The 60948-nt window shown below is 47.7% G+C and overlaps 1 protein-coding gene across 1 annotated transcript; it reads right to left on the reverse strand.

The window, feature by feature from the left end:
* Positions 1-48144: 48144 nt before the first annotated feature.
* Positions 48145-52291, reverse strand: LOC139275591 (maestro heat-like repeat-containing protein family member 1). Its single transcript, XM_070892763.1, has 2 exons — positions 51716-52291; positions 48145-51426 (listed from the first exon to the last, which is right to left on the reverse strand). The coding sequence occupies exons 1-2, from the start codon at positions 52289-52291 to the stop codon at positions 48145-48147; spliced, it is 3858 nt and encodes a 1285-aa protein (XP_070748864.1).
* Positions 52292-60948: the final 8657 nt, after the last annotated feature.

Raw genomic sequence — 60948 nt, forward strand, 5'->3', positions numbered from 1 at the left:
TAGCAATCAGGAACCTCTCTCGGTCAATGCAGTGGCTCTGTGAATTAATGCCTTCGTTATAACTTATACACTTTCAAAACTTCTCCAAATTTATCAACTAAAAAGAGCTGTAGCAGCAGGTGTGCCTGAAAGCAGAACAGTGAAGCAGCAAGAGTGGGGGGTGTGTTTCAGGGTTGGGGGCCGTCATTCAGTGGGCTTTCTGTACATGATGTTTTTTGTCTTACAAAACAAAGGTCTCCAGAGAGCCGCCCGCGAAAACTGAATCCCACCTCTCAGACAAAGGAGGTCACGTCACTGATGGTCTCCAGCAAGACATCAAACTGCAATGTTATTTCTCCATTTGCTGCCTTTTTGCCATTATTTTCCTCATCTGCCAACAAGAAAACACCAGAAGACGACAGCTGCACAGCCCGATGTGGAGGAAACCAGATCTCTGGCTTTCAAAAGCAGCAAAGCCTCGGAAGGTATTTACCCCCTTGGGAGCAGGCCCCTTGTGTAAGCATGATCTGGGATTTTTCACCAGCCAGCCAGTAAAGAGACAATCTCTCTTTCAGTGCAGTTTTATTTCCTGTCAATTTTCTCCCCTACATTAACTGGCTCTTTCGGGGTGGTTTCAGGGAGACTCAACCATCCACCAACCCTCACCCTGCCACCAGTATCCAAGATGTTACCCTTGGCTCAGTCACAACACTCGAGCCAGAAGATCATGGGTTCAAAGCCACCCCGAGATTTGAGCACATAATCCTAGCTGACAATTTACTGCAGTACTGTGGGAGTGCTGTACTGTCGGCGGTGTCATCTTTTGGATGAGACGTTAAACCGAGACCCCGACTGCCCGAATAAATGTACGTAAAAGATCTTATGGCACTATTCGAAGGGGAACAGGGGAGTTCACCCAGTATCCTGGCCAATAGTTATCCCTCAACTAACAGATGATCAGTTAAATTCATCACTGTTTGTGGGAGCTTGGTGCACGCAAATTGGTTGTTGCATCTCCTACATTACAACAGTGACTACACTTCAAAAGTACTTCAATGGCTGTAAAGAGCTTTGTGACGTCCTGAGATCATGAAAGGTGCTACAGAAATGCAAGTTCTTTCTTTCTACCTCACTCAAGTGGATCATTCACATGCAAGCCGAGACAACAAGCATCCTGCAGGCTGCTGTACTGTGAAGACCAACACGGCCGAGACCATTTCTGCGTTCATCTGATGTTTATGAGCACGCTGCACGCACACACAGGCACACAATCAGTGACCTCATCTGGGGGCGGTATAATCAGGAGCAGGAAAACCTTGCACCAGTTGCCTCATTGTGCTGAGCCCAATTTTGGCACCTCAACTTCGACCACAGCGGAGGTCAACCAAGCCATCCCAAAGAAAGGATCAAACTTGGGTGCTTCTGGTATGCAAGGCTTAGTGCTACACCAGGTGGTGGCTTCATCCAGATGGCCATTGACGGAGGCATTTTTAAAAATGATTAGATTATTAAATCCCAGCTTGGACAGCCCAACAAATGTCTCCAAACATTGCTGCTTCACAAGCCTCGCATTTCCCCCATAGTAAACGTGCCTGCACTGGCACAAAAGACTGAGGACATTTGAAAGGGCAACTCCATTCTGGTTAGAATTACAGATAAAACCTGAAGGGTCACTTGGCCTTCTGGGTCGGTCCAGTTGATCTGCTGCTGCTTTGTTTGAGGCTGAATGCAGCCTGGCCACATTTCTGAGAGGTCAGGGGTCACAATTTCAAGCTGCTTAGGACTCTGAGCATCACTGGACAAATCAAGGTTACACAAGTCAACTAAACAAACCCATCCCCAACTATTCAATCATATTCCACAATGCATTTACATAAAATAACTTACGTTCATACCGCACCTTTCACAACCTCAGGACATCTCAAAGTGCTTCACAGCCAATGAAGGTTTGCCGAATGTAGGGAAATGCATGAAACATAGAAACATAGAAAATAGGTGCAGCAGTAGACCATTCGGCCCTTCGAGCCTGCACCACCATTCAATAAGAGCATGGCTGATCATTCACCTCAGTACCCCTTTCCTGCTTTCTCTCCATACCCCTTGATCCCTTTAGCCGTAAGGGCCATATCTAACACGCTCTTGAATATATCCAATGGACAGACATCAACAACTCTCTGCGGTAGGGAATTCCACAGGTTAACAACTCTCTGAGTGAAGAAGTTTCTACTCATCTCAGTTCTAAATGGTTTACCCCTTATCGTTAGACTGTGTTCCCTGATTCTGGATTTCCCTAACATCGGGAACATTCTTCCTGCATCTAACCTGTCCAGTCCTGTCAGAATTTTATATGTTGCTATGAGATCCCCTCTCATCCTTCTAATGCATAAAGGCCCAGTTGATCCAGTCTCACCTCATATGTCAGTCCAGCCATCCCGGGAATCAGTCTGGTGAACCTTCGCTGCACTCCCTCAATAGCAAGTACGTCCTTCCTCAGATTAAGAGACCAAAATTGAATACAATATTCCAGGTGAGGCCTCACCAAGGCCCTGTACAACTGCAGTAAGACTTCCTGCTCCTATACTCAAATCCCGTAGCTATGAAGGCCAACATACCATTTACCTTCTTCACCGCCTGTTCTACCTGCATGCCAACTTTCAATGATTGATGTACCAAGACACCCAGGTCTCGTTGCACCTCCACTTTTCCTAATCTGCCGCCTTTCAGATAATATTCTGCCTTCGTATTTTTGCCCCTGCATCTGCAATGCATTTGCCCATTCAGCTAACATCTCCAAGTCACTCTGCAGCCTCGTAGCGTCCTCCTCACAGGTCACATCCTCACCTAGATTAGTGTCATCTGCAAACTTGGAGATATTACACTCAATTCCTTCATCTAAATCATTAATGTATATTGTAAGTAGCTGGGGTCCCAGCACTGAGCCCTGCGGCAACCCACTAGTCACTGCCTGCCATTCTGAAAAGGACTTGTTTATCCCGACTCTCTGCTTCCTGTCTGCCAACCAGTTCTCTACCCACGTCAGTACATTACCCCCAATACCATGTGCTTTCATTCTGCACACCAATCTCTTGTGTGGAACCTTGTCAAAAGCCTTTTGAAAGTCCAAATACACCATATCCACTGGTTCTACCTTGTCCACTCTACTAGTTACATCCTCAAAAAATTCCAGAAGATTTGTCAAGCATGATTTCCCTTTCATAAACCAATGCTGACTTGGACCGATCCTGTCACTGCTTTCCAAATGTGCTGCTTTTCATCTTTAATAATTGATTCCAACATTTTCCTCACTGCTGATGTCTGGCAAACTGGTCTAGAATTACCCATTTTCTCTCTGCTCCTTTCTTAAAAAGTGGTGTTACATTAGCTACCCTCCAGTCCATAGGAACTGATCCAGAGTCGATAAACTGTTGGAAAAAGATCACCAATGCATCCACTATTTCTAGGGCCACTTCCCTCAGTATTCTGGGATGCAGTCTATCAGGCCTTATCGGGGATTTATCATCCTTCAATCCCATCAATTTCCCTAACACAATTTCCCACCGAATAAGGATATCCTTCAATTCCTCCTTCTCACTAGACCCTTGGTCTCCTAGTACTTCTGGAAGGTTATTTGTGTCTTCCTTCGTGAAGACAGAACCAGAGCATTTGTTCAACTGGTTTGCCATTTCTTTGTTCCCCATTATAAATTCACCTGAATCTGACTGCAAGGGACTACGTTTGTCTTCACTAATCTTTTTCTCTTCACATATCTGTCGAAGCTTTTGCAGTCAGTTTTTATGTACCCGGCAAGCTTCCTCTCATACTTTATTTTCCCACTTCTAATTAAACCCTTTGTCCTCCTCTGCTGAATTCTAAATTTCTCCCAGTCCTTAGGTTTGCTGCTTTTTCTGGCCAATTTATATGCCTCTTCCTTGGATTGAACACTATCCTTAATTTCCCTTGTTAACCACGGTTGAGCCACCTTCCCCGTTTTATTTTTACTCCAGACAGGGATGTACAATTGTTGAAGTTCATCCATGTGATCTTTAAATGTTTGCCATTGCCTATCCACTGTTAACCCTTTAAGCATCATTTGCCAGTCTAGTCAAGCCAATTCACATCTCATACCATCAAAGTTAACGTTCCTTAAGTTCAGGACCCTAGAATCTGAATTAACTGTGTCACTCTCCATCTTAATAAAGAATTCTACCATATTATGGTCACTCTTCCCCAAGGGGCCTCGCACAACAAGATTACTAATTAGTCCTTTCGAATTACACATCACCCAGTCGAGGATGGCCAGCCCTCTAGTTGGTTCCTCGACATATTGGTCTAGAAAACCATCCCTAATACACTCCAGGAAATCCCCCTCCATCGTATTTCTACCAGTTTGGTTAGTCCAATCTATATGTAGATTAAAGTCGCCCATGATAGCTGCTGTACCTTTATTGCACGCATCACTAATTTCTTGTTTGTTGCTGTCCCCAACCTCACTATTACTGTTTGGTGGTCTGTAAACAACACCCACTAGCGTTTTCTGCCCTTTGGTATTCTGCAGCTCCACCCATACAGATTCCACATCATCCAAGCTAATTGCCTTCGTTACTATTGCGTTAATTTCCTCTTTAACCAGCAGCGCTACTCCACCTCCTTTACCTTTCTGTCTATCCTTCCTGAATGTTGAATACCCCTGGATGTAGAGTTCCCAGCCTTGGTCACCCTGGAGCCATGTCTCCGTGATGCCAATGATATCATATTCATTAATTGCTGCCTGTGCAGTTAATTCATCCACCTTATTACGAATACTCCTCGCATTGAGGCACAGAGCCTTCAGGCTTGTCTTTTTAACACACTTTGCCCTTTTAGAATTTTGCTGCAATGTAGCCCTTCTTGAATTTTGCCTTGGCTTTCTCTGCCCTCCACTTTTACTTTTCTTCTTTCTATTTTTTGCTTCTGCCCCTATTTTACTTCCCTCTGTCTCCCTGCATAGGTTCCCATCCCCCTGCCATATTAGTTTAATCCCTCCCCAACAGCACGAGCAAACAGTACCCCTAGGACATTGGTTCTGGTCCTGCCCAGGTGCAGAACGTCCGGTTTGAACTGGTCACACCTCTCCCAGAACTGGTTCCAATGTCCCAGGAATTTGAATCCCTCCCTTCTGCATCATTCGTCAAGCCATGTATTCATCTGAGCTATCCTGCGATTCCTACTCTGACTAGCACGATGCACAGTTAGCAATCCTGAGATTACTAGATTTGAGGTCTACTTTTTAATTTAACTCCTAGCTCCCTAAATTCATCTTGTAGGACCTCATCGCGTTTTTTCCTATATCGTTGGTACCTATATGCACCATGACAACTGGCTGTTCACCCTTCCCCTTTAAAATGTCCTGCACCCGCTCCGAGACATCCTTGACCTTCGCACCAGGGAGGCAACAGACCATCCTAGAATCTCGATTGCAGCCGCAGAAACGTCTATCTATTCCCCTTAAAATAGAATCCCTTACCACTATAGCTCTCCCACTCTTTTTCCTGCCCTCCTGTGCAGCAGAGCCACCCACGGTGCCATGAACTTGGCTGCTGCTGCTCTCCCCTGATGAGTCATCCCCCTCAACAGTACGCAAAGCGGTGTATATGTTTTGCAGGGGGATGACCACAGGGGACCCCTGCACTACCTTCCTTCCACTGCTCTTCCTGTTGGTCACACTTCCCCTATCTGGCTTGTACCCTTTACCTGCGGTGTGGCCAACTCACTGAATATGCTATTCACGACATCCTCAGCACAGCAGCCAATTTGTGCACAGCAAGATCCCACAAACAGCAATGAGATAATGACTTGTTTTAGTGATATTGGTTGAGATAAAATATTGGCCAGGACATCAGGGAAAAACTCCCTTGCTCTTCTTTGAATAGTTCCATGGGATCTTTTACGTCCACCCGACAATGCAGCACTCCCTCAGTACTGGACTGGAATGTCAGCATGGATTTTGTGCTCAAGTTCCTGGAGTGGGACTTGAACCCGCAATCTTTTGACTCAGAGGTGAGAATGCTACCCACTGAGACACCTGCAACCATTTAACCTACCAGGCACATTGAAAATCTGGTGGTGCATTTGATTTTTGTTGACAAATCTGGTTTGTCCCTTTGTCCATTTGCAATCTACATAAATTCCCCACATCAGTAAAGTGCCTCGGACTTTGTCTACATTAAAAAGCACTATATGAATGTTGTTGATATTGAACAGAACCTCATAATCCAAAGGAATGTGTCAATTTGGATGTAAAAGAGTGACAGGCTAAAGCATTATGAGCAAGGCCAATTTTAACAGAAAAATGGTCCAAATAATGTTTTGAATTCTTCTAAAGTTCCAGAATCCCACATGGTCATTAAACAATGAAATGTCACTATGAACCAATGGGTTTAGTTTAAATTGCTGGAATAATGAATAATGAATGCCAATGTACTGGCAAAATCCCTGTAACCCCATGGACTTAACACAGACCTTGACTTGTTCAGTCCCTGGTTGTGGTGTATTGGGAAAAGTAGCGAATTTACATACAAAATCTGCAAGGGAATGAATGCAAACAGAAGAGCACATTTCATCAGCAAATGCTCAGAATGTGACTGTGCGGCTACTTCCCTAGGACTGTGCTCGGGTGAGTTACTGGCCCTTTTTGTTTTGGATGTTTGCTTTATACAATAAGATGATAATAGGTGCTTTTTGACATATGATTCTTTCAGATAGTTTAAGATGTGGGCTCACATTGTGTTAGAATCCTGTCCTCTCACTTCTGGGGGTCAAGAGTTTAAACCCAACCCAAACCAACAGCAAAACCAAATTGCTCCCTTTTACCTACTGGTGGCAAGAGTGTCTGAGTGTATAGCGGGCACCAGTCCACGGAAAAAAACTGAAGCTATGTTTTGCCAATGCGCGCTGGCAAACATACTAACAGCAAACACTGCTGCCTGTGAACCTGTAATGCAGCAAGGCCGTGCCATCAGGCCAAGTGGGCCAGCCCCGACCTCCCCCCGCCAAGCCCCGACCTTCCCCCCCAGCCCCAACCTTCCCCCCCAACCCTGACCTCCCTCCGCAGCCCTGACCTCCCCCCACAGCCCCGGCACCCCCCCCCAGCCCTGACCTCCCGCCCAGCCCCGACCTCCCCCCCAAGCCCCGACCTCCCCCACAGCCCCGACCTCCCCCCCAAGCCCCGACCTCCCACTCAGCCTTGTTTCTCAATACCCCGAAACTTTCTGTCTCTTTCCCCGTCTTTCCTGCCCCAACCACACACTATTGTAACTCTCATTTTAAAGTGGCTGTATTGCACTTCTATAACTTTTCTCAGCCTTGGGGCAGATCAAGGAACTTCACAAACAATTCAGTACTTTTAAAGTGCAGGCAAATGTATGAGCTAATTGAACAAACCGAGATCCCATAAACTGGAACATGAAATGAATTCTAAGCTTATATTCTTTGGGCTAAGGGTGGAATGTTGGCCAGAAACCTCCTTGCTCTTCTCTAAATAATGCTGTGGGTTACTTTATGTCCAGCTGAGCAGGTCTTAGTTTAGCATTTTGTATGAATGAAAGCTCCCCTGACAATGCAGCACTCCCTGAATATTGCACTGAATGTTAGCCTCGATTACTGTACTGGGGTGGGGGTGAAGGCACGGCCTTCTGATTTACACCCAAATGATCGCGTGTGAGGCAAGCTGATGCTTGAGATGTGTACACAGCCTTCCGACTTAGAGGCGACAGAACACAACAATGGGAACTAGATTCACTGAGTGATGCAGTAAGAGAAATAGGAACGCTGATTTAAGGGGGAAGTTGGTGCTCATCACGTCTGATTTCTGGGTAAAGTAAGAATTGTGGGGACCAATTTCCGGGCACATTATCCCACACTGGATCCTTCTCGGAACTGTGGCCACATTGACAGCTAGCAATGTCCGAGGGCCCAGTGTACCCACCTAAAGCAGGCATTAGGCACCTGGCAGATGCTGGTCAAGGGCCCAACAGCTCGTTTAGGACCCCAATGCAAAATACAGCAAAAAACAGGCAGAGAAGTTAGAGAAAGAAATTGGGGAATGATAGAGAGGCGATCAACAAAGGCTGTGGTTTACAATATGTGTCCATGTATTTTGCAACTTAAGTATTTTAAATTCTGATGCAATATCTGTTGAAAATTTATTCATTCTACAAAATGCACTAAACAGTGCAGAATTTCCAGGTGTACTTTTTAATTGTCTTGCTTGCACTTAAATTTGAACGTACTTAGAAAAAAATTCCAATTGTGGCAAAACGTGAATGAGAATCTCAGGTGGTCTTCTGCTTCCTCCCAGTTCACAAGCGATTGTTTCCCTCGGCTTCCCCAATTCATAAGGCACTCTTCCTCTCGGCCTTCACACACTCTCCCTCTCTGCCTTCACACACTCTCCCTCTCGGCCTTCACACTCTCCCTCTCTGCCTTCACACACTTTCCCTCTCTGCCTTCACACACTCTCCCTCTCTGCCTTCACACACTTTCCCTCTCTGCCTTCACACACTCTCCCTCTCTGCCTTCACACATTCTTCCTCTCTGCCTTCACACACTCTCCCTCTCTGCCTTCACACTCTCCCTCTCTGCCTTCACACACTCTCCCTCTCTGCCTTCACACAGTCTTCTGCTTTCTGCTCCTCCTTCACCAATCTATGCCCCCTGGTTGTTGACCCCTCTGCTAAGGGAAATAGGTCCTTCCTATCCACTCTATCTTGGCCCTTCATCATTTTCTACACCTCAATCAGGTCTCCCCTCAACCTCCTATGTTTCAGAGAAAACCACCCCAGCCTATCGCATCTTTCCTCATAGCTAAAATTCTCCAGTCCAGGCAACATCCTCGTAAATCTCCTCTGTACCCTCTCCAGTGCAATCACATTTTTCCTGGAATGTGGTGAACAGAACTGCACACAGTACTCCAGCTGTGGCCGAGCTAGTGTTTTATACAGTTCAAGCATAACCTCCATGCTCTTGTATTCCATGCCTCGGCTAATAAAGGCAAGTATTCCGTATGCCTTTTTAACCACCTTGCCCCACACTGCTGGCCCTAGCTCCAGATCCAACCTGAAATTTCATACCGTGCCTTTTCCCTTCACAGATGACAACTGGCCTGGTGCTCAGTCCAGCCTTTCCTGGCTTTCTCCCCTCCTTGACACTGTTGCTTCATGACAGCAGTAGACTCGACCGCATGCTGTAGGCGGGAAATTCTAATCCGGCCAAATCTAGCACACCATCAGGGATTTCTGTGCACTGCAAAGAGTTTGTTGCCAGAGCCACAGACCAGGAGGTAGCAGCTGGAGCCAGGCCCAGCAGAATCCCTCAGGGAGCAGAACATGGCGACATGCCTCAATTAGTGCTCACAGCCACTCGAGGGGCTGTGATCGTCCATGGAGAGCCGCTGATTCTAACAGCTGCACCTAATTACATCGACGTGTCTGTCCTCTGCTGCGACTTCACAGAAATAGTCACACCTTATCTTGGTGCTCTTCTATAAGTTGTCAAACTTCATCCGGTCCCACCTCCAGCTCCTCACAATGCCTGACCCAGAGTGCACCTCACCTGTAACGTGTTGCCAATCAACTTGCCTCCAATCAGGCTTGTCGGGTGCTCTCTCTGCCCAGAAAGGCCTGGGATTTATCCACACTGCTCCAGTCAGTGAAAATATCTTTAGAAATGTGCTGCTGGATCTAATGACCAGTTCAACAGCTGGATTCATGAAGGTGTCATTATGTACACTGATTAAATGGCTCACTGAATGCTTGAAAAATGTTAATCATTGTTGTAGGTGTTTCATTAATGACTAGCTTTTTGTCTTTTCTAATAACCAAATCATATTGCAGGAAATTGCTGGAGTAAAATGTGCACACCAGCCATTTTGATTGCAATCATTAAGATCTTATTAAAAGGAAAGTTAGAATCTGCATTTATATAGGAACCTTTCATGACCTCACATAATCTAGGCTGACACTTCAGTGCAGTACTGAGGGAGTGGGCAAGGTGCCATCTTTCAGATGAAGTGATAAACCGAGGCCCTCTCAGGTCAATGTAAAAGATCCCATGGCACGATCAGAAGAAGAGTAGTGAGTTCTCACAGTGTCCTGAACAATATTCATCCTTCAACCAACATCACTAAAACCAATTATCTAATGATAAACCCCAGTGCTGTTTGTGGGAAGTTACTGTGAGCAAATTGGCTGCGTTGTTCCACCACAAGTTTTTATTTCATTTGTTCCGGGATGTGAACCTCGCTGGCAAAGCCAGCATTTATTGCCCATCCTTAATTGCCCTTGGGAAGGTGGTGGTGAGCCATCTTCTTGAACTGCTGCAGTCTATGTGGTGTTAGGGAGATCCAGGATTTTGACCCATACAAACATAGAAACATGGAAAATAGGTGCAGGAGTAGGCCATCCAGCCCTTCGAACCTGCACCACCATTCAATAAGAACATTCCTTCAGTACCCCTTTCCTGCTTTCTCTCCATACCCGTTGATGCCTTTAGCCACAAGGGCCATATCTAACTCCCTCTTGAATATATCCAATGAACTGGTATCAACAACTCTCTGCGGTAGGGAATTCCATAGGTTAACAACTCTCTGAGTGAAGAAGTTCCTCCTCATCTCAGTCCTAAATGGCTTACCCCTTATCCTACGACTATGTCCCCTGGTTCTGGACTTCCCCAACATCGGGAACATTCTTCCTGCATCCAACCTGTCCAGTCCCGTCAGAATTTTATATGTTTCTATGAGATCCCCTCTCCTCCTTCTAAACTCCAGTGAATACAGGCCCAGTCGATCCAGTCTCTCCTCATATGTCAGTCCTGCCATCCCAGGAATCAGTCTGGTAAACCACCGCTGCACTCCCTCAATAGCAAGAACGTCCTTCCTCAGATTAGGGGACCAAAACTGAAAACAATATTCCAGGCAAGGCCTCACCAAGGCCCTGTGCAACTGCAGTAAGACCTCCCTGCCCCTATACTCAAATCCCCTTGCTATGAAGGCCAACATACCATTTGCCTTCTTCACTGCCTGCTGTACTTGCATGCCAACCTTCAGTGAATGATGAATCATGACACCCAGGTCTCGTTGCACCTCCCCTTTTCCTAATCTTCCGCCATTCAGATAATATTCTGCCTTCGTGTTTTTGCCTCCAAAGTGGATAACCTCACATTTATCCACATTATACTACATCTGCCATGTATTTGCCCACTCGCCTAACCTGTCCAAAGCACCCTGCAGCCTCTTAGCATCCTCCTCACAGATCACACCGCCACCCAGTTTAGTGTCATCGGCAAACTTGGAGATATTACACTCAATTCCATCATCCAGATCATTAATACATATTGTAAAGAGCTGGGGTCCCAGCACTGAGCCCTGCGGCACTCCAGTAGTCACCGCCTGCCATTCTTAAAGAACCCGTTAATCCCGACTCTCTGCTTCTTGTCTGCCAACCAGTTCTGTATCTACGTCAGTACATTACCCCCAATACTTTGATTTTGAACACCAATCTCTTGTGTGGGATCTTGTCAAAAGCCTTTTGAAAGTCCAAATACACCACATCCACTGGTTCTCCCTTGTCCACTCTACTAGTTACATCCTCACAAAATTGCAGAAGATTTGTCAAACATGATTTATCCTTCATAAATCCATGCTGACATGGACCAATCCTATCACTGCGTTCCAAATGTGCTGCTATTTCATCCTTAATGATTGATTCCAACATTTTCCCCACTACTGATGTCAGGCTAACTGATCTATAATTACCCATTTTCTCTCTCCCTCCTTTTTTAAAAAGTGATGTTACATTTGCAACCCTCCAGTCCATAGGAACTGATCCAGAGTCGATAGACTGTTTGAAAATGATCACCAATGCATCCACTATTTCAAGGGCCAGTTCCTTAATTACTCTGGGATGTAGACTAACAGGTCCTAGGGATTTATCGGCCTGCAATCCCGTCAATTTCCCTAACACAATTTCCCGCTTAATAAGGATATCCTTCAGTTCCTCCTTCTCACTCGACCTTCGGACCTCTAGTACATCGGGAAGGGTATTTGTGTCTTCCTTTGTGAAGACAGAACCAAAGTATTTGTTCAATTGGTCTGCCATTTCTTTGTTCCCCATTATAAATTCACCCGAATCCGACTGCAAGGGACCAACATTTGTCTTCACTAATCTTTTTCTCTTCACATATCTATAGAAGCTTTTGCAGCCGTTTTTTATGTTTCCGGCAAGCTTCCTCTCGTACTCTATTTCCCCCCTCTTAATTAAACCCTTTGTCCTTCTCTGCTGTATTCTAAATTTCTCCCAGTCCTCCAGCTTACAATTTTTTTGGCTAATTTGTATGCTTCTTCCTTGGATTTAACACTATCCTTAATTTCCCTTGTTAGCCACGGTTGAGCCACCTTCCCCGTTTTATTTTTACTCCAGACAGGGATGTATAATTGTTGAAGTTCGTCCATATGATCTTTAAAGGTTTGCCATTGCCGATCCACCGTCAACCCTTTAAGTATCACTTGCCAGTCTGATTTAGCCAATTCGCGCCTCATACCATCAAAGTTACCTTTCCTTAATTTCAGGACCCGAGTTTCTAAATTAACTCTGTCACTCTCCATCTTAATAAAGAATCCTACATATTATGATCACTCTTCCCCAAGGGGCCTCGCACAAGATTGCTAATTAGTCCCTTCTCATTACACATCACCCAATCTAGGATGGCCAGCTCTCTGGTTGGTTCCTCGACATATTGGTCTGGAAAACCATCCCTAATACACTCCAGGAAATCCTCCTCCATTGCATTGCTACCAGTTAGGTTAGCCCAATCAATATGTAGATTAAAGTCACCCATGATTACTGCTGTACCTTTACTGCACACATCCCTTATTTCTTGTTTGATGCTGTCCCCTACCTCACTACTACTATTTGGTGGCCTGTACACAAAGCCAACTAACGTTTTCTGCCCTTTGGTATTCCGTTACTCCACCCATACCGATTCCACATCATCCAAGTGAATGTCCTTCCTTACAATTGCATTAATTTCCTCTTTAACCAGCAACGCCACCCCGCCTCCTTTTCCTTTATGCCTATCCTTCCTAGATGCTGAGTACCCCTGGATGTTGAGTTCCCAGCCTTTGTCACCCTGGAGCCATGTCTCCGTGATGCCAATCACATCATACCCGTTAACTGCTTTCTGCGCAGTTAATTCGTTCACCTAATTCCGAATACTCCTCGCATTGAGGCATAGTGCCTTCAGGCTTGTCTTTTTAACACACTTTGACCCTTTAGAATTCTGCTGTAAAGTGGCCGTTTTTGTTTTTTACATTGGGTTTCTCTGTCCTCCATTTTTACTATTCTCCTTTCTATCTTTTGCTTCTGTCTCCATTTTATTCCCCTCCGTCTCCCTGCATAGGTTCCGATCCCCCTGCCATATGAGTTCAACTCCTCCTAAACAGCACTAGCAAACACTCAGCAATGATGAAGGAACGGCGATATATTTCCAAGTCAGGGTGGTGTGTAACTTGGAGGGGAACTTACAGGTGATGCCCTTGTCTTTCTAGATGGTGGAGTTCGCTGGTTTGGGAGCTGCTGCTGAAGAAGCCTTGGCGAGTTGCTGCAGTGAATCTTGTAGATGGTACACACTGCAGCCATGGTGCACCAGTGGTGGAGGGAGTGAATGTCTAAAGTGGTGGATGGTGTGCCAATCAAGCAGGCTGCTTTGTCCTGGATGATGTTGAGCTTCTTGAATGTTGTTGGAGCTGCACTCATCCAGGCAAATGGAGAGTATTCCATCACACTGCTGACTTGGGCCTTGTAGATGATGGAAAGAGTTATATATGAATGAAGAATCTGACTGGATACTGTGAGCTCAAAGTAAAGTGTGACCGTAGTCTTTTATTGCAGGTCTCCAGAGTGCCTCTCCAGCCTGTGAGGCCTCCTTAAGTACCTGTACTCCCAAGGGATTGTGGGATCTCTTGGGACTCGGGTGGCTGTACAAGGTATATATAAGTTTACATACATAACAACATTCCCCCCAAAATGTCAACAGTGTAACTATTTACAAGGTGAGTCGATCTGGGGCCTTTCTGTCCCTGGTTGGTCGTCTCAGTGTAAATGCTGGTTTTGGTGAATCGTTTGTTGGAGCCTTGTTGGGCTGCTATGCAGCTGGCCTTGCTGGGCTGCCTGGTGTGATGAGTTCTGCTGGGCTTCTGCGGTTGATGGGTTCTGCTTCGTGGCTAACCGCGGTGTCGGTTGCCACTGGTGTGTATGTTGCGGGGTCAAAGAAGGTAGGGCCCAAAGTGGGTTGCTCAGGATAGTCCGTGAATCTGAGTTTGATTTGGTCCAAATGTTTCCAGTGATTGAGTCCATTTGAAAGTTGACCCGAAACACCATACTCCCCTCTTTGGCCATAATAGTGCCGGGAAGCCACTTGGGGCCTTGTCCATAATTCAATACAAATACAGGATCATTGATTTCAATTTCACGTGACACATTTGCGCTAACATGATATGTACTTTGTTGAAGCCGCCTGCTCTCTACCTGTTCATGTAGATCAGGGTAAACTAAGGAGAGCCTTGTCTTAATTGCCCTTTTCATGAGCAGGCGGGCTCCCTGTGAGCGAGTGGGTTATCAGGCGGTAGCTAAGCAGAACTCGGGATAGGCGAGTCTGCAGTGAGCCTTCAGTTATCCTCTTCAAGCTCTGCTTGATTGTTTGCACTGCTCTCTCTGCCTGACCATTGGATGCTGGTTTGAACGGGGCAGATGTAACATGTTTGATCCCATTACGGGTTATGAACTCTTTGAACTTGGCACTGGTAAAACATGGCCCGTTGTCGCTCACAAGGACATCAGGTAGTCCGTGCGTGGTAAACATGGCCCGTAGGCTTTCAGTGGTGGCAGCGGATGTGCTTGCCCACATTATCTCACATTCAATCCATTTGGAGTACGTATCTGCAACCACAAGGTACATTTTACCCCAAAACGGGCCTGCATAATCGACATGGACCCTAGACCATGGTTTGGAGGGCCAAGACCATAAACTTCGTGGCACCTCCCTGGGTGCATTGCTTAACTGCGAGCATCTGTTACATCTGTGCACGCAGGACTCTAAGTCCGCATCGATAACGGGCCACCACCTGGCTAGCGCTTTCATCATTATGATGCCTGAGTGGGTATTGTGGAGGTCACTGATGAAAGTATCTCTACCCTTCTTGGGGACCACTACCCGATTGTCCCACAGAAGGCAGTCTGCCTGTATAGACATTTCATCTTTGCTTCGTTTGTACGGCTTTATTTCTTCCTGCATTTCCACTGGGACACTGGACCAACTCCCATGAAGCACACAGTTTTTTTATGAGGAACATTAAGGGCTCCTGGCTCATCCAGGTTCTAATCTGTCGGGCTGTGACGGGTGATTGCTTACTCTCGAATGCTTCCATAACCATGACTAAATCTGCGGGCTGCGCCATTTCCAATCCCGTGGTGGGCAATGGCAGCCTACTGAGAGCATCGGCACAGTTTTCTATGCCTGGCCTGTGGCGGATGGCATAGTTGTATGTGGACAACGTGAGCGCCCATCTCTGGATGCGGGCCGATGCATTCGTATTTAGCCCCTTACTCTCGGAAAACAGGGATATTAGTAGCTTATGGTCAATTTCCAATTCACATTTTAGCCCAAACAGATATTGATGCATATTCTTTACCCCATAGACACACACTAACGCTTCTTTTTCAACCATGCTGTCGGCTCTCTCAGCCTTAGACAGACTTCTGGATGCATAAGCAACCGGTTGCAATTTCCCAGATTGATTAGCTTGTTGCAATACATACTCGAAGCCATACGATGACGCATCACATGCTAGTACCAAACGCTGACATGGATCATACAACACACGCAATTTGTTTGAACATAACAATTTTCTCGCTTTTACAAAGGCATTTTCTTGGCTTTTGCCCCATACCCATTCGTCTCCTTTACGCAGTAAGGCATGCAGTGGTTCTAACAGTGTGCTGAGATCTGGTAAGAAGTTACCAAAGTAGTTCAGCAGTCCTAGAAACGACCGCAGCTCCGTCACGTTCTGTGGCCTCAGTGCGTTCTCGATTGCCTCCGTCTTCAAATCGGTGGGCCTGATGCTGCCTGCCGCGATTCTTCTCGCCAGGAACTCCACTTCAGGCGTCAGCAAAATGCATTTCGAGCATTTCAACCTGAGCCCCACATGACTAATTCGACTAAGAACCTCCTCCAGGTTCTGAAGATGCTTGACTCTGTCCCGACCTGTAACCAAGATGTCGTCCTGGAAGACCACCGTGCACGGGACCGACTTCAGTAAGCTCTGGAATATCGCCGCGGCTGATTGAATTCCAAACGGCATCTGTTATAAATGAAGAGACCTTTGTGTGTATTGATGCAGGTGAGGCCCTTCGATGATTCCTCCAGCTCCTGCGTTATGTAGGCTGAGGTCAAGTCCAGCTTCGTGAACGACTTTCCTCCTGCCAGTGTAGTAAAAGGTCGTCAGCCTTTGGTAGTGGGTATTGATCCTGCAGGGAGAAACAATTGATAGTTACGTTGTAATCACCACAGATTCTGACTGTGCCATCTCCCTTGAGGACTGGAACAAACGGACTGGCCCATTCGTTGAATTCGATTGGAGAAATGATGCCCTCTCATTGCAGCTGGTCCAGCTCGATCTCTACCCTTTCTCTCATCATGTACGGTTCTGCTCTCGCCTTGTGATGGATGGGTCACGGCCCCGGAATTAGGAGGATCTACACTTTTGCTCCTTGGAACGTCCCGTTGACTGGTTCGAACAGCGAAGGGAACTTGGTTAAGACATTGTCACACGAAGTGTCGTCAGCGGGTCCCAGTTTCAGCGTATCTTTCCCAGCCAGTTCCTGCCATGCAACGTGGTACCATCGCCCAGTACTATCCAGAGTGGTAGCTTGTGCACCACTCCAGCGTAGGAGACCTTTACAGTTGCACTGCCGATTACGGGAATCAGTTCCTTTGTGTAAGTTCTCAATTTCATGCATTTGGAAGTCAAGACTGGCCTTGAGGCCATGTTGCTCCACCATTTTTTAAAAGTCTTTTTGCTCATAATGAACTGGCTCACGCCCGTGTCCAGCTCCATTGACACTGGGAGTCCATTTAATTCAACCTTCAGCATTATCGAGGGACACTTTGTGGTAAATGTGTGCAACTCATATAACTTTGCCTCCTCGGTCTGAGGCTCTGGTTCATCGTGATCCGCCATTGATCTGTCCTCCTCTGCAACATGGTGGTTTGCAGGGTTAACAGGGTTTGCAGCTCGCCTGCACATACGTTGGAGGTGTCCCATTGTTCCACAGCCCTTGCAACCGTACCATTTGAAGCAGCATGAGTGGTAACGATGATCACCACCGCAGCGCCAACAAGCTGTTAATGGCCTTACATTCATCACCCTTGATGGTGGACTCTGAGACATCTGCAGACGTGCAGCTGCAGGCATGTGAGGCCTGCCCTGTACATTGCGATTTGAAAATAACATCACTTTGTTCACAGTACTTGCAGCAGCACTCATGTCCTGAGAGATTTGCTTTATATTGTCACTGGTGGCAGTAAATGCCTGGACTATCGCTATGGCCTTACTCAAACTTGGAGTCCCAACAGTCAGAAGTTTGCTAAGTATGGTTTCGTGGCCAATGCCAATTACGAAAAAGTCTCTGAGCATGTGCTCCAAATGTCCTTCAAATTTGCACGGCGTCTTAGCTCGGCGACATAACTCGCCACTCCCTGGCCTTAAGTCATTTTGTAGGTGTAGAACCGGTACGTCACCATCAGAACGCTTTCCTTTGGGTTCAGATGCTCCCGGAGCAGTATGCACAAATCATTGTACAATTTCTCTGTGGATTTCGCTGGAGCAAACAGATTTTTAATGAGGCCATATGAGCCCCGCAGATAGTGAGGAGAATCACCCTTCATTTGGCAGCGTTCGCTTCTCCTTCCAGCTCGTTGGCCACAAAGTATTGGTCGAGTCGCTCCACGAAGGTTTCCCAATCATCTCCCTCCGAGAATTTCTCCAGGATGCCCACTGTTCTCTGCATCGTTTGGTTCGTCATCTGTATCTCGTCACCAGTTTTTATATATGAAAGACGAGTCTGATATTGTGAGCTCAAAGTTAAGTGTCACCTTAGTCTTTTATTGCAGGTCTGCAGAGTGCCTCTCCAGCCTTTGAGGTGTCCTTAAGTACCTGTGCTCCCAAGGGATTGTGGGATCCCTTGGGATCCAGGGGATAACCCCGCTGGTGGCTGTACAAGGTGTACACAAGTTTACATACATAACAGAAAGACTTTGGGGTGTCAGGAGGTGAGACACTCACCGCAGAATACCCAGCCTCTGACCTGCTCTTGTTGCCACATTATGGTTGGTCCAGTTAAGTTTCTGGTCAATGATGACCCCCAAGACATTAATGGTGGGGGATTCGGTGATGGTGATGCTGTTGAATATCATGGGGAGGTCGTTAGACTCTCGCTTGATGGAGGTGGTCATTACCTGGCACTTGTGTGGTGCGAATGTTACTTGCCACTTATCAGCCCAAGCCTGAATGTCGTCCAGGTCTTGCTGCATGCTGGCATGGACTGCTTCATTATCTGAGGAGTTGTGAAAGTGACCACTCTTCAGAAGTACCTCATTGGCTGTGAAGCGTTTTGGGAGATCGTGAGGTTGTGAAATGCGCGATATAAATGCCAGTTCTTTTTCACAGGGGAATCAGGTTTAACAGCAGATTGGCAGACAGTGAGTCCATTACTGGGTTATTTGCTGCAACCTGCTCGTGTCCCTACAATGAATGACTGCACAAAGCTGCATCAATTCTATATTCAGTCTGAAACTGGCAGGGAGGTATGAGTGTCATTTCACCGTTGATGGGGTAGATATTGCAGTAAATGATGAATAGATCTTACCCCCTCTATTCCACATATTCCAAATGATGATTCATGGATTTATTGCTGATTCTGTGCCATTTGTCAGTTTCCAAGCCCTTTTGTTGTTTTTAATATAAACTCTCAATGTATTTTATTTTTGTTGATTTTCAGTAAGTATTGGTTCATCATTTATTTGTTGTTACTATAGTTTTCCTATCTGTTCGAGCTTATTGCAGGATTGTGGTATTCCATGCAGGTGAATCAATTATCTCTGCTCAACACAAAAAAGGAAACTGTATTTGTTGCATTTAAAAAATTGCCTTATTATCCAAAGCAGAAATGTTGGGGAGAATTTGCTCCTCAGGAACATTATGGAGTCCTGCCCAAGTAATGCTGTAAATTGGGAGTGTTCCCAGCATTCTCTGCTCTCAACAAAAGCAAAATACTGTAGCTGCTGGAAATCTGAAATAAAAACAGAGAAATACTCAGCGGGTCAGACAGCACCTGTGGGGAGAGAAACAGAGTTAATGTTTCCAGTCGATATCCCTTCATCAGAACTGGAAAAGGTTCGAGGGGCCGAAAATGCCCCTTCGGATAAGTGGCTGCCACGCGGCAGTGCAGACTTGCTGACGTTCGCGGCATTGCCCTCGTGGGTTTTTGCTGCAGTGTGAATATCTGCCCCTCCCCCCACTTCCGCCCCACTCCCTCTACTTCCGCCCAGCTTCCTCCCACTTCTGCCTCACTTCCACCCAGCTCCCCCCACTCTCGCCCCACTCCCCCCACTCCCACCTCACTCCCCCCCTCACTCCCGCTCCCCCCACTTCCGCCTGGCTCCTCCCACTCCCACCCTGCTCCCCCCACTTCCGCCCAGCTTCCTCCACTTCCTCCAGCTCCCCCACTTCCTAAAGCGATCGCAAAGTCTCTGTTTAAAGAATGGACTCAGTCGAGAATATTTTGTGGACTTTATGGTTTTTTTTCTCTGAGGGTACTTTCCCTGTGATGGGGTCACCCCGGGCAAATACGTGAAAAGGTAGATTTGATAAAACTCCAGAGGCCACATGTCGGTTGCCTGTGACAAAGAACTGTCAGTCATCCAGAATGTACGGGTTCGCCCTCACAAAAGGAAAGGGGCTCAGATATCTGAGGCATATATAAACTATTAGAAAACCACTCTAATATGCAAAGGAACTTCTCAGCTCCATCTCAGAAGAAAAGCAGAACAATGGACCCACTAGCCTGGCCAGACCAAAAGGGGCCAGTTCTTCCCGACACACGTCGAGAGATGTCCCAGACCCAGGGTCATCAATCCAATAAACATGGGTCTGATGGCCCAGCACCGGAGTACTTAGAAGCAAAAGGATTTCAAAGATTGGCGGGAGAGATAAGGGCAGCAGGACTCCTTTCAAGATAGACTCTTTTCCACCATTCTCTAGCGTTCTGGAACATTCTCCAGCGTTCGAGCATTCCCCCCCGCCCCCCCACCTCTCGCTCACCTAAAACCGACGTGACAAGAAGAAGGACCAGCTGAGCGATCGAGACCAACTGGTGAGCATGGTCGCGAGTGTCCCAAGCCGGTAACCAGAGCGCCAGGCGAGCTGTGTGGGGTGTAAAGGGCTCAGAGTTTTCTTGGAAGTGAAGCTTTTTCGGGCTATTCCGGGGAGGGAGCTTCATGCGATTGGGTAATTTGCTGGTTGGGGGGAGTTAGACTCCACCATAGCAACAAGGAAATTACTGCATGTTACCGGTCCTCAGTGTTGTACTGTATGTTGTTTTAACTTGGATCTTATTCTCCACAGAGACAGTGATTTTGTTTAGTAGTGCATGTTAGACAAAATAAATAAGTGCGATTTATCACCAAAGCATTCCTGCCGGTGACTTATTCCATTTACACTCTGAATAATAATCCCCGGGTATAGAATTCTCATAAGGCGGGGCGATTCGCACCGTCCATCAACCATTGGGCTAGGATCAAAAACTGGTTACATACTGCCCCACTCCCCCCACTTCCACCCCGCTCCCCCCACTTCTACCCCACTCCCCCCACTTCCACCCCGCTCCCCCCACTTCCACCCCGCTCCCCCCACTTCCACCCCGCTCCCCCCACTTCCACCCCGCTCCCCCCACTTCTACCCCACTCCCCCCACTTCTACCCCACTCCCCCCACTTCTACCCCACTCCCCCCACTTCCACCCCGCTCCGCCCACTTCCACCCCGCTCCCCCCACTTCTACCCCACTCCCCCCACTTCTACCCCACTCCCCCCACTTCTACCCCGCTCCCCCCACTTCTACCCCGCTCCCCCCACTTCTACCCCACTCCCCCCACTTCTACCCCACTTCTACCCCACTCCCCCCACTTCCACCCCACTCCCCCCACTTCTACCCCACTCCCCCCACTTCCACCCCGCTCCCCCCACTTCTACCCCACTCCCCCCACTTCTACCCCACTCCCCCCACTTCCACCCCACTCCCCCCACTTCTACCCCACTCCCCCCACTTCCACCCCGCTCCCCCCACTTCTACCCCACTCCCCCCACTTCCACCCCGCTCCCCCCACTTCCACCCCGCTCCCCCCACTTCTACCCCGCTCCCCCCACTTCCACCCCGCTCCCCCCACTTCTACCCCACTCCCCCCACTTCTACCCCACTCCCCCCACTTCCGCCCCGCTCCCCCCACTTCCACCCCACTCCCCCCACTTCCACCCCACTCCCCCCACTTCTACCCCACTCCCCCCACTTCCGCCCCACTCCCCCGACTTCTGCCCCGCCCTCATCCTGATGTCACCAGAGCGCGCACTTTAGCGGCTCCGCCCCAGAAGGTAAATTCACCTCAAATAGTCTTCCGGCCGCCTGTCGGTGCCAGCGACAGGTTTTTGGTCGGTACACACTGCTTGCTCAAGACCGCCAGCGGCCTTTAAAGGCGTGTTGCGTGTAGCAGTATTCTTGTCACTGAGACCACAACCGCAAAACCATGGCAGTTGGTGCTCGGTATCCTGGCAGCAGCCACGATGCTTTCATCCTGCGCCAGACCGGTGTGCCCGGCGTGTTTGCTGGCCCAAACCAAGATTGTGGCTGGCTCCTTGGAGACAAGGGCTACCCACTGTGCACCTGGCTTCTGACTCCACTTCACACCCCCAGGACTGCTGCACAGCAAGCCTACAATGGCTCCCATTCAGCCACCAGGTACATCATTGAGCAGACCATCGAATCCTTAACCAGAGGTTCCGTTGCCTGGATCGCTCAGGAGGAGTGTTGCAGTATTCGCCTGAGTGGGTCTCCCTATTCATGGTCATCTGCTGCATGCCTCACAACGTGGCAATCATGAGGGCACAACCGGGGGGGAGTGGGGAGGGGAACCCTGCCAGGGAAGAGCAAAACCTTCTCATTGCTGCTTGTTTGCACTGAGTTCATGCACACTCGACCCTTCATCTGTGCATCTCCACGGGCAAACCAATGAGCCCTTTCACACAGCATTGCCCACAGTGAAATGAGAGACCTGCACAGATATTGAAACACAAAATAAAGATTTATTACACAAGAAATAATGGTGCAAAAATACATACACATGATCATTTATCCCCCTTGTGCATTTCCTTATAACCCCTCTTACACAAACCTATTCTTGAACTGCGCCGCAGTGTCTCCTCTGGGGCTGCCTCATGGGTCTGGGAAGGCAGCTGTGTTTGAGGTGTAGAAGCTACAGATGTCCTTCTAGGATGCCCCCGACCAGTTCTGGCCCTGGAAGGGCCGGCTGCAGACTGGGCCACACCCTCCTCGCTGTGTTCAGTCGGGATTGGCTGGGCGATTCCATGCCAGGTCTGGGCTCAGGACTGCTGTGATCCTGAGAGAACACATCAGGATCCTGGTCCGAGGAGCCTCGCCATGCCCCCGGGGCAGCACCTCACCATCCCCACCAATCTGCTGGAGCACAGGTTGGTGGCGCGACACCGGAAGGTCCCCCGAGGACCATGGTGGACCCAGCCGTGATGGCAACAGTCAGCTCTCGCTTGGCATCCAGCTGAGACTGCATGAGAGCAGACACAGTCTCAATAACAGCAGTAAGACACTCTGTGGCCTGTTGTCCAGAGTGCAGGAGAGCATTCTGAGCTCCAAAGCAGCACTCAGACGTTCCTTCCCTTGCGCCTGTACTGCAGAGGCAGCTGCCACATCGCCCACGACACGCGACATCACAGCTGGATCCACACGGTCACTCGGATAGTCCGCCATTGTCTGCACACTGGTAATGCTGGGCTCCATGGTGTGCGCAGAGCTGTCAACAATGTTGGAGGCAGACTCCTCCATGCTCCTGACCACTTGCAACAGGCTCTCGGGTACCCTTGCCATTGTCCCCAATATCTGGGAATGCATGGCCTCCACCCTTGTTTCAAAAGCTTCCTTATCAAGGGGCTTGTCTGAGTCCTCTACAGCAGAACTCATGTGTGGTCTCGCCCCCCCGGAGAGATGGCACCTGAGGTTGCCTTTGTCCTTGACCATGCTGCAGCCCGCTGGGCCCCGGTGCATCACCCAGTGCAGACCCCTCCGTTAATTCTAATTGTCCCGACCGCATACTCCCAGTATCTCAGCTGGTGCGTGCGAGAGTAGGAAGCCGTGACATGGTGCTGCCAGCAGTGTCCCCCTCTTCCTCACCCTCAATCAGACATGCCAGCAATAGATGGAATGGGCGCAAGGGTGTCCTCCTGACTTTTGCTCCCAGTGGTCTCAAGGGTGACGTCCTGGCTTTGACTCACACTCGGAGTCTCTCCTGTAATCATAAATGGCACAAGGCATCCCGTGAGCTAGGCATTGCAACATTCAGCCAGCAACTTGCACACAATCATATCCTAGTAAACGATCTCCTAGTAAAAGATCCTCTCGGAATGCGTGATCACAGTATGGTTGAATTTGTAATACAGATTGAGGGTGAGGAAGTAGTGTCTCAAACGAGCATACTATGCTTAAACAAAGGGGACTACAGTGGGATATGGGCAGAGTTGGCTAAAGTAGACTGGAAACACAGACAAAATGGTGGCACAATTGAGGAACAGTGGAGGACTTTTAAGGAACTCTTTCATAGTACTCAACAAAAATATATTCCAGTGAAAAAGAAGGGCAGTAAGAGAAGGGATAACCAGCTGTGGATAACCAAGGAAATAAAGGAGAGTATCAAATTAAAAACCAATGCGTATAAGGTGGCCAAGGTTAGTGGGAAACTAGAAGATTGGGAAAATTTTAAATGACAGCAAAGAATGACTAAGAAAGCAATAAAGAAAGGAAAGATAGATTACGAAAATAAACTTGCGCAAAACATAAAAACAGATCATAAAAGCTTTTACAGATATATAAAACGGAAAAGAGTGACTAAAGTAAATGTTGGTCCCTTAGAAGATGAGAAGGGGGATTTAATCATGGGAAATGTGGAAATGGCTGAGACCTTAGACAATTATTTTGCTTCGGTCTTCACAGTGGAAGACACAAAAATGATGCCAAAAATTGCAGGTCACGGGAATGTGGGAAGGGAGGACCTTGAGATAATCACTATCACTGGGGGGGTAGTGCTGGACAGGCTAATGGGACTCAATATAGACAAGTCCCCTGGTCCTGATAAAATGCATCCCAGGGTATTAAAAGAGATGGCGGAAGTTATAGCAGATGCATTCGTTATAATCTACCAAAATTCTCTGGACCCTGGGGAGATACCAGCGGTTTGGAAAGTAGCTAATATAACGCCTCTGTTTAAAAAAGGGGGCAGACAAAAGGCAGGTAACTATAGGCCAGTTAGTTTAACATCTGTAGTGGGGAAAATGCTTGAAGCAATCATTAAGGAAGAAATAGCGGGACATCTAGAGAGAAATAGTGCAATCAAGCAGACGCAACATGGATTCATGAAGGGGAAATCATGTTCAACTAATTTACTGGAATTCTTTGAGGATATCACGAGCATGGTGGATAGAGGTGTACCAATGGATGTGGTGTATTTAGATTTCGAAAAGGCATTCGATAAGGTGCCACACAAAAGTTATCTGCAGAATATCGAGGTACGCGGAGTCAGAGGAAATGTATTAGCATGGATAGAGAATTGGCTGGCTAAGAGAAAGCAGAGAGTCGGGATAAATGGGTCCTTTTTGGGTTGGAAATTGGTGGTTAGTGGTATGCCACAGGGATCGGTGCTGGGACCACAACTGTTTACAATATACATCGATGACCTGGAAGAGGGGACAGAGTGCAGTGTAACAAAATTTGCAGATGACACAAAGATTAGTGGGAAAGCGGGTTGTGTAGAGGACACAGAGAGGCTGCAAAGAGATTTAGAGAGGTTAAGCGAATGGGCTAAGGTTTGGCAGATGGAATACAATGTCGGAAAATGTGAGGTCATCCACCTTGGGAAAAAAAACAGTAAAAGGGAATATTATTTGAATGGGGAGAAGTTACAACATGCTGCGGTGCAGAGGGACCTTGTGCATGAATCCCAAAAAGTTAGTTTGCAGGTGCAGCAGGTAATCAGGAAGGCGAATGGAGTGTTGGCCTTCATTGCGAGAGGGATGGAGTACAAAAGCAGAGAGGTCCTGCTGCAACTGTACAGGGTATTGGTGAGGCCGCACCTGGAGTACTACGTGCAGTTTTGGTCACCTTACTTCAGGAAGGATGTACTAGCTTTGGAGGGGGTACAGAGACGATTCACTAAGCTGATTCCGGAGATGAGGGGGTTACCTTATGATGATAGATTGAGTAGACTGGGTCTTTACTCGTTGGAGTTCAGAAGGATGAGGGGTGATCTTGTAGAAACATTTAAAATAATGAAAGGGATAGACAAGATAGAGGCAGAGCGGTTGTTTCCACTGGTCGGGGAGACTAAAACTACAGAGCACAGCCTCAAAATACGGGGGAGCCAATTTAAAACCGAGTTGAGAAGGAATTTCTTCTCCCAGAGGGTTGTGAATCTGTGGAATTCTCTGCCCAAGGAAGCAGTCGAGGCTAGCTCATTGAATGTATTCAAATCACAGATAGGTAGATTTTTAACCAATAAGGGGAGGTGCAAAGAGACTTGGGTGTCATGGTACATCAGTCATTGAAGGTTGGCATGCAGGTACAGCAGGCGGTTAAGAAAGCAAATGGCATGTTGGCCTTCATCGCGAGGGGATTTGAGTACAGGGGCAAGGAGGTGTTGCTACAGTTGTACAGGCCTTGGTGAGGCCACACCTGGAGTATTGTGTACAGTTTTGGTCTCCTAACCTGAGGAAGGACATTCTTGCTATTGAGGGAGTGCAGCGAAGGTTCACCAGACTGATTCCCGGGATGGCGGGACTGACCTATCAAGAAAGACTGGATCAACTGGGCTTGTATTCACTGGAGTTCAGAAGAATGAGAGGGGACCTCATAGAAACGTTTAAAATTCTGACGGGTTTAGACAGGTTTGATGCAGGAAGAATGTTCCCAATGTTGGGGAAGTCCAGAACCAGGGGACACAGTCTAAGGATAAGAGGTAAGCCATTTCGGACCGAGATGAGGAGGAATTTCTTCACCCAGAGAGTGGTAAACCTGTGGAATTCTCTACCACAGAAAGTTGTTGAGGCCAATTCACTAAATATATTCAAAAAGGAGTTAGATGAAGTCCTTACTACTCGGGAGATCAAGGGGTATGGTGAGAAAGCAGGAATGGGGTACTGAAGTTGCATGTTCAGCCATGAACTCATTGAATGGCGGTGCAGGCTAGAAGGGCCGAATGGCCTACTCCTGCACCTATTTTCTATGTTTCTATGTTTATAAGGGAATTAAGGGTTACGGGAAGCGGGCGGGTTAGTGGAGCTGAGTCCACGGCCAGATCAGCCATGATCTTGTTAAATGGCGGATCAGGCTCGGGGGGCTAGATGGCCTCCTCCTGCTCCTAATTCTTATGTTCTTATGTTCTTATAAGCAAACACGTGGTAGGCACTGGCACTTTCAGGAAGAGATGGCATTAAAGGAAAGCTTTCACTTAGCGATGCTGCCCCCAGCAGGATCCACACGACCGGCGGCCACAGGGAAGGCAACATGTGGGCCCACTAGCCGCTGCAGCCTTTCTTCAAGATGACTGAGCTGCTGTATATCTGGCTTGCCCCCACCAGTCCTCTGTTGCTCCAAACGGTTGTGAGATACCTTCGTCTGGAAAGCAAAGAAGGGTTGCTGAGTGGCAGTGTCATGTGACCTCGGTAATTAGTGCGAGTGTGGGTCCATTACGTGCAGGTGTGACTCTCACAGGAAAGGGAGCCTCCATTGCGAGAACGTACACATATGTATATATATATATATATATGTATATACAGGCCTCACCAATCAAATGGTGCTTCAGTGACTATATAGTGAAGTTGGGAAATAAGAGAATGTAAAGGAGAGGCTCGCAGATGGACGGTGAGGAGTTGGAGGAACATGTGCTCACTTTCATCAGTCAAATGATATCATTCAGCCTTTTGAGACATTGGGTGGTGGTGTGGTCATGAATGGAGGTCCCCGAGACCTCCACAGTGATCTCGCTCCAGACATTCACAAACACAGCACGAGTCGGTCTGCCTGTGTCGGGGTACAGAAAGTGCATCAAGTTACACCATCAGAGAACTTCTTCATTTGTTGACTTGACAATGTGGCGGATGGTTCCAGGCCATCTCAGTTATGGAGTGCAGACTACAGGAACATTCTTTAAACATAACACACATTGAATCACAGTGTCCACTGGAAAATGTTCAGAAGTAATCAGCTGAGTTTGAGAAATGAGCAGGGAAATACGTAATGTTGGTGCTGCCTTTAAAGGAAGTGGATGGCATTCAGTTAATAGGACAGGAACAGAAATAAAATCGGTTTAAGGTTTGATTAAGATATTGTTTGATATTCACTGAGGTGAAGTATATTCTACTGATTGGTTACATTACTTTAAATTTTAAAAGAGTTATCTGTATATTTGACAAACCACTCCATTTATTTCCACTTTTAAAAAGTCCGGGATAAATTATAATGAAGCAAATGACACACACAAATGATGGCTTCTTCACCTCAGTGTATTCCTCAATAGAACACGTTCATGTAACAGTTTCTGTAATGACACAATTGTTCTTTGATGAAAAACATGTTCTTCATCCAATGCAGATAAATTCAATCTATCTTCTCGCTCGATTGCTTTATAATAGAAGTGATGTTTGTGGTTGACAACTTCCTATTGCAATGACTGGTCTGTAGCCTTGCAATAGTAATCCTGGCTGATACATCCCTCAGCAATATGTATTTCCCTTGTAAAGACTGGTTTCCTTTCGATTCAACCTAATCATTTGTCTTTATTTCCCGCAGGGCTTATGCTGAATTAACCATGATGTAAGACTTATCTGTGTGGGTAAGTGTTAAAAAACATGCGTTTTTCACTTCAGTAGTAATTAAATCAGTCAGTGGTTCCTGTTACAATCACGTTATTTGTTGATTCAGCATATAAAGCAATTTACAAGCAGAAGGTTATCAGTAGACAGAGCACAGTTGAACGTAGGCATGCATTCTTCCCATTGTACTTCCATAAAGCAAGAAAATGTTTCTTCTTATACTCTGTTTTTCCTCAGCAGCGCTGGAACTTTCCCTCTCTCTCCTGTTTGGTCCTTTTGCTGCACATTGCCTGATATGATAATCTTCGGCCTAATTCTTAATATCTTGCCTATTCACCGTGCATCAGCATCCTTCAACCGTCACGTGATCACAGCTATGTTCGCAGTGTCCCCGTTGTAACAGTTACAGTCTGGAATATTCTACTGGCAGCACGTCAAGTTTCAGCCCCAAGGCCCTGCCTAATAAACTTAATAAATCTTGAACACACTAACTGTTCGTAGACTGATCTATAACTCTCCACCCCCCACCCTCGCTCTCTCTCTCCCAATAACACACTTACTGTTAGTAGGCTGATCTATAACTCTCCACCCCCCACCCTCGCTCTCTCTCTCCCAATAACACACTAACTGTTCGTAGACTGATCTATAACTCTCCACCCCCCACCCTCGCTCTCTCTCTCCCAATAACACACTTACTGTTAGTAGGCTGATCTATAACTCTCCACCCCCCACCCTCGCTCTCTCTCTCCCAATAACACACTAACTGTTCGTAGACTGATCTATAACTCTCCACCCCCCACCCTCGCTCTCTCTCTCCCAATAACACACTTACTGTTAGTAGACTGATCTATAACTCTCCACCCTCCCACCCTCGCTCTCTCTCTCTCAATAACACACTTACTGTTTGTAGGCTGATCTATAACTCACCACCCCCCACCCTCGCTCTTTTTCTCAATAACACACTAACTGTTAGTAGACTGATCTATAACTCTCCCCCCCACACCCTCGCTCTCTCTCTCAATAACACACTTACTGTTGATACCTAATATTTATCCATATGGAGGAGAGAGAATGGGTCAATTCCTGCAATCATTGTTGTGTGGAATAGTGGAGAGGCAATATAAACTAAAGGGTACAATTCTAAAGGGGGTGCGTGATAAGAGAGACCAGGGGGACCCTTCCTCAACTTCTCTGTCTATTTCTGGGGATAAACTATTGACAAACATTCACTATAAGCCCTTGACTCTCACAGTACCCGGACTACACTTCCTCCCACCTAGCTTCCTGTAAGGACTCTATTCCATTCTCCCAGTTTCTCTGTCTCTATTGCATCTGTTCTGACGATGCCACCTTCCATACTAATGCTTCCGATATGTCTTTCTTTTTCCTCAACTGAGGATACCCCTCTACCGTGGTTAACATGCCCCTCAACCATGTCAGTTCTACTTGCCGCAATTCTGCTCTCACCCCTTCCCCTCCCTCTCAGAACCACGACAGGGTTCCCCTTGTCCTCACCTTTCACCCCACCAGCCTCCACATTCAGTGGATCATCCTCCGCTATTTCCGCCACCTCCGGCATGATCCAAAAACAACTTTCATTTACATAGCGCCTTTAACATAGTAAAACATCCCAAGGCACCTCACAGCAGTGTTGTAAGATAAAACAAATAAATTTGACGCTGAGCCACATTTAAAGCCACCACCAAAGACATCTTCCCCTCCCCTCCCCTTTCAGCATTGTGAAGGCACTGCTCCCTCTGCGACACCCTGGTCCCCTCCTCAATCACCCCCAGCAGCCCTCCCCTTCCCACAGCACCTACCCGTACAAGTGCAGGACATGTAACACCTGCCTTATACATTTTATTGTTTTCATTGGCGGTGCAACCACTCGAGTGGGATGGGGTCCAGGCCGAAAAATCCTCGACCTGAATTTAGGTCGGGTCGGCCTGTTGACCCCAAAGTGGTGGCCATTCGATTTTTATCAATGGCCGCTGCAAACAGGCATTAACGGGTCTCTTTGAGACCCTGAATTTTGGCCCCAGATCTGTTCACAGTACTCAGAGTGTGGTCTAACCAAGGTCCTATACAAGTTTAACATAACTTTTTTGCTTTTTCAATTCTATCCCTCTCGAAATGAACCCTGCTGCTTTGTTTATTGAGTGGCTTTATTAACCTACATTGCTACTTTGTGATTTGTGTGTTTGAACCTCCAGAGGAACCTTTGTTCCTCCAACTCATTTCGACACATAGGCCGCGATTTCACTTACCGGGTTTGTAGTGAGGTCTCGGCCCGCTGCCGGTTCTATCCCGCTCTCTGCAATTGATTTTACCTTGATGGGGCTTGTTAAGCACACCCAGTGAGGTTCCCAGCCAATTAAAAGGAAAGCGGGTCTGATGATGTCATTTACTGACACATCATCAGCCGGTTTCCTTAAAGGGACCATGTCCCCATTGATTTTGACAGTTGTGCTGTCACGTTGTACAGCATTGAGGTGCTGCAAACACTGACAACCACTGCACAGAGGGGCACGGCTGCACCCAGGCTCTCCCATCACTCCCAGTCACAGAACGCAGGGAGGTTCTCTTCCCTTCCAATGGGTGTAAGAGACCTCCCCAGGGGATCAACGCAGTCTTGTGGCACATTGCACAGGAAGGGACAAGCAGGGATGTTGTCAGGAGGACCTGGCTGCAGTGGCGCAAGTCTTTCAATGATCTCAGTAGATCACGTAACATTACTGCAAAGCCACACTCAACCTCATCCTGTTGTGCCAATCATGACATCCCCATCACTCTGCCTTTCCCCACCCTACTCCTGCACATCCTTACTCACACCAACTTACCTTGCACCTCCACCCATCCCTCTCTCTACCTATATTATCACTTCCCCATCTCATTAGCCACCCCTCACACACACTCATCCTAGTGCAATCGTACCAAGTAACAACACACAAGGGTAGGCACTTGGGTGTTTTATCCAATGTTCAATTAAAGTTTCTGTTCATGTGCTGTCAAACATCAACATCTTTATTTTCAACACTTTGCGTTATTGGACAGAATTGTGTGCACCTCCATGAAGTGGTTTAATGAGTTGTAGTGAATGGTGAGACATAATAGTTCCCCCCACAATGCTGATGAGTGTAAAATGAATGGCTTGGGTATTGTTAGGATGCTTTAAGGTGTTGGTGTGGGGTGGTACAAATCTGACACATCATGTGGCAGCCAGAGTGTACAGTGTCAAGTGAAATAAAGCTGGCCATGGTGAGGCCATCCTGGTGTCCCGGGCAGCAATATGGTCAAGTGCTGATGTCCTGTGTCCTGTGCAGCATCAGGTGATTGTGGAGAAGGTTGGTGTTGCTGGTGATGCCGGTGTGCCTGGTGATGCCGGTGTGCCTGGTGATGCCGGTGTGCCTGGTGATGCCGGTGTGCCTGGTGATGCCGGTGTGCCTAGTGATGCCGGTGTGCCTGGTGATGCCGGTGTGCCTGGTGATGCTGGTGTTGGGGCTGATTTATGTTGGGATTCTGAAGGCTAAGGTGATATTTTTTCAAGGGCACCGATGCTGATGAAATAGTTAGCAACTGAAGTTGAGAAGATAGAAGCGATCTGTCAATGGTGAGAGAGATTGTTTCAAGGAGGTGAAAGTGGATGGAATGTTTACTCCAAACACTTCCAGTCTCCATAAAGCTCAAATGTATCTTCCAAATCCTGAAGGTTCCAGCTTCTAGGATTGGAAAGTGAACAGCTATGAAATGGTAGCTTTTATACCACATTTGCAGCTGTCAACTATTCAGAAGAATGGATACTGATGGAACACCCAACCCGCTTACGTGACATGATCCCCGAGCACCGTGATCCTCATGAAAAAGCTAGAAAAATGGTAAGTGCTGGGCAAAATGGTGTTTAATTGTCTTTTAACTAACTTTGAATGATCTAAGTTGCCTGTGCCGCCGCTTGGTGTCGGGTCTGTGAAACACTGACAGACCCGACACATGGGAGACTAGAAAGGAGATGGGGTGACAGCGGGCTCCCCACCCACTGTCAATCATTTCTATTTTGACCCCTGACCCACTTCCGATCCCGCCCTCTCACCGTTGGTAAAATTCCAGCCTTATTTTCCAAGGAGTAGTGAGAGGTTAGTCATTATTCTTGAATTATAATCAGCTGTGGATTTGGTGGTGAGGTGCTAGGCATCAGAATCCTGCTGGCGGTCCAGCAACTCTGGCCTTTAACCCCGACACAGAAATGGATTAACTTACAGCTGATTTGACAGCTACGGTTAACATGGGAGCATGGGCATACAAATATATTTTAAAACATATTTACCAATGAAGTAACGAAAATACTCAAGCACTTCCAGATTGTCTCGACCAGTAACTTTCAAACTTTTCTGTGTGGGGGTCCCTCCTGTGAATCCACACGTTCCTGGGGATCCCCTTCCTACTTTCAGCAAGACAGAGCTAACCACAGAAAGAAACTGCATTTATATAGCATCTTTCACAATCTCAGGACGTCCCAGAGTGCTTTACAGCCAACAACGTACTTTTGCAGTCACTGTGTAATGAAGGGAAATGCAGCAGCCAATTTTGGCACAGCAAGGTCCCACAAAAAGCAATGAGGTAATAACCAGATAATCTGTTTGCGAGTGATGTAGGTTGAGGGCTAAGTATTGGCCAGGACATGAGGGAGAACTCCCCTATTCTTCTTAGAATATTGCCATCAGATCTTTTACATCCACCTGAGAGGACAGATGAGACTTTGGTTTAATAACTCATCCAAAAGGTGGCTCACCAGACAGTGTAGAGAAGTAGGGGAGTCCCATAGACTAGAGAAGCTGAGGTTGTTCTCCTTGGAGCAGAGAAGGTTGAGAGGAGATTTATGAAGGGTCTAGACAGAGCAGATAGAGATAAACTTTTCCCATTGGCAGAAGGGTCAAGAACCAGAGGACACAGATTTAAGGTGATTGGCAAAAGAACCAAAGCTTTTTTATACATCAAGTGGTTAGGATCTGGAATGCACTGCCTGAACAGGTGGTGGAGGCAGACTCAATCGTGGCTTTCAAAAGGGAATTGGATAAGGACCTGAAGGAAAATAATTTGCAGGGCTATGGGGAAGGCGGGGGAGTGGGACTAGCTAAAGTGGTCTTGCAGAGAGTCGGCACAGGCTCGATGGGCCGAATGGCCTCCTTCTGTGCTGTAACCATTCTATGATTCTATCTGTAGCACTCCTTCAGTACTGCATGGAAGTGTCAGCCGAGATTATGTGCTCAAGTTTCTGGACTGGGACCCGAAGCTCGCAGTCTCCGACTCAGAGATGGGAGTCCCACCAATGAGCCGAGGCTGACACCTAACGACCCAAAGGAAAACTTTGTTGATGACGCTGAAAGTTTATGGGACTGCTCTTGCACAGTAAGTGCTGAGAACTCTGCTTTGAACCCCGCCAAAGTATCTGTGGCCAGGGGGTATGTTCCCTCACCTGCTTGCGGATGGCGGGACCTCGGGAGGGGGAGGGGTAATATGGCATTGGGCAGCCCCGAGTTCTGGAGCTGGAGGCCCCGTTATGAGCAGATTATTTATGCGATCACATCTGCCTCTTAATGAGGGAACCAAAATAACAGGCTGCTTTCTACTGGTGTCCAGGCCCGAATCCCCAGCTGGGCTCCACATCTGACCTGCTGAGAGCCAATGCACCTGCTGGTGCTTGGTGTTGTACCAGGCTGAGGATGTGGACATTTCTGGCCTGGGAGTTTGCTCTCCTCCAGCCCCACCTCTCTGATGTCACACACCATGTTGAGGAAGACGGAGGTCCCACTTCACATGTGGTTCCACAGAAACTGTGAGTGGAGGCGGGGACTTCATCTACCTGGCTCCTGGCCCAATGTCCACTGCAGATTCTGGCCCCGGGCCCAATGTACACTGCAGATTCTGGCCCCGGGCCCAATGTCAACCACAGATTCTGGCCCCGGGCCCAATGTCCACTGCAGATTCTACCCGGGCCCAATGTCCACTGCAGATTCTGACCCCAGGCCCAATGTCCACTGCAGATTCTGGCCCCGGGCCCAATGTCCACTGCAGATTCTGGCCCCGGGCCCAATGTCCACTGCAGATTCTGACCCCGGGCCCAATGTCCACTGCAGATTCTGGCCCCGGGCCCAATGTCCACTGCAGATTCTGGCCCCGGGCCCAATGTCCACTGCAGATTCTGGTCCCAGGCCCAATGTCCACTGCAGATTCTGGCCCCGGGCCCAATGTCCACTGTAGATTCTGGCACCAGGCCCAATGTCCACTGCAGATTCTGGCACCAGGCCCAATGTCCACTGCAGATTCTGGCCCCGGGCCCAATGTCCACTGTAGATTCTGGTCCCAGGCCCAATGTCCACTGCAGGTTCTGGCCCTGGGCCCAATGTCCACTGCAGATTCTGGTCCCAGGCCCAATGTCCACTGTAGATTCTGGTCCCAGGCCCAATGTCCACTGCAGATTCTGGCCCCGGGCCCAATGTCCACTGCAGATTCTGGCCCCGGGCCCAATGTCCACTGTAGATTCTGGTCCCAGGCCCAATGTCCACTGTAGATTCTTGCCCCGGGCCCAATGTCCACTGTAGATTCTGGCCCCGGGCCCAATGTCCACTGCAGATTCTGGTCCCAGGCTCAATGTCCACTGTAGATTCTGGCCCCGGGCCCAATGTCCACTGCAGATTCTGGTCCCAGGCTCAATGTCCACTGCAGATTCTGGCCCCGGGCCCAATGTCCACTGTAGATTCTGGCCCTGGTCCCAATGTCCACTGCAGATTCTGTCCCGGGCCCAATGTCCACTGTAGATTCTGGCCCCAGGCTCAATGTCCACTGTAGATTCTGGCCCCAGGCTCAATGTCCACTGCAGATTCTGGCCCCGGGCCCAATGTCCACTGTAGATTCTGTCCCGGGCCCAATGTCCACTGTAGATTCTGGCCCCAGGCTCAATGTCCACTGCAGATTCTGGCCCCGGGCCCAATGTCCACTGTAGATTCTGTCCCGGGCCCAATGTCCACTGTAGATTCTGGTCCCAGGCTCAATGTCCACTGCAGATTCTGGCCCCGAGCCCAATGTCCACTGTAGATTCTGTCCCGGGCCCAATGTCCACTGCAGATTCTGGCCCCGGGCCCAATGTCCACTGCAGATTCTGGTCCCAGGCCCAATGTCTACTGCAGATTCTGTCCCAGGCCCAATGTCCACTGTAGATTCTGTCCCGGGCCCAATGTCCACAGCAAATTCTGGCCCCGGGCCCAATGTCCACTGTAGATTCCAGCTCTGGGCCCAATGTCCACTGTAGATTCCAGCTCTGGGCCCAATGTCCACTGCAGATTCCAGCTCTGGGCCCAATGTCCACTGTAGATTTCAGCCACGACAGCCACAGATTTTTATGCCCAAGATTTTCATTTGAATTAAACAACAGAAGCAAAATGCTAAAAGTACAAAATGACTGAGCCACTGATTGATGTCCATACGTCCTGCGGTTCCCAGGCTGAAAGTGCCCGCGCTGCACTGACCTTAAAGTCAGACTCAAACTCCGCTTTACAGCAGATCCATTTCTTTAGTTATCTTTTTTTATTGTCCCACATTTACTGAGTGTTGGAAGAATTATGTTTGTCCAGATTGATTGGATAAATATTTGTTTCAGTCGGTCAGGTGCAAACCCCAAGTTGTTTGAATCTGTACAGTGACATCATCCTATTGCTTTCAGTTCTATCAAATCGTTTGTCTTTGCGGCAGAAAGATAACAATGATCGATCAGCCAACTCACAACAATTGGGACACATTTTTCTCTGATCTGTCAATGACTTTACACTTGCGGAGGCTGGAAGAGACCACAGAAACTGTGAGGCTTGAGGGGATGGTCAGATGCCTGTCACTGACCAGCTGTGACCTGCTGATAGTCAGAGAGACTAACTCGACAGTTCAACAACCAGATATACATTATATCTGGGTCAGGCTCTGTGGCAAGCATTAGGCATGGAATGAATTCTGTACGTTGTTTTATGGGGTAGATGATTCAGGCAATTACTTTTGTGTTTTTGTGCTGTCAAAAATGTTCTTCAGTGTAACATGCTGAACATTGTGCCAATGATGAAACAAATACCAGTATTATTAATAAATACAATTCCTTACCCACTTATCTCCAGACATATTGCCATACAATGTAACACGTGTTGCCTGTCTGATTTCACAGAGCAGCACTCAACACAACAATTCCCTCACGTCACAGCTTACTGTGACAACAAATTACATTTAACATTAAAAGTTAGCTTTTGTGTATTTAAAAATAGCCAATATTGTATATGGATATAATACTAGATAAAGTATTAGTGTGTAGGAGTGTGCAATGTGTATCAGTATGTGGGTAGCTACCAAGTACTGGCCGAGTGCTGGTTATTAGAATGAGAACATTCATGCTCCGTCACAGAAACACACAACTAGCTCTGAATGCCGTCCATCTCCTATAATACTATAATGTTCTTATGTTGAGGACAAGAGTCCCCCATTGCACACTTGACTCATGGCTCCTCTCAAGAACCCACATTTAGTGACTGAGCAGTGCCACTCTCAGATCTAGAGCTTAACTACAGACCATTGGAGTCCTTAAGCAATGATCCCACTGTCTGGACAGTCTGGTGCTTCCTACAACACACACCATTAAACATGTCCCATATGGCAGCAGTTTGTATGTGCCGCATAGTGTTGCTTTGGAAAGGAGAAGAAGACAGGGAGCCTACACTGGATAATCTTCAGATGAGGGAGATGACACTGATGATATAGAGAATGGTCAGGAAGTAGGAGAGCCCCAAGAATTGTGAGCAGTGAGTGGTCTTTGGCGGCAGCTCACTGAAGAGAGCTTCAGCTGAACAATCCCTGCTCCCCTGCAGTAACATCTCTGCCAGTCCTTTAACCTCAAATCAACTTCATCCACTCAAAGACCAACATTGTTATTCATGTTCACTAATATTGCAGGATCTCCAGCTACTACAGGAGCTCTGTCTGCACACACAGATTTGAAAAGAATGATACTTGTCCTGGCTGTAATAATTGCTCACACTAAGTATGGCCCTGGTAAGAGAGCCTAGTGATGACCTTCAGTGCTCTCTCACTGACTCTCGTGCTCCCACAAGGTGCTCCTCCAATGGCTGCAGTACGGGAGGTGAAAGGACACTGCGGCTTAGTCAAGGGCTCCTGAGATGCTGATGGTCGGTGATTCCAGGAGCTCGGGGCCTGAACAGGCCCAGCTGCAGACTACAAGAGTTTGCTTTGGGCCTAGCCAGCCTTCCAGCTACAGTGTGGGCACTGGGGGAGGGGCACACAAGACTCCACACATGCTCTCATTATCAGAGATAGCAACATGTTCTCTTCCCATTGCTGGACTGTCCCTGTTACTGGGCTGTGGCTGCAGGAGATCGGGGATCCAACTGGTGCCCCGATTCATTCAGTCTCCCAGCCTGCCCAAATCAGGGGAGGTGATGGAGACTCGAGCTGGCATGGCCTCAGTGGGAGTATCCAAGAGACAGTATAAGTGGTGCCTGAGAGTCCTTCAGGGAAGGTCCAGTTTCAGTGTCTACTCAGATGACCACACACTCCATGGATGAGTGAAGAGTGTCAATACCATGTGCTAGGTTCCTAAATAAATTGGCAGTGGACTCCCCCACACACTCCGACATGCTGCAGAAGCTTTCTGACAAGCAGTCCAATGCTTTCGGCAACCCTTGGGGCACAGAGAGTCGCCTTCTGTTATAGGCTGGGCCCCGAACTCTGCTCTAAGCCACTATCTAAAGCAGGCGGGGCTCCAGTTACTGTGCTGGCACTCGGAAGGCCAAGAGCAAGGGATGGAAATATTCCAGAGGGCTTTCCACCTCAGTGGAGCTGATGTTACCTTGGAGAGGCGTTCGGTGCGAGGAAGCGGGAGCGAGGGAAGAGCAGGGTTTCCTGAACCTGCTGCAGGTTTTATTTGCCTGTTTCAAAATCCGGATTTTGCACACCATCTTGGTCCTTATTGCCGATTACCATAATCTGAACTTGGCAGGAGGGGCTAACAGGTTTCGCACTCAAGTACTGAATAGGCGCAATTTAAGTGGCTCCTGGCGCTCACTGCCACTGAAGGCGTGGAGAGCTGTGGCCGGCACACAGCGGCACATTGCAGGATGGTGCAGGGACTGAGCGCAATCACAAAATGAATTGCCACTAACCAGCACTGAAAAGTTCACAAATAAATTCTATTGAAAAGTGCACCGTTCATTTAAAATGTGCAGGCACTTTAAATAATGGCGGCCCCGCCAGTTTTCCCAGCCTCCCAGCCTGAGAGCAGCCTTTCGGGAATGTGAGTAGCAATGGCAGGCAGCCCTTACATTTAACTGAGGCCCAAACATGAAATTGGATTGAGCCTCCCACCTCCGTCAGCGTCTCCCGACCACCCGATCTGCACTCCACACCAAAATAGTCCTTCCGAATAAGGCCATTCACTTTGTCTCTTTCTGTTCTCGCTTTAAGACACAGAGAGTGAAGGAGCCATTCTAGCACTGCTGCACGGTGCACACTGGGTGACTGGCCAGTTACAATCACCCAGGAGACTTACCCACCCACATCCCGCTCCCTTCGGGATAAACGGGTGCTTTTCAGAATGGCAGGCAGTGACTAGTGGAGTGCCGCAGGGCTCAGTGTTGGGACCTCAGTGCTTTACAATATACATTAACGATTTAGATGAAGGAATTTAGTGTAATATCTCCAAGTTTGCGGATGACACTAAACTAGGTGGCGGTGTGAGCTGTGAGGAGGATGCTAAGAGGCTGCAGGGTGACTGTAACAGGTTAGATGAGTGAGCAAATGCATGGCAGATGCAGTATAATGTGGATAAATGTGAGGTTATCCATTTTGGGGGCAAAAATACGAGGGCAGAATATTATCTGGATGGCGGGAGATTAGGAAAAGGGGAGGTGCAACGAGACCTGGCTGTCATGGTTCATCAGTCACTGAAAGTGGGCATGCAGGTACAGCAGGCGGTGAAGAAGGCAAATGGTATGTTGGTCTTCATAGCTAGGGGATTTAAGTATAGGAGCAGGGAGGTCTCACTGCAGTTGTACAGGGCCTTAGTGAGGCCTCACCTGGAATATTGCGTTCAGTTTTGGTCTCCTAATCTGAGGAAGGACGCTCTTGCTATTGAGGGAGTGCAGCGAAGGTTCACTAGACTGATTCCAGGGATGGTTGGGCTGTCATATGAAGAGAGACAGGATCAACTGGGCCTTTATTCACTGGAGTTTAGAAGGATGAGAGGGGATCTCATAGAAACATATAAAATTCTGACGCGACTGGACAGGTTAGATGCGGGAAGAATGTTCCCGATGTTGGGGAAGTCCAGAACCAGGGGTCATAGTCTTAGGATAAGGGGTAAGCCATTTAGGACTGAGATGAGGAGAAACTTCTTCACTCAGAGAGTTGTTAACCTGTGGAATTCCCTGCCGCAGAGAGTTGTTGATGCCAATTCATTGGATACATTCAAGAGGGAGTTAGATTATGGCCCTTACGGCTAAGGGGATCAAGGGGTATGGAGAGAAAGCAGGAAAGGGGTACTGAGGGAATGATCAGCCATGATCATATTGAATGGCGGTGCAGGCTCGAAGGGCCAAATGGCCTACTCCTGCACCTATTTTCTATGTTTCTATGTTTCTATGTTTCCCGCAGTCTTCCATTTGAACCTGCTGATCCGAGCCGAGGGTAAGGACATCCGCTGGAAATGGTAAATGTGCAAATCGGGCTCCAATGATGTCCCTGGGGCACGACTGTTATTTTAACCAGTAGCCTGAGGGGGGAAGAGGTTGTAGCTTTCCCAGCACATCAACCTCGCGGGGAGAGGACTCAGGGCCACAAGAAGACAAAGGTTTCTGTAACTTATGTTTTACTTTCCTTGAGGGGTTAGGAAGAGTAGGAGTGCTCCTTGGGCCACAAGGAAAGTTGAAGTCTCCCCTCCATCCCTCACAATCTCATTTTACCAGCGGATTCACAAAATGAATTGCCACTAACCAGCATTGAAAAGTTCACAAATAAATTCTACTGAAAAGTTCACAGTTCAATGACAAGGTGAGCCCCTAGCCCCTCCGATCCTCTTCCCCACAACCTAGCTGAGAATCTGGGATTATTCATTCAGTCCCCAGCAGCGACCTCCCACCAGCTGACATTCTGCCCCCAGCCGCCAGCCAGTTATCGCTCCCCACCACCTTCGGGCAGTCAACTGACCCAGGGTGTGCAGGTGAAGCCTGGGAGTTAACATCACCCGGGACACACTGCTAAGGTCAGACAGTTTCACCACCAGCCTCAGCTCCCGCCCGCCCACTGACTGCCCAGAATTAAAATAGGGACTCTGGATATTGCACCATTAGTGAAGCTGAGACTAGAATCACTATTGGTGGGTTTTACACTCTCCAGGTGAGGTGAACATACTGGCAGAGCTTCAGGCGCAGATCCAGACAGGTGAAGGGAGTGGACAAGGAGTGGCAGTGACATTTAAAGAGATGATGCAAAGTCAAAGAGAATGTCACAAAAGAGGAACAAACATTTGGCCACACTAGTCTTAATCCATTAGCAATCTTTGCCAAGTATCGAGAGGCAGGGAACGATGAGGAGAAGTTAAAAGCAAGGGAAATGATGGGGGGGAATCAATCTGTTGGCATGATTTTACAGAGAGGTGAAAGAGCAGTCCAGCCTCCTACCTCTGGGTTGCTGGCTTTTAAACGAAAAATTGCGCGTGCTTAAAGGGGCCATATGACCCAAAATAAAACTCCAGGGAACTTTGGTGATGGACCATGCGAGAGACACCTGTCCCCACATTCTGGGCAGGCAAACATTTTGCACATTACTGGGCTGTTGGTGTTGATATTCCACTCTCCACACACCCCGCTGAATTTGCTCATGAAACCTGGAGACACCCTTGTCTCCTCGGCTGGGCTGAGCCAGTGGACACTTTTGTTAATCCCTTAATTGGGTATCGCCCCCTGCAGCTGCACTGGGCGAAGACAGCGATAGCTTCCGGGTCCGTGTACCGCTAGCGGGGCACAAGTTAAAGGGGAGGTGGCGGACGGCACAGTGAAATATTCTTCCATTGAGTTGCTGCTTTGGAGGTGGGGTCCATGCCGTGATCGGTCAGCCCGACACTCTGAGGGCCGATCTGTTGGGCAGCACCCCTTTCCCCGGTGGGCCAGGGAGAACCGTTTCTTTACTGCAGAGTTTGCAGCTTGAGCCCTTCCCTTTAATTTAGCGAAGAGCCCCTCCCACGTGGCAACGCTGCATGGCCCAGTGCGTAACACTGCGCCCCGCTCCCGGAGCGTCTGCCCCACTACCGCCCCAGAGAGCGGGGCCCCGTGCCTGGTGCATGATGGCCCGCCTCGGACAAACGTTTCACTGCCCTATGTCTCACCTCCTTTGTATTGTAAAAATGATTGTATGACTTCTGATGTCAAATTGTTGGTGCATGGCAATTTGTTCAGATCATTGTAGAAAGCATTGAGAGACAGGAACCATGCTTTGTTGGTAAAGTAAAAGCTCACACCAAGGCAATAGACTCACACACAATCGGAATCTCCCAAGCTGACAAAGCAGCCAAAGAGCCTGCACACGTAGGTGGTTCCTGGGGCCCATTTCCCTCTGATGCCCCTGTTGGGGGCAGTAGGAATTAAAGGGGTAAATCAGATGATAGAATATGTGAATGAGACCAACAATTTGTGACTAAAAACATTGGAAAATTTAAACAGCAGACTAAGCAGTGCTGGCGGGCACCATCGGGCACAGTCCCGGCATCAGCACCGGGCTTCCAGCCTGAGGAATTTCGGGACCATTTTAGGCAACATTCAGCAGCAGTGGCAAAGTTTCATTTGCAGTTTACAACAACTTGCATTTTTATAACACCTTTAATGTAGTAAAACATCCCAAGGTGCTTCACAGCAGTGTTATAAAACAACATTTGACACCGAGCAACATACAAGAGGTAGAGAGACAGGAAGGATTAGGGAGGGAATTCCAGAGCTTACGGCCTCGGGAGCTGAAGGCACGGACATCAATGATGGAGTGATTAAAATCGGGGATGCTCAGGAGGCCAGAATTAGAGGAGCGCCGATATCTCAGGGTGGGCGGGGAGGTTGTAGGGTTGGAGGACCTTACCGAGATAGGGAGTGGCGAGGCCATGGAGAACTTTGAAAACAAGGATGAGAATTTTTAAATTGAGATGTTGCTTAACCGGGAACCAATATAGGTCAGTGAGCACAGGGGTGATGTGTGAATGGGACTTGGTGTGAGTTAGGACATGGGCATCTGAGTTTTGGATGACCTCAAGTTTACATCGGGTAGAATGTGGGAGGCCAGCCAAGAGTGCGTTGGAATAGTCAAGTCTAGAGATAACAAAGGCATCGATGAAGGTTTCATCAGCAGATGAGCAGGGGCAGGTGCGGAGACAGGCGATGTTACGGAGGTGGTAATAGGCAGTCTTAGTTATGGCATGGATATGTGGTCGGAAGCTCAATTCGGGGTCAAACAGGACACGAAGGTTGTGAACCGTCTGGTTCAATCTCAGACAGTTGTTAGGGAGAGACATGGATTCGGTGGCTAGGAAATGGAGTTTGTGGCAGGGACCGAAGACAATCGGTTCGGTCTTCCCAATATTTAGTACGAGAAAATTTCTTGTCATCCAGTACTGGATGTCAGAATAGAAGTCTATAGAAAGATGCAAGTTCATGGCTATGGCAGCAGGAAATTTGGAGGAAGTTTGTACCAGTGGGCTGGGGAAGGAAGGGAAGTGGCAGAGGCAGCTGATTGGATGGTCTCAATCTTAGAGACCAAGAAGGCCTTGAGATCCTTACACTTGTTGTCAGTGGTGAGGGTGAAGGAGACAGGGGAGAACAGTTTAAGAAGAGAGTTAGCAGTAGAGAATAGAAGCTGGGGTTTATCTTTGCATTCCAGAATGATTCTGGAATAGTGAGCAGTTTTGGCAGACAAGAGCGGGACCGAATAATGCTTATTGTGGTCCAGCCAGATTTGGCGGTGAATGGCTAAACCAGTTGTCCGCCATATCCGTTCAAGTCTTCATCTCTGGGACTTAAAGGAGTGAAGATGAGAGCCCAGGGGGAACGGCCAAGGTGAGAGAGAGTAATTGTGTTAGTCGTGAATAGAGCAGCAAAGTGGTGATGAGGGTGGGGTTGAACACATCGGCAGCTGCAGAAATGTCGTGGTAAATGGAGGGCCACAGGCTGGACAGTTGGGATTTGTAAGTGCAGTTGTAAGTGAGGTTTTTCCAGGAGGGGAGTTGGAGGTGGAGCGGGTGAAGGGATGTGTGGATGGAGAGTGATACGTGCTCAAGCTGGCCTTATCTGTGATTGTCATGATGTGAGTAGTGAAAGATCACCTATTTGAACCAAAGCTGAAAGGATGTTTTCCTACTGTGGACAAAGCCAGTCCAGTCCTTTACCTAATCCGGTGTATAGGTAAAGGTAAATAAATGGTACCAGATCAACCAGCTTAAGTCAGTCAAAAGTGAAACTGATAATTAACACATAATATGCTTGGTTTACAGAACTAAAACTGGAAATGGAGATTGGACGGTATCGAGCGCTCGGACTGATATCCAACCGGGGGGCGGGCCCACTGCCAACGACTCAAGCATGCAGCATCATGGTCAATGGAGAGGAGCCAACACACAGCTGTCACCATGGGGACTGTATATATTGGGGACAGTAAGCCTATGAACTGTGGGATGAATGAAACCACAGTAACGACTTCCCAGGTCTCTACTGGAAGTGTACTATAGATCGCAAATAATCAGAAAGAGATAGAAGAGCAAATATGTAGGCACACTTCTGAGAAGTGCAAAAACCAGAGCAATAATAGTAGCAGATTTCAACTACACCAATATTAAATGGGTAAGAATCAGTGTAAAACATATCGAGGGCACAGAATTCTTAACATGCATTCAGGAGAACATTTTTTAGCCAGTGCACAGCAAGCCCAACAAGGGAGGGGGTGAGTTCTGGACATAGTTTTAGGAAATGAAGCTGGGCAAGTGGAAGGGCAAGTGTGAGAGATTTCTGGTAGTAGTGATCATAATTCAGTTATGTTTAACATAGTTACGGAAAAGGATGAAGATAGACCAAGAGTAAAAGTTCTCAATAGGGGAAAGGTCAATTTTACTAAGCTGAGATGTGATTTAGCAAATCACTGGAAACAGCTACATGAAGGTAAATCAGTGTCAGAGCAGTGGGAGGCATTCAAGGAGGATTTAGTGAGGGTTCAGAAAAAGGGTGGGACTCCGAAATCTCGAGCCCCCTGGATGTCAAGAGGCATACAGGGTAGGATAATGCAAAAAAGGGAAGCTTATGTTGGATACCGAGAGCTAAATACTGCAGAAAGCCTGCAGGAGTATAGAAAGTGCAGGAGAGACATTAAAAAGGAAATTAGGAAAGCAAAGAGGGGGGCGTGAAAAAATATTGGCAAGTAAAATCAAGGAAATCCCTAAGATGTTTTATAAATACATAAAGAGTAAGAGGATAACTAAACAAAGAGTAGGGCCTATTAGTGACCAAAAAGGAAGCTTGTGTGTTGAGGCGGAAGACCTGGGTATGGTTCTTAATCAATACTTTGCATCTGTCTTCACCAAAGAGAGGGCCGATGCAGATATTGTCGTTAAGGAGGAGGAATGTGAAATAGTAAATGAAATAAACATAGTGAGAGAGATAGTATTAAGGGATTTGGCATCTTTGAAAGTAGATAAATCACCAGGTCCGGATGAAATGGAGACCAGGCTGAGAAGCAAGGGAGGAAATAGTGACTCTGCCATCATATTTCAATCCTCTCTGGCTAGAGGTGTGGAGCTGGAGTACTGCTAATGTTATACTGTTTTTTTTAAATGGGAGAAAGGGATAGATCGAGTAATTACAGGCTAATCAGCCTAACCTCGATGGTGGGCAAATTGTTGGAAAAAGTCCTGAGGTACAGTGTTAATGGTCATTTAGAAAGGCAAAGATTAATCAAGGACAGTCAGCATGGATTTGTTCATGGAAGGTCGTGTCCGAGTAACTTGATAGAATTTTTCAGGATGTAACATGGAATGTTGATGATGGTAGCACGTTTCATGAAGTCTACATGGATTTTAGCAAGGCTTTTGACAAGGTCCCACATAGCAGACTGGTTAGAAGACTAAAAGCCCATGGAATCCAAGGGAATGTGGCAATTTGGATCCAAAATTGTCTCTGAGGCAGGAAGCAAAGGGTAATGGTCAAGGGATGTGTTTGTGACTGGAAGGCTGTTCCAGTGGGATTCCACAGGGCACAGTAGTAGGTCCTTTGATTGTTGTGGTATACATCAATGATTTCGACAAACATGTTGGGGGCATGATTAAGAGGTTTCTAGATGATACAAAAATTGGCCATGTGGTTGATAATGAGGAAGAATGCTGTAGACTGCAGGATGATATCAATGGACTGGTCAGGTGGGCAGAAAAGTGGCAAATAGAATTGAATCCAGAGAAGTGTGAGATAATGCATTTGGGGAGGGTTAACAGGCAAGGGAATACACAATAAATAGTAGGACACTGAGAAGTGCAGAGGAACAAAGGGACCTTGGACAGCAGGTCCACAGGTCCCTAAAGGAAACAGGGCAGGGAGATAAGGTGGTTAGAAAGGCATATGGGATTACAGGGTATGGTGGCATAGTAGTTATGTTACTGGACTCGTAATCCCGAGGTCTGGAGTCACAACTTCAAATCGACTACGGCAGCTGGGGAATTTAAATTCAGTGAATTTAGTAAATAATTCTGGAATAAAAAGCGAGTATCAATAATGGTTACCACATAACTATTGGATTGTAATAAAAACCCATCTGGTTTACGAATGCACCTCAGGGAAGGAAATCTGCCATCCTTACCTGGTCTGGTCTGTACATGATTCCAGACCCACAAGGTGGTTGACTCTGAACTGCCCTCTCAAATGGCCTAGCAAGCCGGTTGTACCAAACCGCTGCATCAGTGGTTCAAGAATGTGGCTTACTGCACCTTCTCAAAGGCAATTGGGAATGGGCAATAAATGCTGGCCTTGCCAGCGATGTCCACATGCCAGAAATTAATTTTTAAAACTTTCCTTTATTAGTCGAGGAATAGAATATAAAAGCAGGGTGGTGATGCTTGAATTGTATAAAACACTAGTTAGGCCACAGCTATAGTGCTGTGTACAGTTCTGGTCACCACACTACAGGAAAGATGTGATTGCACTAGAGAGGGTACAGGAGATATACGAGGATGTTGCCAGAACTGGAGAATTTTAGCGATGAAGAAAGATTGGATAGGCTGGGATTGTTTTCTTTGGAACATAGGATGCAGAGGGGAGACTTAATCGAGGTCTATAAAATTATGAGGGGCCGAGATAGAGTGGATTCGTATCTATTTCCCTTAGCAAAGAGGTCAATAACCAGGGGGCTTAGATTTAAAGTAAGTGGTCGTAGGTTTCGAGGGAATTTGAGGAGAACTGTTTTCACCCAGAGGGTGGAGGTCGAGAACTAACTGCCTGAGGGGATGGTAGAGGCAGAAACACTCACCATATTTTAAAAGTTCTTGGATATGCACTTGAAGTGCCGTAACCTACAGGGCTACAGACCAAGAGCTGGAAAGTGGGATTATGCTCGATAGCTCTTTTTCAGCCGAATGGGTGAATAGTCTTCTCCTGTGCCATAAATGTCACTGATTCTATGGGACTAGGGTTATATTTCCTTGAGTATAGAAGATTAATGGGTGATCTGTGCAACGTGGATTTGTAGCCAAAAAGGGAAGCAATTATGAATAGAGAGGATGGACTATCTACGGGGGAAGACAGATACATCTGCCAAAACCTGTCGGTTAGGAGCAGAGTCAAGGATTTGACCAGTACATTCATAGAATCATAGAAAGGTTACAGCACAGAAGAAAGCCATTCAGCCCGTCGAGCCCGTGCTGGCTCTCTGTGTTTGGTGCTCAGAGCTGGATTTTAGCTTAGGGTCATGTATCAAGGGCTCGGTTGTCTTCCAGGACTGGGCTGTGCAAGGAGCAAACTCAAATTCTGCACATCCACCTCTGAATGGAATATGATGTGTAAATACAGCAGTAGATTACAATTTCCTGCTTCCCCTCCTTCAACACCTCCTAATGGGAGCCCGACCACAATAAACAAATGAGAATGAATGCAATGCAATGGGAGCTGATGCTGGAGGTCCTGCCCGGTCACACGTCCAGCATTGAATCCATCCGCTGGGAACTCCATGAGTCATAACAGGATTTTTATTTATTTCCTTATAAATGAGATAAAATGAAGAATAAACATATTTACAACAAGAAACTCACAGCACAATCTGAAACAGGTGGAGAAGGATCGGTGAGTCTGTCGAGTTGAGTTGGATTGTCCACGCTGTATCCTTAAACAGCAGAGTTTATGAATCCATGTCCTCCTCTGGGCCGGCTCCTGTGGAATTTGACAAAGGACGACTCTTAAGAAGACCGCATCCCCTCGGAGACGAGGCCCCATCTATAGGAAGGAACTGCAGCACATTATATATGAGTTGATCCTGCTGGGGAAATCTTTGATGAGTTGTCAGGAAAGTACTTTCAAAAATTCCTCATACTTCAGGCTGCCTTCCCGCGAATGCTCCGGGATTATTGCACAAACCCTCTGTGAGCCGATATATGGGGCGATCGAGCACAATGTTAAAAGACAGGCCCTTTGTACCTCCTCACTCTTTTCATTCAGGTGTAGCAACAAACTGACCAGGTTCAGGTGGATCTGTTCCATAAAGGAAGCCCTTGAATGTCCGTGTCCACATTTGGCCAAAGTGCCAAACACGGTAAATGCGGCAGCACGAACCTGAGTGGATTTGAACTCAAAGAAAGATCGAATTCCTTTTGTTAGTTCAATATAAATGGTCCGATAGCATTGACACTGAGCTGGTCCAAGATCTTTGAGAGAGTTGATGTCACTTCAGTCATGAATTCCTCTTCATGGTAATCCTTGCCCTGCAGTATGTTACTCATTGCAGCCAACAGGTCTGAAGCGTGTCTCTCCATCAGTCCAGATACTCCAATTGGAATATTCCCCAGCCCCCTAATACAGAGCAACCTGACAGCCAGAGTCGAATCCAGTAGACCCATGAGCAAGCTATCCACCAGGGTGTTAGTGAGTAACATGTGGGAGATGGACGTACATTTTAAAAGTTCAGTAAAAAAGGCAGCCACAGTGGCTTTCTGGCCCACCTGTGTAGTTGACAGGACAGGTGCTAGATCCACCACAATCCCAACCAGCTGGTGCTCATTGAACAAGCTCATCGCTCTAGCGAGCAGAGCAATCCCCTTGTGGTGGGTGTGTGGGTCCAACATTAAATCCCAGCCTCCCTTCTCCTGGACAAAATCTACGACCACTTCATTGTGCACTCGATTCAGCACGGCCCTGAGAGTCTCTACTGAGGACAGGCAAAGCTCTCGGCTTCTGCACACTGCTGTTGTTGATGGGTTTTCTGACTGCTCCAATTCACAGCAAGGAATAAAGTCAGAAGGCATATTCACATAGATGGAGGAACCGAGATGTGTTAACAGAGCAGTGAATAAGTCAGAATACAAGGTGTTTACAGCCTCTGCAGACTCCGGCTCTGAGACCATCTCGTACACAGTGCAAGTAACAGCCAGAGGATCAAGGCTCTCGGTTTCTGTCACTGAATGGCTTCTTTCACTAAATGCCACCGTTCTGTTCGGGTATTGCATCAGTTGTTTCAATGAAGTGTCAGCCAATTGGGTCTTCTTTGCTACTGACCTCCAGGTGGCGCTGGTGCACTCGCCCACAGGGAACCTGAGGAGACAACGCACAACGGCTGGCAGGTGCTGGGAAGTGAGCAGAGTGAAGGTTTGTAGAACTGTCAGTGTCACTTCCTGCTGTGTGATTGCTGCCATTTGAAGGTGCAGTGCCTCGAGGATCTCTGAGAGTTGATCCTCCAGCTCAGGGCCACGTCGCTTTACCACAGCTTTCAGTGTAACAGCAGCTGCATTGGAACAGCTGGTTTGGTGGTCAACCAGCCCTTTGAAGAGCATAAAGAGCAGGTTGGCCAGCTGGTCCCGGGGCAAGTGCTGGGAAATGAGTTGTGCGAGCTCGGAGCATCCTTTAAAGAGGACTGTGGTGTCTGTGCTCACCAATTGTTGGTCAATTCTTCTCAGAATCCCTTCCTGCTCATATTGCTCATCTGGATTCACACCTTCAGAACACGCCTGGATCTTTACTAGGATGTACAAACAGTCCATGGCCCTCTGCCGTATGGTAAGCAACGGGTCAACACATCGTGGCAGCAGCTGACCAACTACAGCCCCCAAGTCAATCGGTGCCATTATATTTTCAGCATCAAGCTCCTGCCAGTAGAATGTCAGCAGCTTCGAGGTCATGTCTACTGCTCGCTCTCTTTCATATTCCCGCGGTGATATTATCCATGTCTCCACATATTTGTATATGGTCTGGAGACCCTCAGGGGACAAGTTCTGAAGCAAAAGTTGTTTCAGGAGACAGTAGAGAGCGGCCACACTATCAGTGTAAAGATCTCTTCCTCCTGGGTGAAGAGGTGTCCCGTCCTGGTCCTGGTTGGGGTCCACAAAAACTAAACTGAAAATACTCCTCAAACAGCTTTTAATTAACTGGCATTGATCAGCTTCATTTAGCCGTGGGTTCAGTTGGACAAGGTGCAGGCAGGCATTCATTGCCAACGGCCGAATAGGAGTCTGCAGCAGCTCTGTTGGCTCAGCCTCGATAAGTTGTTGCATGTATTTCAGTCGCTCACTTTTCCTGCTGAAACTCGAGGGGAATGTCCGACTACTGGACTGCACTGCTCTGGCTATCAGGGTCACGCTCTTTATAAGGCTCAAGGTCAGAGTCAAATCCTGGGATTCTTCCTTTAACCTCTGTCCAAGCTGGTTGAGTTGCTCATTTAAAAGTGGCAGAATGTGGTTCTCTGTTCGTGATAATAAAAGGTCCAGTGGAGCTTTGATTGCCAGATACCCAGAGCAAAGGACCAGTGTGCTCTTAGCATTGTCCACCTCAAGATCAGACTGATCCTTATCAACATGGAGGGAACTTCTGGACTTCTTCAGGAGGTTTAAGTTATAATCCATGAGGCTGCTGAAGGTGGCTTCAAAGTTGGTGATAGAGCAGAAACCAATTCCAACAGACACACCCTCTCTCTCAACGGCCTCCCTGTGCTGAGCACTCTGCAGCATTTGTCCAATCTTCCTCTTTATATCTGTGCTACCTGAGTGATGTAGCACCATCCCAAGGCATTTGTAAAGAAACCCCTTCTGTTGTGGATAACTGTGGGAGATTGAGATCTGTTGGGTTATTTCACCAAGCAACTGGCATGTCCACTGCTCGTCATGAATTGTTTCCAGAGTTTTGGACAACAGCAGGATGAGTCTCTCCTCCCATTCTTGCTGGGACAGGGGTTTCTCTGAAGTCTCCACCAAGTTATTAACTAACAATGGAATTTCCTCCTCCCACCTCTGCACTATTGCTGCATGAATATTCAGGCTCATGGCCTGTAGCAGCCTCAGTGCAGCAGCACCCCGGCCTTCTCCCTCACAGGGACAACCCGCTATAACCAGAAGCTGGGTCAGCAGTGCCTGAGGATTGGGGAGATTTGTACGTTGTTTATAAATGAGGAAATACTTCTCATCTCCGGCTTGCAGCTTCTTCTTTGCAAGTTGTGTTAAACACGGAGAGACCATTGTTAGTCCTTTGGTGTATTGAGCCAAGGTAATGAGCCAAGGTAGGAATGGCCAGAGTACATCCTCCATACTCTCCAGAGCTGTCAGAGTGAACATCATCACTTCACATATTCGACTCAAGTCTTCATGGGTAACCTGATCTTCATCAATATCCAATGGGATTTGGTTACATGAGTCGGTGCAGAGAACATATTGTTTCATGACAAACTCCACCATTATTCGTCCTCCTTCTAGATCTAGGTAACCTTCGAGGGCCATGGCACCAATTGTCTCCACAATCAGCTTCTTGACATTGTTGTTGTTGTCTAGAAGCACCAGTTTCAGCTCAGCCACAATTTTGACCTTCCTCCTTTCCAGCTGTGAAGGGACAGCCCTGATAAGTTGCTTGAGGACACTTAGTGCTCCCAGTCTAGTTTGTGGATTCTTGGTTTCCAACTGGCGGAGAGGAATTCGATGATTGAGTCGGCATGATCTTGGGCCAGAACAGTGTAGCAGCCAAGGATCTGATTGTGATTCTCAGCAGCGAGCCGGTTATCACAATCCACTGGAACACAAAACTGTTTGTGCAAGTTGTTAAGCAAATCCTCTATCTGTGTTCCCAGACTTTTACTTCGCATATTGACGGCAGTAGCTACAATCTGACACAGACTACGGCTGATAACAAGTTGTTCGGACTGAAATTTATAGAGAAGCAGGATTCCAGGAATAATCTCGGCAGTTCTACCTCTAGGCTGTCTTTGGGCATCAAGGTGGTGCAGTAACCCAGAGCTTCCACTATTATGATGTTTAATGGTGACTCCGTCTTCTCAAGCCACTTATTGAAAAGCAAATCATAGGCAATGTCCATCTCATTGGCAAAGGATTCTTTAGTCACTGTTGTCTGTGGCCACTTCTCTATATCATCCATGTAGAGTAGAATGTTCTTGCTGAAAGCACCCAGTGCTGCGGCAAACACTGATTTATGGTAGTCGAATGTGACATCCATCAGCACTGGCATCATAACCTCTAGGATGGGCTTGATTAAAGGTACCATCCCATGGACATGGGCTGATGTCAGCCTTATCAATGTTTTGATCATATAAACATGGGATGGATACCCTTTCTTCATATCTTCCAAGGTAACCGCCAGCACTTCTTGTGTAAATCCTAAGCCAATGGCAACCAGGAGGTTACATGCAGCTTCCTGGCTCTGCTGGTCTGCCTCGATCAACGTGGTCGCTCTGAGGTAAGCCATAACGATGAGAGAGTCAGCCACATGGTGTTGAATGAAGCTGAGATTGTCTTGGACGATCATCACCATGGTGTTCAGAATGATTGTGCTCTCTTCATCCCGGAGCCAGACACGGTCCCAGAGGTAGTGACGGCAAGTGAGGAGGACATATTCTGGCCAATGATGTCCCAGTCTATATATAGTCTGGGATATTCCTCGTCGAATGTTGTTATCATTATCGACCAGTCTCTTTAACAGAGCCATTAAGAAAGTGCCAATTCTTCCAGTTGGTTGCTGTGACATTTTCGGGGTCTCGGTTGGTTTCTCTGCAATTTATAATATCACTATAGCAGGGGTATAAGGACAGAAGTAAATTCCATTTGATGCATTGACTTTAGCTCTATCCCAGCTATCCCAGCCTCGCAACCAACTGTATGGTGAACTCCTCCATTAATTGAATTCATCCCCTCAGCTGGTGCATTATTCCAAATATTGATCATCCTTTGAGTTAGAAATGCATTTTTCATTCATTTTAATTACATCTCTATTTCTCCACTTGGCATGAAAGGATGTAGTGTAATATTTTGGGTTCACTTTTTCTGTGCCAATGATTGGCTTTCTTTACTATCAATGTTTTGCATCGATTACAAAGTGGAGGAGTCTGGTGTGAGGCAGATGTGTGCGAGACCCAAGATTTCTTTCTGTGTAGTGGTGGACCTCTCCTGAGATGACATGTTGGGTGAGGTGGTGGATGGTGGAGGTGGATTGCTGTGATTGAAGGTGTATGTAGTGCAGCAAGTAGTTTGTGAATGAAGTGAGAGATTGAATTTGAGGGTGTGTGAGAGTGGAGATGGTGAGTGATGGGGAATGTGCTGTGTCTGAGAGTACGGGAGTGGTGTGTGAGAGTGGAGATGGTGAGTGATGGGGAATGTGGTGTGTCTGAGAGTACGGGAGTGGTGTGTGAGAGTGGAGATGGTGAGTGCTGGGGAATGTGCTGTGTCTGAGAGTACGGGAGTGGTGTGTGAGAGTGGAGATGGTGAGTGATAGGGAATATGCTGTGTCTGAGAGTACAGGAGTGGTGTCTGAGAGTGGAGATGGTGAGTGCTGGGGAATGTGGTGTATCTGGGAGTACGGGAGTGGTGTGTGATTGCTGATTCTCCAATATGAGTGGTATCCGTGCCCAGCCCATCAACTGTTCTGATGCCCCATTGGTGTATCATGGGAAATTGAGAGAAGGTGGCCTAGTCTGTCACCTACAGCCAATATGGTGGATGGCGCGGATCCTGTCGGAATTGTGCGCCTGCTTCCTGCCCGATATTTTTGGGACCGTGGAGGCCATGTAGCACCTCGAAAATGTGGGTCACACGTCCCAACTTCAAGGCCAAAGTCATCCAGAATAAAGAATTAGAAACTTTGATATCCTGGATCCCAGTGAGATCCTGAACTCGGAAACCCATCCACTGTGCTCCAGTATCCCCCTTTCTCCTGAAATCAGACAGCCTGCTAGCCAGGGCCTTCTCCCACTGCTCCCAACCCTGGGAGTCTTCAGATTCTGCAGACCCTCCGCAATGCTTTTAGACCCTCCCCATTGCATTTAGACACTCGCTAATGACTTCAAACCCAACCGGTGTCTCCACACCATCCCTAGACCCTCCCCAGTCCCTCCAGACTCTCCCAGTCCCTTCAGACCCTCCCCAGTCCCTCTAGACTCTCCTCGGTCCCTCCAGTGTCATGTGTCCAGAATCACTCTCTGTGTCACTCTCACACTTCACTCACTCGAATATCATATTCACAAAATATAAACAAATCACAATTCAAGTGCTTCATAGCTTACCAATCAGAATAACAATAATCAATTCTACACAGAAACAAATCAGCTACTCCCAGGTAAACTTCACAATTTATAACAGAACAAATATGTAAAAACATTAAAAATCTGCAATTATTTTCCAATTTTCTCAGAAATGTTCTGCCATGAAGCCTATGTTTTGCCATGAGCCTGGGGCTTGAGTTTTACTCTGAGGCCACTGTCAGCACTCCTGTGTGACAGGTTTCTAGCCGTCTGGTGCAATGCCACAGATATCCTGCCAAATCCTGCAGAGGACTTTTACCAGAATGGTAGCAGGGATAAAAGACTTCAGTTACGTGGAGAGATGAGAGAAACTGGGATTGTTCTCCTTGGAGAAGGTTAAGAGGAGATCTAACAGAGATGTTTTTACAGTAAATAAGGAGGAGCTGTATCCAGTGGCTAAAGGTCGCTAACCAGAGGACACAGAGTTAAGTGATTGTCAAAAGAACCAGAGGCGACATGCGGAAACGTTTTTTACGCAGCGAGTTGTGATCTGGAATGCACGGCCTGAAAGGGTGGTGGAAGCAGATTCAATCAGAAATTTCAAGAGGAAATTGGATAAAGACTTGAAGGGGAAATTTTGCAGGGCTATGTGGAAAGAGCAGGAGAGTGGGATTCATTGGATAGGTCTTTCAAAGACCCAGCACAGGCAGAATGGGCCAAATGCTCTCCTTCTGTGTTGTGTGATTCTATCGTTCTATGAGTTGTTAAACCAACCCGGCCATCCTCAGTGCTTCTACACCCTTACTTCAAGTGCTTCCAGGCCTCCCCACCCGTGTTAGGGCTCCCTGCCCTGTTGCTCACCCATCCCTCGTGCTTGCCAGCTTGCTCGCCTGCCTGTGCAGGGTTCCTTTCTGCCCCACCTACTCGCCCACCCATTGACCTACAGAGACTGATGGTCAGCGGGGAATGAGGTTACTGGAGAACGGGGAATGGGTTGTGCTGTGTGGGTAAGGGGTTGTGATGGAGAGTGGGGAATGGGTTGTGCTGTGTGGGTAAGGGGTTGTGATGGAGAGTGGGGAATAGGTTGTGCTGTGTGGGTAAGGGGTTGTGATGGAGAGTGGGGAATGGGTTGTGCTGTGTGGGTAAGGGGTTGTGATGGAGAGTGGGGAATGGGTTGTGCTGTGTGGGTAAGGGGTTGTGATGGAGAGCGGGGAATGGGTTGTGCTGTGTGGGTAAGGGGTTGTGATGGAGAGTGGAGAATGGGTTGTGCTGTGTGGGTAAGGGGTCATGTTGGAGAGTGGGGAATGGGTTGTGCTGTGTGAGTAAGGGGTCGTGTTGGAGAGTGGGGAATGGGTTGTGCTGTGTGGGTAAGGGGTTCTGTTTGTGAGTGGATGGTGAAAACCTGATGAAGGCTTGTGGGATGAGCTTTGAGTAATAAAGAGAGAGACTGAGGGCAGATACAAAGAAGAGACAGGCGAGGGAAAAAGACGTATGGCAGGAAATTGAAACGAAACTCATCGCATGCCAAATCCCGTCGGACTGGCCATCGCCCGATTCCAATTTGCCTTGTGCCCTCCACTACCACATGACATGCAGAATGGAAAAAGTACCCTCAATGTTTCATGCAGGAAATTTAGGCAGTGGCATCTTTAGGACCGTGCAATTGGATAGGGCTCTGAGCCAATCACGGACCTCGGGTGGATCAAGGAACAGCACAGCTATGAAATGGCTGATCCTGATCAGTTAGTCAACTATTTTTAAATGATGTGTTAGGACGGGGCTCAGGAACAGGCATAGGCCATTCAGCCCATTGAGCCTGTTCCACCATTCTGCACCCCCTCCATCTCTCCATCTGGATCACGATCCCGCTCTCATTCCACCCCCTATCCCCACTGTGGTCTCCGTGCTCTACCTCGCCGATTTCCTGAACTTCTCTTCCCTCCGAGTTCCCGACCTCCTTCCCCCTCCCAATACTCTCCACCCCTCTAATTCCTACACTTTCTCCCCTCTCCGATCCCCACTCTCTCTCCCTCTCCGATTCCCACACTCTCCTCCTTCCAATTCCTTCTCTCTCTCCCCCATCAGATTCTCACTCTCTCTTACCTGTCTGATCCACATTCTCTCTCCCTCCAATTCCCAATCTCTCTCTCCCCCCCGGTTCCCTCTCTCTCTCCCCCTCCGATTCCTTCCCTCTGTCCCCACTACGATTCCCACACTCCCTCCTGCCCCTCACCCGATTTCTGCTCTCTCTCTTCTACAATTCCCTCTCTCTCTCCCTCCAATCTCCTCTCTCTTTCCCCTCCTCCCACTCCCTCCTCTTTCTCCCTCCAATTTCCTCTCTCCCCTCATCTCACTCCTCCCTCTCTCTCTCTCCCTCCAATCTCCTCTCCCTCCCCTCCTCTCTCTCCCCTCCTCCCACTCCCTTTCTCCCTCCATTTTCCTCACTCCCCCCTCTCTCTCCCACACCACCTCTCTCCCTCCAATCTCCTCTCTCTCCGCTCCTCTCACCACCCCCTCTCTCTCACCCACCCCCTCCTCCCACTCCCTTTGTCCCTCAAATTTCCTCACTCCCCCTTTCTTTCACCCCCCTCCAATCTTCTCTCTTTCCCCTCCTCTAACCCGCCTCTGTCTCAGACCCCGCTCCTCCCTCCAATCTCCTCTCTCTCCGCTCCTCTCACCACCCCCTCTCTCTCACCCACCCCCTCCTCCCACTCCCTTTGTCCCTCAAATTTCCTCACTCCCCCTTTCTCTTTCACCACCCTCCAATCTTCTCTCTTTTCCCTCTCTCTCACCCCCCCTCCTCCCTCCAATCTCCTCTCTCTTCCCTCCTCTCACTCCTCCGCCCCCTCCCCACCCCCTCTGATTCCCTCTCTCACTCACCTTTCGATCCTTTCTCTCCCCCCCTCGACCATCAATGGATCGACTGACCTACTCCTTATGGATCTGAGGAAAACGTGGCCCAGGGTGCATGCTGCAACTGTTGGGTGCTGTGCATGAGCGGCTTCGGTAAGCAGCACGAAGGGAACTCGCTGCTCATGTGCGGCTCCGGGAAACCGCGCACATGTGCAGAGCCGCAAGGATGTTCGTGCAGCCTAGTACAGTGTTGTTTTATTTGCTGTGACTATTCCTGTTCAATCGGAAGGGAAATCTCACTGTTAAACCATTTTAATTCTCAACTAAAGATTCTTTCTTTCGTTTACTCACAGTCTGAAGTCACTCTTTGTCTCCTCGATGACTTTTGCCTGATATTTTGAAGAATTATCTCTTCCTTAGAATTTGATTAATTTAACAACTGAATTCTGTAAACAAACAATTTTTGATCACAGCAGATTCGGACCAATTTACAAACTGAACTCTGGAAACCAATGGTTTTGAGCTCCACAGTTCCTGATCTGATTAGAAACTGAGTTGCGTTAACAAACGATTTTGATCTACTCAGATTCTGAAGACTTTGGTAAGATTTAAACAAACTTGCCCCTTACTTGTCAAGACCTTTTCAGCATCTGCACTTCAGCTACTGGTGAAACCCACTTCCCTCTGTGTTGCCATGGTTGTCACTGTGATGTCATGTGACATAACCTCCTGAATAACAATGTGGGGGGTGATGCAGACCCTGGGTTGAGTGCCCATATAAGGACTGCAAGCTGTTTGAGGCTAGCTGGGGTTAAGCACAGACCTGAGATACATTGCGGGTAATTTTACTCGAAGTCGTCCATCGGGAAACCCGTGCCAGATCCAGTTGGACTGTCAATCTCCCAGTTGCAATTTGCCTCATGCCCTCCACTGCCGCTGGCCATCCCAAAAGTGAAATGTACCCTCAATGTTTAAAGCATGTAATTTAGGCAGTGGCATCTTTAGGACTAGACAATTGGGGACTGCCGATGCAGAGTTGCTTTCTGCCCCACCTGTTCACCCATCCATCGACCCGCAGAAGCTGTGCACTCACCAAGCCCACTTGTCTCTCCACCCACACTGCCTCCCACCCTCCGTACATGGCCGACCCCAGAGCTTTGTCCCACTGTGTTGTGTGCGGGCTCACCAGGGCCTGGTGTCTCTCAAAATCGATCCGCCGCACCTCTCATAAATGCTCTTTGGTTCCTGGTTTTTGATCCAATTTCTTCTTTTGTTCTGCCTTCTAGACTGAATTCCAATGGATACTCCTCTAATTAGGGCTCATTTTATATGAACCTTCCATTATGAAGGGATGAAGGGACTGAGGGTAGTGTCGCCAAGTTTGCTGATCATACAAAGATGGGTGGGAAAGCAAGGACACTAAAAATCTTCAAAGGGATAGAGACAGGCTAAGTGAGTGGGCAAAAATTTGGCAGATGGAGTAAAATGTGGTAAAGTGTGAGGTTATCCACTTTGGCAGAAAAAATGAAAAAGCAAATTATTATTTCAGTGGAGAGAAATTATAAAATGCTGCAGTACAGAGGAACCTGGGGGTTCCTTGTGCATGAAACACAAAAAGTTAGTATGCAGGTACAGCAAGTAATCAGGAAGGCAAATGGAATGTTGGCCTTTATTGCAAAGGGAATGGAGTATAAAAGTAAGGAAGTCCTGCTACAACTGTACAGGGTATTGGTGAGGCCACACCCAGAGTACTACGTACAGCTTTGGTATCCTCATTTAAGGAGGGATATGCTTGTATTGGAGGCAGTTCAGAGAAGTTTCACTAGGTTGATTCATGAGATGAAGGGGTTGACTTCTGAGGAAAAGTTGAATTGGTTGGGCCTATACACATTGAAGTTTAGATGCATTTGATGTGATCGTATTGAAACACATAAGATATTGAGGGGGCTTGACAAGGTAGATGCAGCGAGGATGTTTCCCCTCATAGGGGAATCGAGAACAAGGGGACATAGTTTCAGAATAAAGCATCGCCCATTTAAAACTGAAATGAGGAGGAATTTCTTCTCTCAGAGGATTGTAAATCTGTAGAATTCTCTGCCTCAGAGAGCTGCGGAGGCTGGATCATTGAATATAGTTAAGGTGGAGATAGACAGAGTTTTGAGTGATAAGGGAGTGAAGATTATGAGGAGCGGGCAGAGAAGTGGAACTGAGCCCAAGATCAGATCAGCCATGATCTTATTGAATGGCAGAGCAGATTTGAGGGTCCAAATGGCCTACTCCTGCTCCTATTTCTTTTGTTCTTATTACTCTACCTGCTGCTCTGTTCCTTTCAACAATGTCTTAGAGATGCCTTCTGACACATGGAGATTAAGGGGCTGATTCTCCCCAGCTGCTAATGATGGAAGTAAGAGGGGAGATGATGAACACTGGCCAAAGACCCATTTACATCACTCCAGGATTACTTGGGCCTTCCCCAAAGGAGTGGATCTGCGCCTGGACCATCGCCTGCTAGCGTTCCCACGGAAACGAGCTAGTAGGAAGGCATTGCTGGCTCTACAGTCCCATTTCCCTGCCCTTGTCTTATTTGTTATGACAATTCCTGTTCAATCGGAAGGGAAATTTCACTGTTAAACCATTTTAATTCGCAACTAAAGATTCCTTCTTTTATTTACTTACTGTCTGAAGTCACTCTTTGTCTCCTTGATGACTTTTGTCTGATATTTTGAAGAATTATCCCTTCCTTGGAATTTGATTAATTTAACAACTTATTTCTATAAACAAACGATTTTGATCATCACAGATTCGGACCTATTTACAAACTGAACTCTGGAATCCAATGGTTTTGAGCTCCACGGTTCCTGATGTGATTAAAAACTGAGTTGCATGAACAAACGATTTTGATCGACACAGATTTTGAAGATTTTGGTAAGGTTTAAACAAACTTGCCCCTTACTTGTCGAGTGCTTTTCAGCATCTGCACTTCAGCTACTGGTGAAACCCACTTCACTCTGCGTTGCCATGGTTTTCACTGTGATGTCATGTGACATAACCTCCCGAGTAACAATGTGGAGGTGATGCAGGGCCTAGGTTGAGTGCCCATATAAGGACTGCAAGTTTTTGAGGCTGGCTGGGGGCTGGGGTTAAGCACAGAACTGAGATACATTGGGGGCAGCTTTACTCTAAGCCGTCCATCAGGAAACTGCTGGGGTAACACTGGTTTAGCGCCCTGCCCATTCTCACTCTCCATTAAAGTCATCATGTGGAACATAAACACCGGCATAGAAATGATGGGCTGAATGGCGTGTTTCTATGCTGTAAATTCTATGTAATTCTATGTAAATGTTGATTAATTTCCCCATATCCTGGCCTCTAGAGTGGCCCACTTTGTGAAACTGATGAAATGGATGAGGGAATGGTGAGATGTTAGCGCAAAGCTGGTTAAAGAGGCATTAAGCTGATTGCACACAGTGAGCATGGTCAGCTCATTTCAATCATTACCATAACATCCTGACATCATTTTGGGTTTACGACAGTAGCTGGTAAAATGTGGAATGCGAGAAAGTTGGCTGCAGCTCAAATTTAAAGCGATGCACCTCCTTAATGGCAGCTGATTTCATTTGGGAACAGGGAAATTTCAACCTCATCCGCCTGGCAGGAAACTGGTGTGTTAGGATTTACCATCAGAGGCTGTGCCGGTAAATGGGGAAGGGTTTTGTGTTGAGTGGGGAAGGGGTTATGTTGAGTGGGGAAGGGGTTGTGTTGAGTGGGGAAGTGGCTGTGTTGAGTGGGGAAGGGGTTGTGTTGAGTGGGAAGGGGTTGTGTTGAGTAGGGAAGGGTTGTGTTGAGTGGGGAAGTGGCTGTGTTGAGTGGGGAAATGGATGTGTTGAGTGGGGAAGGGGCTGTGTTGAGTAGGGAAGGGGTTGTGTTGAGTGGGGAAGTGGCTGTGTTGAGTGGGGAAGGGGTTGTGTTGAGTGGAGAAGGGATTGTGTTGAGTGGGGAAGGGGTTGTGTTGAGTGGAGAAGGGATTGTGTTGAGTGGGGAAGGGGTTGTGTTGAGTGGGGAAGGGGCTGTGTTGAGTGGGGAAGGGGTTGTGTTGAGTGGG

This window comes from Pristiophorus japonicus, chromosome 11, assembly GCF_044704955.1.
Source record: "Pristiophorus japonicus isolate sPriJap1 chromosome 11, sPriJap1.hap1, whole genome shotgun sequence".
In the NCBI taxonomy this organism is placed as follows: domain Eukaryota; kingdom Metazoa; phylum Chordata; class Chondrichthyes; family Pristiophoridae; genus Pristiophorus; species Pristiophorus japonicus.

Excerpts from the sequence above, each read along its gene's own strand:
- LOC139275591 (XM_070892763.1), bottom strand. The coding sequence starts at position 52,291 with ATGGTGATGATCGTCCAAGACAATCTCAGCTTCATTCAACACCATGTG. Across the intron at positions 51,427-51,715 it reads TGCCCAAAGACAGCCTAGAG|TTGGAAACCAAGAATCCACA; the intron begins GTAGAACTGCCG and ends CCTCTCCGCCAG.